This window comes from Vigna unguiculata, chromosome 3 (genome assembly GCF_037176805.1).
Source record: "Vigna unguiculata cultivar grain cowpea cultivar isolate G323 ecotype 2 chromosome 3, ASM3717680v1, whole genome shotgun sequence".
NCBI lineage: Eukaryota > Viridiplantae > Streptophyta > Magnoliopsida > Fabales > Fabaceae > Vigna > Vigna unguiculata.
The window spans coordinates 54,791,760-54,863,848 of record NC_140794.1 but is presented as its reverse complement, the minus strand read 5'-3'; the positions used below and the strand labels follow the sequence as shown (position 1 = coordinate 54,863,848).

At 31.0% G+C, this 72,089-nt stretch overlaps 4 protein-coding genes across 5 annotated transcripts; all 4 read left to right on the top strand.

The window, feature by feature from the left end:
• The first annotated feature begins 19,372 nt into the window (after positions 1 to 19,372).
• LOC114176400 (MYB-like transcription factor ODO1) lies at positions 19,373 to 22,469 on the top strand. 2 transcript variants are annotated; one of them, XM_085671043.1, is made up of 3 exons: positions 19,373 to 19,712; positions 20,060 to 20,344; positions 21,106 to 22,469. In XM_085671043.1, the coding sequence occupies exons 2-3, from the start codon at positions 20,082 to 20,084 to the stop codon at positions 21,656 to 21,658; spliced, it is 816 nt and encodes a 271-aa protein (XP_085527169.1). In that variant the 5' UTR covers positions 19,373 to 19,712; positions 20,060 to 20,081; the 3' UTR covers positions 21,659 to 22,469. The 2 variants fall into 2 exon arrangements, with proteins under 2 accessions (XP_085527169.1, XP_027917244.2); XM_028061443.2 differs by lacking the exon at positions 19,373 to 19,712 and having other exon boundaries at positions 19,782 to 20,344.
• An 8,874-nt stretch (positions 22,470 to 31,343) lies between these two features.
• On the top strand, positions 31,344 to 38,342 carry LOC114179876 (uncharacterized). The gene is made up of 3 exons (XM_028066362.2): positions 31,344 to 31,526; positions 32,718 to 32,789; positions 37,611 to 38,342. Exon 3 carries the CDS (start codon positions 37,623 to 37,625, stop codon positions 38,127 to 38,129), a length of 507 nt encoding a protein of 168 aa, XP_027922163.2. The 5' UTR covers positions 31,344 to 31,526; positions 32,718 to 32,789; positions 37,611 to 37,622; the 3' UTR covers positions 38,130 to 38,342.
• A 10,928-nt stretch (positions 38,343 to 49,270) lies between these two features.
• LOC114178985 (geraniol 8-hydroxylase-like) lies at positions 49,271 to 52,342 on the top strand. The gene is made up of 2 exons (XM_028065158.2): positions 49,271 to 50,369; positions 51,592 to 52,342. The coding sequence occupies exons 1-2, from the start codon at positions 49,431 to 49,433 to the stop codon at positions 52,210 to 52,212; spliced, it is 1,560 nt and encodes a 519-aa protein (XP_027920959.2). The 5' UTR covers positions 49,271 to 49,430; the 3' UTR covers positions 52,213 to 52,342.
• A 5,419-nt stretch (positions 52,343 to 57,761) lies between these two features.
• Positions 57,762 to 60,573, top strand: LOC114176670 (geraniol 8-hydroxylase-like). The gene is made up of 2 exons (XM_028061779.2): positions 57,762 to 58,830; positions 59,892 to 60,573. Exons 1-2 carry the CDS (start codon positions 57,925 to 57,927, stop codon positions 60,510 to 60,512), a joined length of 1,527 nt encoding a protein of 508 aa, XP_027917580.1. The 5' UTR covers positions 57,762 to 57,924; the 3' UTR covers positions 60,513 to 60,573.
• The last annotated feature ends 11,516 nt before the right edge of the window (positions 60,574 to 72,089 follow it).

Genomic DNA, 72,089 nt, shown 5'->3' with positions numbered 1-72,089 from the left:
CTTTATTTGAATATTTATGATGGCTCCTTCCGAAAAAAATCAATTGGAGAAACATGATTTTGGGACTTCCGCTGCTACCCATATGCAAGAAGTTACTCCCAAGAAGAAGCTACTCCCAAAAGACATAGTTCTACTGTTGCCGGATTTGTGACCAAGTCAAGTATATCTAATTCTGCTCTTAATATTTCTGTTATTACCAAGGGTAGTGATTGGATAATTGATTCAGGTGTATATGATTGTGATCCACATAAATTTATTAATTTTTCTCTAATTGTTCTAAAATTGCTATTATTAATGTCAATGGGGTCTCATCTCCTATTGAAGGTGTAGGTACTATATCCCTCTCACCCTCCTTATTAATTTCTGATGTTTTATTTGTTCCTATATTAAACTATAATCTTCTCTCTGTCAACAAGTTAACCAAATCACATTCTTGTGTTGTCTTATTTTACCCAACCCATTGTTTTTTCCAGAACATCCATTCCAATGAGAAGATTGATAGTGGTAGAGAGAGAGAATGACTGTATTATCTTGAAAATGTCTCACAACAAACCCATAAAGGAGCATTGACTTGTCTTGAGAATGAACACATACAAGATAAAAATAAAAAGAAAATTTGGTTATGACATAGAATATTTGGACATTCCTCTTTTGGTTATCTAAAAAAATTATTTCCATCACTATTTCATAAATGCAATATTTTTTATTTTATTTGTGAAACTTGTGTAATGGACTAATAAAAAACAATTTTTCATTTTTCATTAATACACACAAATGTTTGGGCCCTGCCCCACAATCTACACATAATGGGAAAAAATAGTTTATGAACTTTGTTGATGATTATACTCGGGTAACTTGGGTGTATTTGTTTAAACATAAAAGTGATGTGTGTAATGTGTTCCGTTTCTTCCATCATATGATAATTACTCAATTGAACACATATATTAAAGTCATTCGATCAGACAATGGAGGGGAGTATTTTAAGACTGAGTTAACTGAGTTCATGAATTCTAAAGGCATCTTACATCAAACTACATGTCCTTATTCACCACAACAAAATGGGGTGACTGAGAGATAAAATAGGCATATATTAGAGGTGACAAGATCACTTTTGATAGATGGTAATGTCTCATCTCATTTATGGGGTGAGACTGTGAGATATGCAGTTTATTTGATGAATCGAACACCTTTAGTGTGCTTAACTTTCGAAGGTCTTTAGATGTGTTGTCTGATCATTGTATCCTTCCTTCCATGGTTTCTTTACCACCTCATATTTTTTGATGTGTTATATATGTTCACTTACACCCACATCAACGTATAAAGCTTGAAGAATGAGCTTTAAAATGTGTTTTTGTTGGGTATGGATCAACTTAAAAAGGCTATCGTGCTTACCATCCACCATCAAAGAAATTTTATATCTCTATGGATGTGACATTTAATGATGAGCATAGTTTTTTTTATGTTGATTCTACACTTCAAGGCGGCAATGAAAGTGAAGTGCATAATCATGATGTTAGTATGTTTGATATCCCAAATATAAAATTATACTTTAAAGATAAATTATCGTGTGAGGATCATCCTGCAGGAAGTGAGCCAATCCTAAATATGGAAACTTCTACTTTGGATAATACAATGTCTTCTGATCCTAACCAATATGCTCAATCGTCTCCACAGGTTCGACTTGACTCTTCAGAGGTACCTTTTGATCCTATCTCTGATAATACTAATGTCTAATGTAGTTGAAACCAATCATGAAATTGTCTCTCTTGATCCTACCCTTGATAATACTAATTTAGACGAAATTGATCATGAAATTGATGCTTGTCTGCATGAGACCACCAACACACCAAACATTGAATGTACTACTTTCCAATATAATCTTCCACGCCGTTATAACCGTGGTCAACCTCCAACTAAATATGAACTAGACATCCAAGCCAAAGTTAAATATCTCATTAGTAAATATGTGTCATCTCACATATTATCCTAGTCATATGCATCATTTGTATCTCAATTATCTTCAATTTCTATTCCTAGTAATATACAGAAAACTTTGGCAAATCCTAGATGGACCAAAGCAATGGTTGATGAGATGGCAGCTTTAGAAAAAAACACTTGGGATGTCCTTGCCAAGAGGGAAGAAAACTATGGGCTGCAAATGAATGTATTTACAATTAAGCATAAAGATGATGGAGCTATTGAGAGGTAAAAAGCATAATACTGTGAGAATACTTCTGTCACTAGCAGCAAACCAAGATTGGCATCTTCTACAATATGATGTGAAAAATGCTTTCCTACATGGAGAAATTTTAGAAGACATTTATATGGATTCTCCACCAAGCATGACAGGTTCAACTGGAATGAAGGTTTGCAAATGAAAGAATGCTCTATATGGATTAAAACAATCCCCAAGAGCATGGTTTGCAAGGTTTACCAAGTCTATGAAGGCTTTTGGCTATAGAGCTAGTAACTGTGATCATACCTTATTTTTTAAGAGAGGAAAAGAAAGAATTACAGCTTTGATTATATATGTAGATGACATGATTGTTACAAGAAATGACTAAGATGAGATTTCTATTTTACAACAATACCTTATCTGAATTTGAGATGAAACAACTTGGAAACCTCAAATATTTTTTTAGTACTGAAGTAGTGTTGGGTATTGGGCTCCCTTCCTATGTGGAGAAAAGGCCCAAAATTTGAGAAGCCCATGTCTCACTTAAACCTAGTGGAGAGGAGGCTATAAAATAAAGAGAGAGGCAGAACAATAGAGTCAGAATACACTGAAAGCCCTAACACATAGAGGGAGAGGTAGAGGGAAAATTCTGTTCACGTTTTTCATAGAGCTGTCGCAATAAATTCGGCGCTGCGGATTCGTTCACCGTTGGATCGGGCTGAAATTTTTACAGCAGGTTCGAAACTCATTGCTCTTCATTCTGATCGGTCGGATCTTTGATACGAGGTCTGAGTTGGGAGATATTAATTTCGCACTGCAGCAGTGATTTGTAGAGGTTTTCCCCTCTTGTTCTTCTCTATTTGAAAGCTTTGTTGCTTTGTTATTTGGTTGGGTGTTGGCACTAATTTGTGCTATTGATTGAGACTCTTTTGTACTCTTGTTGATCATAGTGAAGCTATTTCTTTGGTCTGGACGACTCGTGGTTTTTACCCTTGATTTGAGGGGTTTTCCACGTTAAAAATCTTGGTGCCTTTATTTGTGCTTTTGGTGATTTATTATTGCTGCTCTTTGATTATTGCTCCTCATAGATTCTTGCAAGTTAGGGGAAATTATATCTGCTGCATTCTCTGGTATATTGTTTGTTGTTGTTTTCCCCATCAGAGTGGCATCAGAGCTCTTGGTTGGGCTATATTTACTTGCTTGAATGATGGAGGCAAATGCAAAGATGGTTGCTTTGAATGGTACAAATTATCATTTGTGGAAGGGCAAGATGAAAGATTTATTATTTGTCAAGAAATTGCATCTTCCGGTCTTTACTACACAGAAGCCAGATTCTATGTCTGAAGAAGAATGGGACTTTGAGCACCAACAAGTATGTGGTTTTATTCGGCAATATGTTGAAGATAATGTTTATAATCATATTGCTAATGAGACACATGCCAGAGCTTTGTGGGAGAAGATTGAGTCTTTGTATGCTTCTAAGTCGGGCAATAATAAATTGTATTTGTTAAATTGCTTGATGAATTTGAGGTACAGGGAGAATTCTTCTATTTCTGATCACTTAAATGAGTTTCAAGGGCTCCTAGATCAATTGTCAGAAATGGGCATAAAGTTTGATGACGAAGTTATGGGATTATGGTTGCTTAATACTCTACCAGAGTCTTGGGAGGTATTTCGGGTTTCAATTACAAACTCTGCCTCGAATGGTGTTGTTTCTTTTCAGATGGCAAAGAGCGGTGCTCTTAATGAAGAGATGAGAAGGAAGGCACATGGTTCTTCATCTCAGTCTAAGATGCTTGTTACAGAAGCTAGGGGGAGAAGTCAGAAAAAGGAACATAAAGGTGGTAGAGAGAAGAGTAGGAGCAAGTCCAAGTCAAGATACAAGAATTTAGAGTGCCATTTTTGTCATAAAACTGGGCACATTCAGAAATACTGTTTTAAGTGGAAAAAGGAGAACAAAGACAAGAAGGGCAAATAGAGAGAGAATGATCATGATGATGATGATCGTGTCACTACTGCTACAGATGGTGATCTTGTTCTTCTTCGTGACTTTGAGTCCGTTAATCTTGTATCTGATGAGAGCATGTGGATTATTGATAGTGGTGCTACACTGCATGTTACACCTAGGAAGGAGTTCTTCACATCTTACACTTCTGGTGATTTTGGAGTGTTGAAGATGGGTAATGATGGTGAGTCTAAAGTGATTGGTGTTGGTGATGTTTGCCTGCAAACCAACATGGGAGTACAGTTGTTGCTTAAAGGAGTCAAACATGCTCCGAATGTCTGTTTTAATTTAATCTCTGTGCAGTTGCTTGATGATTGTGGTTATGACAATCACTTTGGTTCTAGTAAATGGAAGCTCACTAAAGGTAACTTGGTTATGGCCAGAGGGGAGAAACAATCTAAATTGTATTGGACTAAAGCTTTGGTTGCTAAAGACAGTGTGAATGCTATGTATATGGAGGCATCTTTGTGGCACCGGAGGCTTGGTCATATAAGTGAGAAAGGGCTTAACTGCTTAGCTAAAAAGGATGTGCTTATGGGATTGAGAAATGCAGAATTGGAGAAATGTTCTCATTGCATGGCTGGTAAACAAACCATAATATCTTTTAAGAAGCATCCACCCTCAAGGAAGTCAGAATTGCTTGAATTGGTGCATTCTGACGTTTGTGGCCCATTAAAGGTAAAGTCATTTAGTGGTGCACTTTACTTTGTTACTTTTATTGATGATTGTTCCAGGAAGCTATGGGTCTATGCTCTTCAGCGGAAAGGTCAAGTACTTGAAAAGTTCAAGGAATTTCATGCTATGGTTGAGAGGCAATCAGGCAAGAAGCTGAAATGCATCCGTAGTGATAATGGTGGTGAGTATCGTGGACCTTTTGATGTTTATTGCAGGCAGCATGGTATTAGACACGAGAAGACTCCTCCTAAAACTCCTCAGTTGAATGGTCTAGCGGAGAGGATGAATAGGACCTTGGTTGAAAGGGTTACATGTATGCTTTCGGAAGCAAAGTTGCCTAAACACTTTTAGGGAGAGGCATTGCTTGCAGCTGTGCATGTTATTAATCTCAGTCCCGCAGTTGCTTTGAATACTGAGGTGCCAGACAAAATTTGGTTTGGTAAGAATGTTAGATATGATCATTTGCGTGTCTTTGGTTGCAGGGCATTTGTTCATGTTCCTAAGGATGAAAGATCCAAGTTAGATAAAAAGACAAGGCAATGTATCTTTATTGGCTATGGTGAGGATGAATTTGGCTACAGGTTTTATGATCCTGTTGAGAAGAAGCTTGTTAGAAGCCGTGATGTACAATTCATGGAAGACCAGACCATTGAAGACATTGATAAGGTGGAGAAGACCACACCCGAGAAAGACAGTAATCTCACTGATGGTAATCCGATGAGGTTGCCCGCTCACAATTTGAAGAATGTTGAAACGGAAGCTCAAGACAATGAGCAACATGGTGATGTTGATGATCAACAGTTTGGAAGTGGAGTAGAGGTTCCAATTGATGATGCTCAAGAGGAACATGATGATGATGACAATCTTGGTGATATACCTGAATCACCTCAAGTCCAACTCAGGAGGTCTAATAGACAAAAACAACCTTCTACAAGGTATTCCTGTGATGAGTACATAACCTTGATTGACGGTGGAGAACTTGAGTGTTTTGAAGAGGCTTTGGATAGTGAAGAGAAGAAACAGTGGCTGAATGCAATGCAAGATGAGATGAAATCTTTGCATGATAATCACACTTACGACTTGGTGAAATTGCCTAAGGGCAAAAGGGCATTGGAAACTAGGTGGATTTTCAGGGTGAAACAAGATTCAAATTCTACGCTTCCAAGGTACAAGGCCAGATTAGTGGTGAAAGGTTTCAGACAGAAAAAGGGTGTTGATTTCAATGAGATTTTCTCACCTGTGGTGAAAATGTCATCCATCAGAACTGTGCTAAGTTTAGCTGCTACTCTTGATTTGGAGGTTGAGCAGATGGATGTGAAGACAGCTTTCCTTCATGGTAATTTGGAGGAAGAGATATACATGAAGCAACCTGATGGTTTTCTTGTTAAAGGCAAGGAAGATTATGTGTGTAGACTAAGGAAGAGTCTATACGGTTTGAAGCAGGCTCCAAGGCAGTGGTATAAGAAGTTTGAGTCTTTTATGTGTGAGCAGGGTTACATGAAGACTACTTTTGATCATTGTGTCTTTGTTAAAAGGTTTTCTAATGATGACTTTATTATCCTGTTATTATATGTTGATGACATGCTTATTGTTGGGAAAGATATTTCCAGAATTGACAGGTTAAAGAAGACACTTGGCGAGTCTTTTGCCATGAAAGACTTGGGAGCTGTTAAAAGGATTCTTGGCATACATATCTCACGTGATAGGAGAGAAAAGAAGATTTATCTATCACAAGAGTAATACATTAGGAAGGTGTTGCAGAGATTCCAAATGGAAAATGCTAAAGCTGTGAGTACTCCTCTTGCTACTCATTTTAAACTGAGTGTTAAACAGAGTCCTTCAAATGAAGTTGAGAAGACCAATATGAGTAGAGTTCCTTATGCATCTGCGGTGGGCAGTTTGATGTATGTGATGGTGTGTACAAGACCAGATATTGCACATGTTATTGGTACAGTTAGTCGATTTTTGTCAAACCCAGGTAGAGAGCATTGGAATGCTGTGAAATGGATTTTGAGGTATCTTCATGGTACAGTTGATATGAAGCTTTGTTTTGGAGGTGATAAACCTACTTTGATGGGTTACTCAGACTCAGATATGGCTGGAGATATTGATTCCAGAAAGTCCACTTCGGGCTATTTGATAAAGTTTGCAGGAGGAGCTGTGGCTTGGCAATCAAGACTACAAAGGTGTGTAGCGTTGTCTACTATAGAGGCAGAGTTCATTGCTATTACTGAAGCATGCAAGGAGGTGTTATGGTTGAAGAAATTCTTGCAGGAGCTTGGTTTTAGGCAAGATAAATATTCATTGTTTGTTGATAGCCAAAGTGTTATCCATCTTGGTAAGAATCCAACTTTTCATTCTAGATCCAAACATATTGATGTGAGGTATCATTGGATACGTGATGCTTTGGATGCTAAGTTGTTGGAGTTGGAAAAAGTTCATACAGATGATAATGGTGCTGATATGATGACTAAAGCATCGCCAAGAGGAAAGTTTGAAGTTTGTTGTGAGATCACCGGTTTGGCGGTTATCTCCACATAGTTGTGAGGGAGAGATTTGTTGGGTATTGGGCTCCCTTCCTATGTGGAGAAAAGGCCCAAAATTTGAGAAGCCCATGTCTCACTTAAACCTAGTGGAGAGGAGGCTATAAAATAAAGAGAGAGGCAGAACAATAGAGTCAGAATACACTGAAAGCCCTAACACATAGAGGGAGAGGTAGAGGAAAAATTCTGTTCACGTTTTTCATAGAGCTGTTGCAGTAAATTCGGCGCTGCGGATTCGTTCACCGTTGGATCGGGCTGAAATTTTTACAGCAGGTTCGAAACTCATTGCTCTTCATTCTGACCGGTCGGATCTTTGATACGAGGTCTGAGTTGGGAGATATTAATTTCGCACTGCAGCAGTGATTTGTAGAGGTTTTCCCCTCTTGTTCTTCTCTATTTGAAAGCTTTGTTGCTTTGTTATTTGGTTGGGTGTTGGAACTAATTTGTGCTATTGATTGAGACTCTTTTGTACTCTTGTTGATCATAGTGAAGCTATTTCTTTGGTCTGGACGACTCGTGGTTTTTACCCTTGATTTGAGGGGTTTTCCACATTAAAAATCTTGGTGCCTTTATTTGTGCTTTTGGTGATTTATTATTGCTGCTCTTTGATTATTGCTCCTCATAGATTCTTGCAAGTTAGGGAAAATTATATCCGCTGCATTCTCTGGTATATTGTTTGTTGTTGTTTTCCCCATCAAGTAGCTAGATAAAAACATGGTATTTTTCTATGCCAAATGAAATATACTATTGACTTACTATCAGAAACTGGACTGCTTTGGAGTAAACCAGTTGATACACCAATTGAACAAAATCATAAACTCTTTCAATGCTCAAATTCAGCAAACATAGATAGAGGGAGATACCAAAGGCTGGTAGGAAAATTAATTTATTTGTCTCATACACATCCAAATATTACCTGTGCAGTGAATGTTGTTAGTCAATTTATGCATGACCCAAGAAATCTTCATATGGATGTTGTTGAGAGGATTTTGAGGCATTTAAAGTCCACTCGTAGAAAATGAATTTTGTTCTCAAATCATGAAAACTTAAAAGTAGATGGTACACTGATGCAGATTGGGTAGGTTCAGAAGATGATAAAAGATCAACCTCTGGATACTTTACTTTTGTAGGAGGGAATCTTGTAACTTGGAGGAATAAAAAACAACCTGTAGTAGCAAGATCTAGTGCTGAAGCAAAATTCATAGGCATGACACTAGGTGTATGTGAACTTTTTTGGATTAAAAATGTGCTATCAGATTTGGACTTTGAGCAAAATGAAACTATGAGTTTGTACTGTGATAATACGTCGACTGTAACAATTGCTCACAATCCGGTGCAACATGATAGAACAAAGCATGTGAAGACTGATAGACATTTCATCAAAGAAAAACTTGAAACTGAAATAATTTCTTTTCCTTTTGTAATATCAGAATTGTAGTTGGCTGATGTTCTCACTAAAGAAGTGTGTGTCATGTAGAGTGTTTAATGAGTCTCTATTCAAGTTGAGAATGTATGATATCATGCACCAACTTGAGTGGAAGTGTTAAGATATGTCAAATATTCTATTTACAAATATGTAATCAAATATTGTGTTAGATGTAATTTAGGCATTATTACTACCTCTGTGAGCAAATTTGTACAATTGTTATTTCTTTAATAGATGAAAAATTATAACACTTTATATATATATATATATATATATATATATATATATATATATATTACCATATTCTTAAAAAGCATCGCACAAATTCCATCCAAGAAAACTCTATACAGATATCTCTCAACTTTTCACTTTTCTAAGTGAATAACTGAATATAACTTTTCATTGTTTCTGATTATATGAACATCAACAACCATCTTTTTCATTCTTTGATTTTCAGCAAATCATTTTTTATATTTCTTTTTTTTTTAAGGTTAAGACAACTTTTTTATGCCATGTGCGTCTTTGTTATTGTGACCATATGTCACAATTGAATTCATTTATAACGATACCTATGTTAAATACCCTACCAATAGAATCATCAAAATATTATGTATAATATTTTATTCCTATAAATCAAAACTAAATTAAATAAATTTTTATTTATGCAATATTTTGTATTTCTGTATAAATTTATAATTTAACTAATCAAATATCTTCATCAATTAATTTGAATTATTTTAAAATTTCATATTATTTACTTCAAAAAATAAAAATAGTAAATACACTATATTTGTATGTGATTAAACTATATGATTTTAAATAAAATGATTAAACTATACATTTAGACACAAAAATAATATAGATGAAAAACATTCACATTAGGTTAGTACTAATTCGATTTTAAATTTTACCCTTTTTTATATGTTACATCATGAAAAAAATATATAAATAAAATAAAATAATATCACAATACTCCAATATTAATACGTTAAGAAAAAAATATTACTATTATATAGTATATATTATATGTGTTGTGCAATCAAATTTGGAGTTTCATCCCGATAAGATACATTGAGATTTAATGCAATCAATCATGACATGTATCGCTAAGATAAAATTTCAGTATGATTATAAAATAACACAAACAATTCATATATTGTGTTTGAGTTCTTGTCTAGTATATTAAAACGGAAAAGCAAATAAAAAAAAACAGAAAAATATATTTTTATTATTTGTTGTCATATATATATATATATATATATATATATATATATATATATATATATATATATATATATATATATTTTCATTTTAGTTATTGTATTTGTTAAGTCTCTTTTGTTTTTTCTTTATCGGCAATTTTTAACCTCTTCCATATTAAGCCTGTTAAGTCTCTCAGTTAATATATTACTTTTACTTTAATATGACATTATTATAACATCAGCATGATATATTATCGGTGACAATTTTTAAAAATAAATTGACAACAAAGTCTAAAATTAATACTTTTAAAATTACAGGAATGAAATCCACAAAAGCACAATAACCAAAAACAAAAGAACACCATGCATGACCTGAAATATAGGTACCTTACTTTATAATAGGCTTTTGAAGTCTGATTTAACCTCTATATATGAATAAAACTCTCTAAAAATATTTAAGCTAAATACATACTTAACATACATTATGATGTTGACACGTGGATTCATAATGTCCATGCTAACAAATCAATTTTTTGTTAAACAAAAATTTATATCATAAAGGAAATCACATAAGGACAAATCTTTTTTTCTTTTTGCCATGATTTGTATTTTTTATTTATTTTTTTAAAATTTCTCGGAATCAATTTATTATATTAAAATTTGAAAACTTTAATGAGATGTAGTTGTCTTCTACCACCACCGATATCCATTTGCGCAATAAAAAAGTCCCAAATCATAGTAGTGATCTTATTTGATAAAAGATTGATTAGTTTACATTAAACTTGTACTTCGAAGCTTGTTCTAAAATTTTCTTACAACATACCATCCAATACTCAAATAGATAGTTTAGTAATCTTAAGCCACAAAATCTCTTGCGGTCTGAATTTTTTTTGTCAGAGTTAGCTTTGTCGTCTAACCATCGATTACACTGTTGAAAATTTGGTTCTAGCTACAAATTATTTGTTAGAACTGTAATGAAAAAGAAAACTTTTCAAGCGTGCATCATGAAGTCACACCACCACATACTTAATAAATTTCAGTCAATGACATCAATCTTCCATCACAATTCATCCATGTGATGTTAACAAATATTAGGTAACTTTTCTCTCATTAACATTAATAATATATTATATTAGTATTTTAAATATTTTTTTAATATATTTTAAAATATTAAAATTAATGGTAATCAATATATTATAAAAACATAATAAAAGACAAAAAAAAAACTAATAAAGAATCTAAATTCATCTATAACAATATATAAAGAGGATTTCCTCTTTTGTGTTCACTTTTCGTTTTTCAATTTTACCTTTAATTATTATTTTAAAAATTAATTATTTTATAATTAGTTTATCTATAATACTTTTTAAAAAATCTCTTTTATTTAAAAAACTATTTTTTTAACAGTTATTTTATTTAACAACTATTGTAAAATTTATTATAAAATTTATTATATATATTTTGAAAGTAAATATTATTGATCTTAACTTAAATTCTTATAAAAATTAAAAAATGCGAACACACATGCGAAACCGCGTCTGTGTTTTCGCTAGTTTTATTATTAACTAATTACACATTTACCTTATCAATTTGATATATTAATTACTTTAAGAAGTAGTAAGCTTTAATATTATATAATATGACAATCATTTAATATCAAGAAAATGATATGCACGACTTTATAATATACTTCTTCTAATATTTAGGCTTACGACAAATGTTTCATTAAAAAAATAAGACTTTTAAGATAATATCCTCATAATTATTTATTATTTCGAAATATTATTCAATTTAGGGTTTATGTTTTTATTATAATTTTATTTTTAAAATAAATCTTGAAGACTTAAGAGAAAGAATATTGTGAGTAGAAGTATATTTTTATTTCTCAAACTATAGGTGACTTCTAGATATACCATAATAGTCTTAAAATCAACAAGTGAAAAAAAAAGACTAATAAACATATACAAGTACCATATAACAATATAACATATGCAATTATATATAATCATTTAAGCTTATATTGTAGTATAAAATAAGGGATTGACCCCTTTTTTATGACACTTAACTGACCATTCTTAGGAATTCTGATAACCACTATTAACTTTTTTGAAAGAGGTTCATCAGAGAGATATAACACCAATAATACATTAGTTTAACTCATAGATAAGGAATTGACACCACTCTTAACTCAAAATCTTAAAATAATGAATTTATAGATCTTCATCTTTATATGATACTCAACTTTCTCATCTTTACTCAATGTGCAATTTAAACTTATACTTGAATTCTCAACGATTATCACCTCAAACATATTAATAATTATAGGAAAAGAAAAAATAACTCAAGGGATGCACACCATATTATTCATAAAAAGGATTGATAATACATGTTAGGAAAATCATACGCGCAAACAATACACTATCATCAATAGAGAAAGAGGAACATGTGAGATTGCATACTAATCAAAGTGATGTTTAATGTTTTCCTTCTGAAAACGTTGATAGTTCCACAATCATTGAACAATTAGCTCACTCAATACACCTGTATAAATTTTTTAAATATTTTCTTACTAAATACTATGAACAATTAATTCATATCACCGATATATATATATATATATATATATATATATATATATATATATATATATATATCATATAAATTTAGAAAATAATAAGTAGTTTACTGATAATGAATATATGATTGATTTGTTACTATAGCATCGATGTTTAGCACAAACAGTTTAAGATTGAAGGTAATGTCATATCCAACGACAATAGTGTTGGTTGTTAAAGAGCAAAGTAACACAAGTGCAAACATGCAACATAAATGAACCTTATTTTAGAAACGCTAAAAGTAATTATTTTTGTTTTCAAATATAGAACGGTTTTCAGAATTATTTTCAAATTCATGTTGATTTTCAGAAACATTTTCAAAGAAAATATTTTGTAAATTCATCCAACGTAACATTATTCTCAGTTTTCATTGAAAATAAAAAGGAAACATTCAAACTTGGAAAGAAGCCTTTCATAGCCAAGAACACAATCATAAAAAAATATTTGGTTTCATGGAACAAAATTTGGAAGGTTTTCTAAAAACGTTATGGTCTATCCATGATTATCATAAACATTAGCTTAAGTTTGCATATTAATATGAGAAGTTTGAGCGGATTTCATTAAGATATTTCTAATTTAAAAAAATAATATTAAGTAAATATTTTCAACAATGAGTCATAATAAAATTTATAAAATAGTCTATCGACAGTCACACATGAATGAATCGAAAATAGTCATCAAATGATTTTACATATTTTTTTAAATAAAATTGCAAAATTATTGATCTGAGAATTTTCTCATTTCAATTGCGAATTGAAACGTGATACGGACTTAAATGAGTGTGAACTTAAGTGGACGTGTGTAGGTTGTTGTTTTTTATTAAAAATATTTATTTTAGTTTAAAAAATGATTAATTTTTAAAAGAAAACTTAAATAAAAAATAGTTAAATCTAACAAAATGATTACTTAAAAAATAAAAATAGTAATATAATTATTTAATTTTAAAAAAAATAATTATTTATTAAAGGATAAAACTGAAAATAAAAAGGTGGACACGAAAATAGAAAATCTTCTTTATATATATATATATATATATATATATATATATATATATATATATATATATATATATATATATATATATATATGTGTAAATTTAAAATATCAAATATATAAAATATATTAAAATTAAAAAATATTTAAATTATATATTAATTTATATAAATCTCAACAAAAGTTGGAGGGCAAGACCTCCTCTTTCAGAGTAAAGGTCCTGCCGTTCTCAACTAAATTCTCCAAAGATGTTATTTGCAAGGATAAAGATAGTTTAACCTATCTTTTTTTACCCACTTTTAACCCACTTCTTCAATTACCATTAGATCAACTTTTGATTTTTTCAAGTGATGTGATATGATGATCTAATGGTGATTGAAGTGGTGAATTAAAAATGAATCAAAAAAAGTAGGTTAAAGTATCATTGTCCTATTTGCAAATACTTATTCATGTGCATGACTACAAATTCAGACTCTATGTGTATAACTTAACTAAATATCATAAAAGTAGATTAACTTATTGAAAAAGTAATTATATTCTTGTAACTCGGTTTATTTTGTGATTTAGTTAAGTTTTAACTCCTTTATTAATTTGGATATGTTTAATTGATTCTTATATTATAATTTACTGATCTTAGATTATATTTTATTGATATATTGAGTACTTAAATTTTTTATATTTTTCAATTAAATTTTAAATTTTAAATTTTTTTGTTTATTACATGATGGAATGTTATTTTATCTCATCATCTTCTTTTTGTCACATGTTAAAAAAATGTGAAATGTTGCAGTTAATAAAAAACAATATAATTGTTAATATAAAATGGGAAATGACTGATATTACTTTCATTGAAAATGTTGTATAACAAGGGACCGACTATTAACACATACATCAATGGTTTTGACGCAACTATTCCTTGGTTGTTGTCTAGGCAATGACTTGGAAGTTATCGGGAAGCACGATAATCTCATTATCCAACCTGCTTTCAATTAAAACAATAAAGATAACATGCCATTTTATATCAATTATAATATTTATTTATATGAAAAAAAAAATCTCACATTTGGAGAAAAGTAAATATGATGATAAGAAAAATGATGGAGCAAGATAACAATTAATATATTAAAAGAAGTTAAATTAGTAATTTAGTTGCTATATTTAGACTTATGACTTACTTTGGTTCCTACTTCTTTTTATTCAAGAGTCTCTAAATTTTTTTTAAATAGAGTCAGTTCAGTTACTTTTGTTAAATTGATGTTAACATTATTTGGAAGATGTCATGTGTTGAAATCTATAACACATTTCAAAATATAGAAGGGATCACAAGTCAAGATCTGAAAAGTGTCACATGTCAAAATCTAAAAGGTACCATATGTCAAATCATTTGGAAGGTAATACATGTAAAGATCTAGTACGTGCCACTTCAGACCAAAGGGGTCCCAAGGTAAAAGATGACTCAAATGTTGACATGTGAAACATTTCAAACGATGCTAGCACCAATTTAACATAAAAGACAAAATTGAGTTTATTTAAAACATAATGAAACTCAATTGAGTAAAAAATTATTGAGAATCATAAATAAAATGAATCATATGACTAAATATAAAAATCAAATTACTATTTAACTTACAAATTTAATAAAGACTCAAAATATTCAGTTTTATTGGAGACTTGGAATTTTGGAATATTTTTTTGTTTACAACTTTTAGATATAGAAAAATAAAATGCAAAATAACTCTAATATAAGCACACTTCTTTTCCAAGAATTCTATTGTCATAGAAGATTACCTTTGTATGTAACTTTTGAAAAGATCTCAAAATTAACAAATAAAAAGCGAAAGCAAAACTCAAATCAAATCTTTCCTGAATAAATAATATGCAAAATAATAAAATGCATGAAACAGAAAAGGGATGAACCAATAGACACTAAATCTTTTAAAGTGGAAAAACCTCAATATGGAGTAAACACTCATGCAACCTAGTCCAGTAAGATCTTCTACTAATGATAATTAATGGGTATACCTCAAGTTCTCTTGTAGATTCCAATGATTAACATAGCACTATTCTCTTTACCAACAAGGTGAATAACAAACTTCAAAGGGTACTTGAATAAACAACAGAAAGAACACCAATATGAGATAAGGAATAAAACCCCAATAGGCTTACACATGATAAACTGATTGTTCTTTTCTTCTTCCTCACTCTCTTTGATGGCTTCTTTTCTTTTCTCACCAGAGACACTCACAATTTCCATCTCTTTGTCTCTTTACAGTATTTTCTCTCGTAACAAACCTGATGCAAGAGTTGCATATTTTAAATTGTATAATGGGCTGAGAGCTCATAAAAAATACATTCTCTAATTGTTGAAAATTCAAGTGTGAGTTTAAGTCTCACATTGAGTAAAAATGAGAAAGTTGAACACCATATAAGGATGAAGACCCATAAACTCATTGTCTTAAAATTTTGAGTTGAGAGTGATGTCAATTCTTTATATGTGGATTCGACTCATGTGTCATTGGTATTGTATCTTCCCAGTTATTTTCTCTCAAAAGACACAAGAGTAACTTTCATCTAATATCGAGAAATAAGATTATGGAGAGAAAAATGTAAGAGAAGACCTAAAGTCCACATCAAAATGCACTTATGAACAATTAATGATCCTTGTCCCTAATCCAAGTCGTTTATATGGTACTTCTTTGTAATTAATGTATTGGCTCTTGTATGTCAACTTCAATTTTGTTGATAAAATGAAGTCTTTAAATGTATACTAGTAAAAAGCTAAGGGAATGAAACTGAAGTTGAATTGCTGTGAAGATGTTAGGCAACCGTCGTGGTGGAGAATCTGATAATGAACTCACAACCTCTACAGTAATGGGTGCAGACAGATCCAACTTGCAAGCAAAGAATTAGCTTCTACATCGATGCTACATACCACTCTACGTCTTTCTACCTAACTTCCATAATTAGTACTCAATTACATCTTTGCTTAACTCATCTTCTCTTAATTTTCTCGCTAATTTTTATTCATTAAAGTAACCAACCACTCTCTCTGCTTTTCTTCATTTAATCAGCTCATTAGAATCTGAATACCTTCACCTCGTAACTTTACACAACGGTGATTGAAGTTTCACTACTATACGTGCCTTAATATGGGGAACGTAGATAAAAGCTGGTTGGTATTGTGTATTGCCTTGCAAGTCAAGATGGTATTTAAATACGATTTTGTACACGTAGCCATCTAAAACGGATATTTGGATAACGTAGCTTGAATTTCTCTACGATGAGTTTTTATTTTTATTTTTAATATAATTAATGATAGCACAATGATGAAATCACATATTACAATTATTTTAATTGCGTTAGATAAAATAGTTACAAGGAAATCATTGGTGGTGAAACTCGAAATTTGGCAAATTTGACTTGTGCAAATTGACGGTTCCGTCACGAGTTGAACCCATCATGATTTTTAAGATAATAAGAATGGAATTTTGGTTATGACATGCATACATAAGCAATGAAGGCCTACAAGTCAAGAGACAGAAACTTTTGGTTGGTAACTGCTCCGACCTGTGCCGTGTGGGTGATCTAATAAAATGTTATGTAGAAAGTCTCTCCATCACTATCATCATACGAAAATGCATAAATTATCCTGCGTTATTCATTCAAACAATACTTTACAATCTCAGTGTATGTGTAGCTTGACAAAATTTACTCATAAGAAAAAAGCGTAGATGGAATAAGTTAATGTTATTATTAAAAAGTTGACTTTAAACCTAATTAACCCTACACAAAACTGACTTATAAGGTGAGATCTACACTCACTTATATATTTTTAAAATGCCTTAAAAGTGGACTTTAAGCGTAATCAATTCTATACAAAATTGACCTGTAAGGTGATGTTTATAACACTCAATTATATATTTAAAATGTCTTACTTCTAACCAACGTGAAACTTTCAACACACCTTTTAATTATGACTCTGATACTATATTAAGGAGTGAACTTTAAGCTTAACTCAACCCTACAAAATCGACTTATAAGGTAAGCTTTGCACTCACCTATATAGTCTTAAATTGTCTTATCTCTAACTTATTGAAACTTTCAACTATTGCCTTAACAAAATATTTTATTATCAGATGAATTTGATTTCTACATTTCTTTTGGATGATTTAGGGTCTACGAGGAAGGAAATGAGCTGAATTGGTTGGAATTAAATACGATTGTTTTAAATTACCCTTGTTGTATGGTCCACAAGGATTTCTTTCTTCTCTTCGACAAGATTTGGACTAAAAGTCCGTCTGACTTTCTTGCTTTCTCCAAAATGTTCTTTTTTTTTTTTTCTTAAAGTACTAACAAATAAGAATGTAGAAATAAAAAATCGAATCGCAGGGGAGAAATAAAGCTAAGCGCATAACCCAAGATCATAAAACACGTTGCAAACGACACTTACTTTTTAAAGTTACAAATCCACTATGAATCATGTATTTAATTGATTATGCACCTTCAAATATTACATATAATTATGATAGGGTTACATGATTTGAGCATGTATGATCGTACTCGAGTATATAGATCTAATTAAAATATATTTGATTATACACTCGTTTTAAACGCAAAACCAATGAAAATATGATCCTAAGGAAAGCGACCTTCATGTTTAATATAGAATTAATCAACTTAATATTTATTTACTTTCATATATAAACTATTTTCTACTTTAAAGTGATATAGTGCTTACAAGTGGTATAAACCAAGAGTGTGCATAAAATATCTCTTGACCAGGATTCAGCGACGTGTATAATTATGCCAATTTACTTGTTTGTGAGTATGTTACTCCTTTTATTAATGGTTAAGTAAACTCTAGCAGTGCATTTGTATTAAAAAAAGGAAACGTATTTGAATGAATGCCAAATCGATGAACCAATCTGAGACGAAGCTGATCTGAAAATGGAACGATCTAGAAATAATTTGGCGTAGGTAGACGAAGTTCATGTTCAATCCGTGTCAAAGATACCCAACCCTGATTGTCATCGAACTTCGTACATATTCTCCGGCTAATCCTATATATCTGGCTTACGTTTGAAGTATTACGATTCATGAATGAATTAGAGTGTTTAATAAAATCTGTTATTTGTCGAGTCTATTATTTTATTTGTTATTAAATTATTATTATACTATCTATTAATTATTAATCTCTGCATAATCAACTTTATTTTTATTTTGAGATGGTTTTTCATGACCGTATCAGTTAGTCTTTTCTCTTCCATGGTTCAGTTTTAACAAGGAATCGTATCTACGTTCCTTCTTCTGTTCCCATTTTATTGTTCATTCCCAAATGTGACTCTAAAGCGCCCTCTATCTGTTCGATGAAATAAAAATAGACGGGCAAATGTAAGTAGTTGACCCGAATTCTATCTGATCAGAGAAATTGAAAGGAAATAACCATTGATACAGCATTAGTCCATCATTCCTTATAGTTTGCATTTTGCTTCAACTAGCAACCGAACACTACCTAAATCCATCAATGCTTTCTCATTGGGATGTCAATGTCTATCCCCTCTTAACAAATATGCAAGATCTATATCTCTTCGTAGGTGTGACTTGTAAAATTATTCCTGAGCCCCTATAGTCATAATTCCAAATATGGTGAAGTCGTGGCCTATTGGACCGGTTCTACAATTGGTTACGCATATAAATGTTTGTCTGGATAAATTTTCGTAACTTGCATTAATGATAGTTTGTTCCATGGACAGGAGTGAGGCGGGAGTTAGAACTTACTGGGGAGAAAACAAAGTTGTGGCTTTGAAATCTCCGGAGATCGTTGTCCACTCTAGTACTTAGAATCAAGGAAACCTAGTTGCTCCAAACAGACCCTATTTGATGCGATGATCCTGCAGCGTTGGATCGGTTTTCTTTGATCACATCAAAGAACTAGAGTTTGAAGACTTATAGCAATCGCCCTCACCGTACCACAAACTGAAGCTAAGGGACACGTAAACGTGGTGATGACGAAATGGTGGAGTAAGAGTGAAATCAGGGCAGTGGATTTGCATTTCGTAATGGAAAATTTTGAAGAGGTATAATTATTTTACACATTATTTTAATACTTGTTTGGGATGCTTACATATAGTTCTGCCTTTGGGTCACCCATCTTTCAGCGTCACCCATTTTGTGTAGCTAAAAACACCAGAAAACCCCGTATTAGTTCCCACGTAGCTTTCACAACCCATGGTGGAGCCCTCAACCTTCTCCTGTTTAACCCTGCCTCCTCCTGAGACCCCCTCTGTTTTTTAATTTTCTCTGGATGCATGATTTTATTGCACATATATGTAATTAATAATTTAGGCAAGAAAGGGAGAGGGCTTTATATAAAGGTGGGTGGGGAGTGGGGCTTTTGGGTCATTACTCATTACAAGCTTGGTAGTGTTGTTGTTTGTGCTAGTGGTATGGGGAGGCAACCCTGCTGTGACAAACTTGGGGTGAAGAAAGGTCCATGGACTGCAGAGGAAGACAAGAAGCTCATCAACTTCATTCTCACCAATGGCCAGTGTTGTTGGCGTGCTGTGCCAAAGCTTGCTGGCCTTAGGCGTTGTGGCAAGAGTTGTCGCCTTCGTTGGACTAATTATCTTCGCCCAGACTTGAAGAGAGGACTCCTCACACAAGCAGAGGAGCAACTTGTTATTGATCTCCATGCCCGTCTTGGCAACAGGTATTTTATCTTTCACAATGCATTGCCTTCTCTTTCTCAATAATTCTTACATCACCACACTTTTTACAATTACTAAACTACTTTTACCATGGATTTTGTTTGCTTATTTATTATTTTATTACATCTTCGACCGTCCCTGTAGACAATGCATTCACCAAGAACATCATGGATTTTCCCTTTGTTCAACAGCTAAACATCCCTGTTCATTATCTGATTTTTTTTCCGAAAGTATATTGGAAGGCACTTAGTCCATAACTACTGTGACTTAAAGTCTAAACCATTAATAATGTTGAAGAAGGCAAACGCATTTAAAACCTTGTTTTTAAACAAAGGCTACTTGAGGCTGAAGCAATTGAATCCTTGCCTGGTTTACTAGTAGATATGTTTTGACATATTTATAACATTTCAACATAGTAATAGCATCTTTCTATTCTCAAACTCTCAAACACTGTTTACTTTGCGTGGTGTGTGTGAATTGTCCGTACATGCATACCAAATGGTAGGTAAGAATTTGGAAAGCAGCACTTCATTGACCTGCGTAAGTAATGTTCAAGCTCACATATTTGGAACTGATATTCATGGTTGAAGAATGCTAAAATTTAGTCATGAGTTAGAATGCAAATTGCAAGATAAATGACGGTGATCCAGTTTAAGCTGTTGATATTACCTAAAGTAATTACATGTTGGATATGATTGGCACATGTCTTTGCGAAAAGCATCCACATCAATGAATTTTGATATATGGTTGATTGGTGTCTCAGGTGGTCCAAAATTGCTGCCAGGTTACCCGGAAGAACAGACAACGAGATTAAAAATCATTGGAACACACATATCAAGAAAAAACTCCTGAAAATGGGTATTGATCCCGTTACTCATGAACCTCTGAATAAACAAGCAACATCTCAGGATAGTTCACCCTCCCCTTCAGAGCATTTACCACAACCTGAGAATAACCTCGATCAGGTGAAGGAAACTGATGTGGTTCTCAACTCAGAGGAGAATTCAAGTTCATCCCAAGCTGAAAATTCTTCTGGGGATGACTCACTTTTGCTAGATAGCATTTGCAGTGACGATTCTCTGTTAAACACCCTGTGGCTGGATGAAACTCCTCTGATGGAAGCATTATGGGACACAACACCCAAACTAGAGAATAATACTAATAGTAACATGGGTTTGGTACCATCTTGGGAGGACAATTGTGCTTGGTTATTGGACTGTCAGGACTTCGGTATTCACGATTTTGGGTTTAACTGTTTCAACGAGATAGAGTCAAACGCACTGCATACCATAGAAATGAAGGACGAGGAGCATTAACTACACGCATGCAACAGTAGATCTGGTGAAGGGATTAATCCTCTACGAAACAAAACAATCAGGGTAAAATATCAAATCTATTAATGTGACAAAATACCACGGGCTCAAATTTATGTTCTTGGTGTTCAATTTTATCTACCTAGTATTTTGCTGAATTTTCTCAGAAGGTGGAAGGTGAACGTTTCCTCTTGTGAGGTTCCTCGCCAACCAAATCACAAAATTGATGGCAAACCAAAACCAAATCATCGAAATGCCACAGTACATATATACGTACATGAGCATTTTCAACTCAGTTATTTAGAAAAAGAATCATCAATAAAAACATTATTTTAATATAGATTTTACAAACATGATTTCTTTAAAATTGAAAAAAGTTTATTGGTAACTTTTTTCGGTTTTGAGAAAGCCATAGTCATGAAATTTGATTAAAATATTCTTTTTATTGTGTAAGAAGTTTTCATTTGAGATAATGGAAGTGATGTATTTATGTGTATGATAGGCACAACACAAAGGGTAAATGTCTAGTGAGTTGGGAAACATATTGTACAAAGAAGTCTACTTTGAAAATAATGATAAACTTTTTGTGATTACAAGTTCAGTTGTATTCTTTCATTTCCTGTTTTCTGTCGCATTAGAAATAGATAGATAGAGGAAAGAGAAGTCAGAGAAGTAAGAGGTAGAGATTATTAATAACCACCAACTTTGAGCCACAGGTGGGACAATGAGTGGCATGGAAGAATTCCACATGATTTGGGTGTTGTTTTTCAATCGATATTTGAGTATATCTTGATCAACTTTTACTGTATTATTATTAAGTTGAATCATCAATTTTAATGAAGAACTAATATCTGGACCACTGTAGTAAGTTTTATCCAATAATATTTTGCTATTTATCTGATGAAGAAGCACAAATAACTCCTTTTTTCTGTGTCCCCCACACCGCACCTTTTGTTGTTCAACTCCGGTATTATTTTGCTGTCAAAGCTTTCATCGCATCAGAATATTTAATAGCAAAAAAATGCCACTGTACATTTTAGTTTAGAAATATCATGTCCATCTTTGTGAAACACCTATTATTAGTGCATGATTGTTTGTTTTTTTAAGTAATAATATTTTTCAAATTGTCTCACGAAATTATCATAAATGCGTTTTTTAATTAACTAATCCAGATAAAATTCTATTAATGGCTAAAACGTATACAACAGTGAAAGAGATACCCATTAAATAATGAAGAATAAACTCAATAAAATTTGATATTTTTGATAAATTTTAGTCAACGATTGAGTGTGTTAAGAAAATGTGTCATTAGTGTTTCTTAAAAGATAAATGAATCTTAAAAGTTAGGGTGTGAGTGTATCCAACTCGATTTAATTTCACTTTTTAAGTTGAGTTGAATTTTTTAGTATATCCAATCACATTTGATTTGAGTAATAAATTTACGAGTTTTTAATCTGATTAATATAAACCTAAAATACATAATACTTATATAATAAAAAAATATAAATTATTTGATATTTCAATTTTAGTTATGAACTTTATTTGTTAGTATTTGAGTTTCACTGCTTTAGTCTTTTCATATTTTTATTTATTATTCATGTTTCTATAATTATTGTTTACTAATTTGATTTTGGAATTCGAATTATAAAATAATGAATTTGGGGTATGGAAATAACAATCACGTCACGTTATCATTGAAATAAAACATTATCCTTGTAAAAATTAACATACATTAATTAAAATATTGAATTTGAAGATTTTTTTATGTTAAAAGTTTGAAATGTTGTCATGTTATTTTTGAAAGGGTTAACTATGTTTTTAACTCCTTAATGTTGAGTGAAAATTGAAATTAGTTTTTTTTTTTTAAATTTTGACTCAATTTGGTCTCTCAATTTAAAAAAATGCAAAAATTTAGTTCTTTTAACCAAACTTTGTTAAGTTTATTTGACATTCAAAACACATATCTCGGTTAACATTGAAGCGAAAATGTGTCAAAGTAAACAATTTAAATTATATCATACAACATATTTAAAATGTCAAATAAAATTAACAAAATTTTGTTAAAAAAATTCACGTGTTTCTAAGATTAAGAGACTAAATTGAACCAACATGTGAAGCATCGACTAATTCTAATTTTCACATAACAAATAGATATTTAATTCTTTTTAAAATTTATTCAATGACTCAATTCAAAACCTTTAAAGATTGCGTTAACCAAAAAATTTCCAATTTAGTCTAAGGTAATTAAACTAAGTTTCAAATTAAACTAAATCAAATGTTTGATCCATTTAGAAAAAAAAAAAAGAAGGAAATATGCAATTAATACATAACTCAAGCACACAACATCTAAAGGTGAATCTAAACACAATGTTAAATAAAGATGGAAAATTTTAGCAATGTATAAAAAAATCATAAATTTATTTTTTAAAGTTTTAGATTAAAGATACTATGAGTGACTTATTAAACTCAAATGGATTAGCTCCATTTGTTTATGCATGTGTACCCTTTCATTTTAGGATGAAAGATTAACGGTTATTTTGAGGGAGATTCATTATGTGAGATTATAACACCAATAATATTTCAAGAATTTGTCTTTACAGCCACTCATGAAATGGCTTGAGCATATTCCTGGAATGATGGAGAAATGGTGATTGTGAATTGTGATATAATGTATGTGGCAACAAACAAATATTCGAATTAGCTTGCTTTTGACGAATGAAATTAAAATGAAGTTTCAATGGAGACCGCATTAATCGTAGCAGGGACAAGTTTTTTCTTATATTATTTTCACTTTAATTATTTAAGCTAATGACATAAACTAAAAGAATAGTACAATTTGCACTTTGTAAATGCAGTTTTCACTTTAAGGACCATTCAGAATGATGATATACCCCAAGACCAGATGTGTCCCCATTATCATAACTACTTAGTGCTGCTCATCATAACACTCCCAAAACAAAACAATTCTATCACCCAAAACAAGGATTGTGTTTTGTCTCTCCAATTTTGTTATCAGTAACAAATGTAGCAACTCTTTTCAAAATTGAACGGTGTTCCTCTCTTCTGCTGCAATGTTATGCACTCAAAGTTTGAGTAATCTCTTGGGCTACCATAGCTTTTGTTCATTGTCTTTATCTTAAAAAAATGGTTATTATTAACTACATTACACAATGTTCATGTCCCCATAGATTTTCTTGTGGTACAAGTCTACACATATTGCAAAAAACAAACGTTGTCCACCAAGTTAAGCAAGTGCCAACACCAACTAATGTTATAAAACATACATAAACTATTTTGGGAAAAACAAATTTATTACTTCCTATATGCTTGTGTGCGTGCTCCTTCATGCTGATGCTTTGCTCATTAAGTAAAAACTTTATATTAAATTGTAAATACATTTGAATAATTGAAAATCTCATGTTTAAGATAAATTCTTTTATTGTCTCATTAACAGAAGTATAAATATTATTTCATCATCTGAATTTTGCGTGAAGTAATTGTTAGGATTGGTTATACAAGAAATCTAATCAAGTTTAGGATTAAAATCCAAATACTCATTTAAGTAATGTGCGTAATAGTCATTGAAGTTATATCTCCTCTGGTAATAGATAATTGAATTTCAAGAACATTATTAAAAACCATTAGATATACTTAAATATTAATTAGGTCTCTAATTTTTTTTTACGTGGTTCTCTTTTTTTTTAATTAAGTTTCAGTTTTTGTTATTTTTGTTGAACGTAATTTTTTTTACTAATATCGTTTAAATATTTAACGGCATGTGAATAAGGTATGTCACATGTCAATATATTTTATATTTATTTTATTTTATTTTTTAATTTTTTTCTTAATTTTAAAAAATAGTTCACGTGTCAAGTCAGCACTATGTTACGTGACAATAACAATGTCATGTACCAATATCAATGTTACGTGTCAAAGTCAATGTCATGTGTTAGTGTCTAATATTGTATTTAGTCCCATTTTTTTTTTCAAAATGGAACAATCTGATCTTTTTTCAAATTGATCAAATTTAAATTTTGTATAAATGTTATTCTAAATTTTTTATTAAATTTCATATTTTATTAAATATTTATTTCATTTATTTTTAAATCAACTCTAACTATAATTATTGAAATATAATATCAAATTCAACCTATTTAAGAGTATTTGAATTTTTACTAATTTAACTAATTGAAATATTTCAAAAAAAATGTTTGCATTTTAAATAACTTTTAATTTTTTTATCTAAACAAAACATTTTATTACAAAGAAATTTAAATTCTTCAAAAATATTAATTATTTTATTAAAATAGTCCCTGAGAACACACCATCAAGCATTAAGAATTGATGATGTTGCTGAACTTTTGGAATATATATGGACATGCAACTACCTGCCAATAATAACATGATCACTCAAAAATTAATGAAATTGTGTATTCAATACTTATGAAATTTGTTGTACGATACAAGAAAAAGTGTATCGAATTTTTTTTTATTATATCGAATTTTATAGTCATTTCATGACAACTAAAACAACACAAAAATAAAAATTATAACAACTTATAACATTGAAGTATTTAGGATCTATAAAAATAAAAGATTTTATCTTATGGATGAACTTAACAATTTCAATATTGTATTCTTTTGAGAAGAAGAATTAGAGGGAGAGAGAGAGAAAGAAATCATAAGGGATAGATAGTAAAGTTGATGTTGTTCTTTTTAAGAGATTAGGAGGTGATTTTGGAATGTTCGTAAAAATTTGTAATTGAATTGAGTGATGTGATGTGACATATTAAAACAATTTAATAGATAAAAAATAAGATTATTAAAATATCTCTAATGTTAAAAATAAGGGTTAAATATGTTTTTGATCCCTTAAGTTTCAGTGAATTTTGGAATTAGTCCCTCATCAAAACTTTATATCAATTCAGTCCTTCATCTTTTAAAATGCATGAATTTAGTCATTTTAACCAAATTTTGTTAAGTTTATTTGACGTTCCAAGCACATTTCATGATAGTATTTAAGTTAACATTGAAGCAAAAATGTGTCAAACAATGTAAATAATTTAAATACTATCATGAAATGCGCTTGAAACGTAGATAAACTTAACAAAATTTGATTAAAAGGACTAAATTCATGTATTTTGAAAGATGAAGGACTAAATTGGTCAAAAAATTTTATGAGGGACTAATTCCAAATTTTGCTGAAACTTGAGGGACTAAAAACATATTTAACCCTAAAAATAATATAAAATACTAAATGATTTAAAATAATTTATTTAATTTTTATTGATTCTCTGAATAATATATATATATATATATATAAATGTATATATATATATATAAATGAAAAATAAAATTTATTTCGAAATTAAATTTGACATTTACCAATTTAATGTTTACCTGAAAAATAATTTATTTACGTTTTATATTTTTTTTGTTTTTAATAATAGTCTTTGAAATATAAAATTTTTTATTCATTTTATATGAACATGTTTTTTAATTTGATTATGTTAGTTTTTGAAATATAAATTTTTTTATTCATTTTATATGAACATATTTTTTAATTTGATTATGTTTGTTAATAATATAGGTAATAGTTTTTAATAAATTTGTTTTCTTTTCTTCAAATTTTGTAGAATTATATATTGTTTATATATTTTTAATTTTTAGATTTTTAAATGTTTATTAATAATAATTTTATTAATATTATTAATAAATTAAAACTAAAATTACATATATTTTTTTCTTACAAAATTAAAATTGGAAAATATTAACAAACTAAATTATCTAAAAATTTAAAAATAAATAATATTTATACATGACACGTAACAAAACATACCAAAATTTAAAGACTACAATAATTTAAAATCATTTTTTACTGTTTCATTAAATAATTAACACTATGTAACATGTGAAAAAAGATGATGAGGGTAGAAGAAGTAAAAAATAAATAAAACGAGGATAAAGTGGTAATTTCATATCATTATATTCTAATTTCACAATAGTGAAATAAATTTTTTTAACAATCCTTCTATTTTATGTCTGTCATTATTTTGTATTATTCCAGAAAGAATAAGGTGCTCACCCTCTATGTCCTACTCTCCATTCCTCTTGAATAATACATTTATAAAAAAAAACATGACCTAAAACTTATGGAAAGCTTAACAACTTAACTAAAAAAACATAACCAGAGCAAAAATATACATCATAAAGAAAGGAGAACATAAATCATAGAACACCAATTATAATAAAATACAAATACAGATTAAAAACACATATCCCATCTTACAACTAAAAATAGACAACATTACCATACAATTAAAAACGCAAAAACCAACGAAAAATTTAAAATTTTGAGACAACTTAACAAAGACAACACTTAAAAAAACATAAAAACATCGATCAAGTCAATCACCTACGATATAACCTCAAACAAATATTGAAGTTTAAAAATACAAAACAATAGAAAAAAACTATAAAATCATGAAAAAAAAAAGGTGGGAAAGGAAGTTTAAAAGAAAGATCATTTTACCCAGAGTTGGGTTATTTGAGTAAAATTAACGAGAGATTGTTAACGCATATTCTAGATAATAAATTTTACAAATTTTCTCCTTTCAATAAAACAACCAGCACTTAACTATTTCCATTTTAGCAAACCCATTCTGCTCCACACCCACCTCTTTAATTTCTTCCTTCAAACACATGCTTTAACAGTATTTTTCTAGTAAACAATATTTTTAATCCACATTATTATTTTTCTAATACTTACATTATTAAAGTGAGCATGGTTTAATTAAAAATATTTTCACTTCAGATTAAAAAAAAATATAAATGGAATTTGTTAGTTAAATAAAAAATTACCAAGATTAACAACAAAAAAATAGTTAATGACGAAAGAAGTGTTTAAAACAATAGGTAAATTTGAGAATTTCATAAATGTAATTTGTAAATTCCAATGCTAAACTCTTAAGTAGGGATGGCAACGGAACGGGATGGGGACGAGTTTCACTATCCCATACCTATCCCGTAAAAAAAATTCACCCCCATCCTCATACCCAAACCTAACGGGTATCAAACTTTTGTCTCATCCCCATCCCCACCGGGTAACGGGTATAATCTCGTACTCATACCTATACCCGTTTACTTACTACTTTAATATTAATTTTAACTAATTTTTACAAAATAATAAAAATTACGTAAAGGAAACATAATATTATCAAATATTCAATATTAGGAGTATGGTTGTTTCTTTGATATCAAATACTTTGAAATAAATTATAATTGTTTACATTTTAGATTAGAATACCAAATAAAATTTAATGAGAACCAAAACATTTATTAAATTTGCAAACACTGTTGAAACCTAGTTGATAAACTTTAAAAATATTTTTTTTTAAATTATAAAAGGAAAAAATATTTTTAAAAAAGTATAAAAGGAAAAAAATATTTAAATTAAAATATATTTTAAATGTTTGTTTACTTCAATTTTTTAAATTATAATGAATCTATATTTTATACACTAATAAAAGTTATAATACATCACTTGATCAAAATGACGCAAAGAACAAATAATAAACATAATAATAAAATTTTAACATAGATCTTGTATCTTTTGAACCACAATATATGTTGGATGGTGGTAAAAAAATATTCATGGCAATTGCATTAAATTTTTATATTATAGTAAATAAAAATTATTTATACAATTATATTGAAAAAATTAAAGTATAATTGTAATGAGTTAAAAAATAAAAAATAATTAGATAAAATTTATCAAAATAGTATTCTACATGATGATAATAAACAAAAAATAAAAATATTAAGAAATTATCACATGTGTGTCTTATAAACAATTTGGAGACTATTGGAAGGAATCACAAAAAAAGAAACAAATATATAATTAAGGGTATGTTAAGATGAAAAATATCTTAGAGATCTAAGAAAACTTTTCAAATATCAACATATATACTCAATGGTTGATAAAGAAATGACGCAAAGAACAAATAATAAACATAATAAAATTTTATCATAGATATTGTATCTTTTAAACTCCAATATATGTTGGATGGTGATAAAAAATATTCATGACAATTACATTAAATTTTTATATTGTAGTAAATAAAAATTATTTATACAAATATAGTGAAAAACTTAAAGTATGATTGTAATGAGTTAGAAAATAAAAAATAATTAGATAAAATTTATCGAAATAGTATTCTACATGATGAAAATAAACAAAAAAATATAAAAAAATTAACAAATGTGTGTCTTATAAACAATTTGGAGACTATTGGAAGGAATCACACAAAAGAAAACAAATATATAATTAAGGGTATGATAAGATAAAAAATATCTTAAAGATCTAAGAAAACTTTTCAAATATCAACATATATATTCAATGGTTGATAAAAAAAATGACGCAAAAAATAAATAATAAACATAATAAAATTTTATCATAGATATTGTATCTTTTAAAGTCCAATATATGTTGGATGGTGATAAAAAAAATATTCATGACAATTACATTAAATTTTTATATTGTAGTAAATAAAAATTATTTATACAATTATAGTGAAAAAAATTAAAGTATGACTGTAATGAGTTAGAAAATAAAAAATAATTAGATAAAAATTATCGAAATAGTATTCTACATGATGAAAATAAACAAAAATAAAAATATTAAAAAATTAACAAATGTGTGTCTTATAAACAATTTGGAGACTATTGGAAAGAATTGCACAAAAAAAACAAATCTATAATTAAGGGTATGATAAGACGAAAAATATCTTAGAGATCTAAGAAAACTTTTCAAATATCAACATATATACTCAATGGTTGAGAAATAACAAATATTGTTTTAGCAAAATAAAAGAGTTCTTGAAATGAAATAAAAATTAATAATAATAAGTAAAGATTTTTTTTTTATATTACAAAGTAAATGAAATATTTATGCTATTAAACACTTAAATTAAGAGTATTAAACATTCTCATGTGAAAGGAAAATATACAATAAATAAAAATATTAAAAAATAATAGAAATATTCAAATGTTAGACATAATTTTTTTTTAATTGACATACATCATTTTAACATAATTACATAAAGATTATGATCAGATAAAAATATATTGGAGATGCGAATGAGTTTCATGACAAACCAAATATTTAGAAGAAATAAAAAATAAAAAAATAAAACGAGGATGAAAATATGGCGGGGACGGGTATTATGGCAGAGATATATTGATCCCCATCCCCATCCTCATACCCAATTGAAAAAATCGGAGATTCCCCATACCCATACCCATACCCAGTCAATACAGGAATTCCCCGTCAAAACGAAAACGGGTTCGGGCAATACCCACGAAGACGGGTTTATTTACCATCTCTACTCTTAAGTAATTGAAAGTTTACTTCCTATAAATACTTACAAATAATATAACAATTTAACATTTCATTACAGAATTTGTATATAGAAAAATAATATTTTAACACATTTTTTATTCATTTTCAGTCTATTATTTTAATTATTATTAGATTATTTATTTTAATTTTTAATTTTTTTATGATATAATATAATGATAATTGAAATAGTAAATTAAAAATAAATAAAAAAAATTCATTGTATATATATATATATATATATATATATATATATATATATATATATATATTATTGTTTTTAACCACAGTAATCTGTAGTCGGAAAGGAACGAACAACAGATATGAACAGGGAGGGCAGTGACGTAGCAGGGAAACCTCAAAGGTGAGTGTGGCTGAGAAAGACACAACAGATCTGTTCGTGGGATAGGAGAAGCAACACCAACACGCAAATCGGAAGAAAGATAGCCATTGAACCACGGAATTGTTAACCAGGTGCGTTCTGCATAAATTTTGACCTAGGAACAAACAAATCCAGTGCGGTTTTTTGTTTTCTTTCTAGTGTTCAACCGATCGTTGAATGGACTCTAAACTCGTGATTTTAAAGAAGTTTGAGCGAGTTTTTCGTAACTCGAGCCTATTTAAAAACGGTTCTACCCGCAGAGTTGATTAGGTTCGAAGGTGTGGGAAAGTAAAGTCGTGTTGAATCACGAGTTCGATAAACCTGATAAAGGAGAAAGAGAGAGTGGAAGAGCAATTTTGAAAAGCATTGATTTACAAGAGGACCAACGGAGATAAAATTAGAAGCTAGGAACAGAAATACAAGGTCAATGAGTTAGATATTTTGGTACAAAATTTAGAAAAATACAGTGGTCTAGTCCTTGGTATCAACAAATTCATTCCACTTTTTTCTTCCGATTCTAATGCAGTAGTAATCAGGAGTATGTATGATCAATCTCTGAGGTGTGAATGGTTCCTTTATTTGCTATAATGTATATTAGTTAGTTCTGGACCTTTTGAGCAGCAGCAAAATTGAGAGTTAGATTTGACATAAAAATAAAGTTGTAATAAGAAGAGGTTGAGTAGATCTAATAAAATAAATACTAATAAGGTGAGAGTTCAGGGCAAAGTGTGCTTATGAGTGTGGAGGATTTGACGCGTGTGGTGTTATTGGGAAATTGGAAATGCAAATGTCAACAGCACATTGCCTTTGCATTAGTTATTAGTTACTTATTTGCAAGTTAGAGGAGAAGAGAGTACACAGATACAGAACAAGAACAGTTGTCTCTGAAGTAAACGCTCTTTGCCTTGCCTGAAATGAGTTTGCAGTTACATACATGCGGTACTATAGTTTCTTGGCTCACTTTTGAGCTTCACCATGTGACTTGGTTAGGGCATATGCCTTTAATAAGGATATCATTGCTTAATTTAATCACCAAATTCATGAATTTGAACTGATTAATTGCATACCTTTGACTAAAAAAAGAATTATTAATGTATATTTTTTATTTAAGTATCATATTTTCGTTGATAAAGCACTATAAGCAGCTTTTCTTTTTGTTTCCTTCTTTTCCACATTGTCATTATGACTAGATATATTGAATGGAGCAATAATTAATATTCAGCATTATTCAATATATCACCCGTGCAGTTCTTATGTTTGACTTAATCCTCTTATGATTCCAGCTTGGGAAGACATTGAGCACTCGGCCTAACATATTACCAACAGTATATCATCAAGAACTCGCCAAGTTACAGGTACAGTGGCATCTACCTGTCTATTTAATGTACGTTTAATTTTGTGGGTATGTATGTGCCTTTTACAAACCTAGCATAGGAAACATGATCTCTTTCAATTCTTACCTATTCTTTCTCACGTTCACAGACTTATGAGTATGTGGTTCAAACACATGCTACCCAAGATTTCAAACTTATCACTCTTCCTATTACTCAAAGTCTTTACCAAATTGTTTGATGTAAAGTTTAAACTAAACATGCATGATACACATATTTGTGGTACATATATATCCCTGTTATCATGTTAAGGGCTGGCTATCTTTAGGCTCTGCATTATGAACATCAGTATGACATTATATTTTTATTATATCTACAATATAGGTTTCTACTTTTATGAAAATAGTACTAGTACAGGTTTGAGTTTGATTTGACCAGTTGAAGACTTTGCTATGTAATGTAACATTTAGAAATTAAGTTCAAGCTCTTATATAGGATCCCATACCTAATGACATTAAGTTAAAATTTCAAGTCTTTCCTCTACTGCCTGCCTCTTAATTTGCTTAGCTATGTAGCCCAGGTGATGTCTTTTTCTCTCAACCTAGATTTTGTATGCTCTTTCTGTTTATTAAGCATGAGGTAATCATGGTCTTATATAGTAACTATCAATTAAGTCTTTGTGTGTGCCTATAATTAGCTATGATTAAAATCATTAATTAGTTATTCATGATTGATAGATGATAATAATACAAATAAGACAACTCTATGGTGATGAACCATTACGTTTACTTGTTCCTAGTTTTTCTACTATTAAGTTTTATTAGCAAGTCATATCAATTGGGTACACATTCTTGTTCTAATTGTGGTACTCATGTGAATAAGCATGTTGTGTCCCCATTTGCTTTTAGTTCACTATGATATTTGGGGTTCTAGTCGTGTTTATTTCGTGTTAGGATATTTTTATTTGTCACTTTTATAGACGATTTCTCTTGTTGCACTTGGGTTTTTCTGATGAAGAATCTTTCTGGAATTGAAACCCGGGTAGACTGCAAAATTAAAATTATACTAACAGATTATGTAAGAGAATATTTGTTTCTCCAATTTCAATCTTTCCTAAACTCTCAAGGGGATTCTTCATCAAATATCATGTGCCCACACACCACAACAAAGTGGTGTTGTTGAGTGCAAAAGCCACCACTTGGTGGAAACTACTCATACTCTTCTTCACTTTAATGTTCCTGTACACTTTTGGTGGATGCTTTTCTTACCGCATGTTATATTATTAACCATATACTTTCTTCAGTTCTCAAAATTTCATTATCCCTTTTTGCATCTTTGGGAGCTCATGTTTTGTCCATGATCTCACTCTATGTAAAAATAAACCCTGTGATAAATCTCTAAAATCCATTTATCTAAATCGCTCTCGACTCCAAAAAGGTTATCAATTCTCCTCAACTACAATGGTATCTTGTCTTTGTTGACGTTACATTCTTTGAGACAACTCCTTTATTTTCTTCCACCGTTGAAGATGTCCCTTTGGAGGTTTCACTAATTGTCCCAACACTTGTAGTAGCTCCTACTTCACCTCCATTATTCACATACCGCCATGGATATGGACACCATTGGAAGTGCCTCTAGTGACCCTCCAACATCATCTCTAGCTCATATTGCTCTTTAACCAATGTTGCTTACACCTGATCCTTCCTATTTTCTTTGGACTTCCTATCTATTTCCTAGTCACAAGTGAAGCCATTGTTGACCACACTTGGAAATTGGCCATGCTAACGGCTTTGAATGCGAGAAACAAATGGGAGCTTGTTTCCTTGCCTACTAACAAAACCTCTATTAGGTGTCATTGGGTCTACCAATGAAGATCAAACCTAATGGTACAATTGATCATTGCAAAGCTCGTTTGGTAACTTAGGGTTAAACTCAATTTTGTTGTCAAGAATATGGTAACACTTTTTCTATTGTAGCCAAAATCACCATTGTTTACCCTTTTTGTTGGCATGGTGGTCATCCACCATTGGTCTCTTCACAGTTGGACTAAGGCCTTTCTTCATGGTGAGTTCCAAGAAGTGTACATGGATCAATATCATCATTGGCGATGGCCCTAATGGCATTCTTTGACTCAAGTCTCACCTTCATAGTCAATTTTAAACCAAGGACTTGGGTCCACTTAAGTGCTTTCTTGGCATCAGAGTTGCTCAATCCTCGTTTGGCATTGTCATTTCCTGGCGAAAATATGCTTTAGATATTTTGACTAAGATTGGTATGATTGATTGTCTCCCCAATGATAGTCTTATGAATCCTAACGTGAAGCTTTTTTCAAGTCAAGGGGAGTCATTGGAAAACCTTGGAAGTATTGCCATCTAGTAGACATGCTTAATTACCTTACTGTCATTAGACCAAACATCAAATTAGTGTGGTTAGCCAATTCCTAAAGGCTTCATGTAATAGTCATTGAAATTTTGTCATGTGCATCCTTCTATACACCAAGAATACACCAAGGCAATTCCAAAGTTTTTGGTTATTTCGATGCTTATTGGATGGTTGAAAGACCCTAGAAGATATCATAGGGTAGAAGGCATACTTAATTGCCTCACTCTCTCTAGAGCAAAGGTCACATATGCAATTAGTGTGGTTAGCCAATTCCTAAAGGCTTCATGTGATAATCATTGAAATTTAGTGATGCGCATACTTTGATACTTCAAGAATGAACAAGATCACAGTTTAATATATGCAAATTAGGAAATTCCAAGTTGTTTGTTATTCTAATGCTGATTGGGCAAGATCACCCTTAGATAAGGTGGTTAACTTGCAGCATTTTAATGTTCTTGTGGTATATGTTGTGTTGACACATATAAACTCTTTTTGGATAAGTTGACTGAAGGAAAGGTTGGTAAAGTCATCAGGAATATCTCTGGTTACTCTAAAGAAGGTCAAGGTAACTTAAGAAAGTTCTGCCAATATTTCATGTCACCTTGAAGTGATTTCTCGAGAGATTTAGGGTTTCAAACAAGTCCATGTGACTGAAAGTTTCTGCGGGAATAGGACCTGATATATTGATTCCTGAAAAATCAAGATTAAATAGCTTTTATGTTGAGAATGAAAGCTGAAAGGTTATTGTTTGGAATATCAATAGCATGTATCATTTCCAAACAAATGTAGGCTGAAAGATTATTGTTTGGATTATCAACAGCTTGTATCATTTCCAACATGGCCAACCAAGTGGTATTAAGAAAGGTCAAGTTACATCCGCATTTCTTTGAAGTGAGCAATGACATCATTAGGAATTGGTCCTGTGATCTGGTTGTGAGAGAGATCCGAAGAATAAAGCTGATTAAGCTGTTCCCTGCTTCTTGGAATGTGGCCATTAAGTTTGTTTCTATGAAGGACTAACTGTGAAAGCATATCAAGATTTGAGATAGAATCAGGTATTTAACCAACCAACATGTTTTGATGTGGCAAAAGTTCTGTTAGATCTTTTGGTTCAGAGAGTTTAACAGGTGTTGTACCTTCTAATACATTGCCATGTAGACAGAGCCCCGAAGGTGAGAAGGTTTGGACAGTTCGGGATGAATTTGACCTGAAACTTCTTTTCAAAAAGGGCTAAAGTGATGAGTTGATTCAAGTTTGCGATCTCTGGTGGAATTGGTCCTATGTAAGAATTTACATTTAGCTGCAAGTACATGAATTTATATAGGTTCTCAGCACCCTCTGAAGTTGTTCACTGCCAAACTTAGTGCTGTGATTTTAGCAGTTATAGAGATTGTCTGGGATTTCCAGGTCATTTTGTTGGATTAGGCGACCTTTAAGAACCCTTAGGAAGTTCCTGGCTTAAAGGGCTATACAACATCGTAACATTTACTACACTAGTTCAATTGGCAATGCTAGGGGAATGCCACTAAAGCAAAAACTTGACCACAAATCCATGCACAAAATTTGAAAACAAAATATGTGGTCAGATGCATCACGCAAATTTATAAAAGGCTTTTTGTCGCATATCTGAAAACACTAATCCGCCTTTTCCAGCCAAACCTTGCCGTAGCATCTACATTAGTCTGTCTACTGTGTTGATTTTGTACAACAACAAAATTATGAACAATCAGGACAAAATAATGAAGAGTGCTATTGAGTTTGGTAGTAGAGATTGAGGAAGAGGAAGAGTTTGTTCGATGCTCCAAACTTTAATCTGAGAGTAGCCGGCAAGAGTAGCAGAAGGCATGGAGTCTGAAAATGTCAAGGAGGGAAAAAGAGATTGGTTACTAGATATATGATTTGAGTCATCACATTCAAGTATCCAAGGTTTACTAGAGAAGAACCGAGAAACAAGATCTACAGGTTTACCTAACTAAAACATATGATGCAGGTTGCTTAGTTTGATGCTCAGAGCTTCAAAAGTTCATGACACTCAAAATAAAAAATCGTGATATCTGAAATAGGAGTGGTGGCTTCGCCCACATTAGCTGGCTGAGATACTTGTGAGCTCTAGTGTGACATTCTCCTTCAACACGACCCCAACAATTGCAGTAGTTGCAGTGGGTGTGACCACAACAGTGAAAGGAGTGAGGGACTAGGGTAAGGGAATCCTTGGTGGACATTGAAGTGTTTTCGAAAGTATAAGGATTGGAGAGACACAACAGCTACTTCCTAACTGCATCGTATGTATGAACATTAGAACTTAAGAAAATTTGATTATTTAACTACTTTAAAGTCTGGTGGATACATAAATATCCATAAATCATTAAAATACTCCCAATTGTTATTTTTATTCTACATTACCTGCATCCGTATGTTTTTAACATCATTACTTTAATGATATCTTTCGGGTACCTTATGCAGGAGGTATCAATTATGGGTGAGTTTACGATTCAGATTAGCAATGACCTTGTCAATCAGCTTGTTGATGATGGCATGCCAAAGAAAAAAACAAGAAAGAGCAGACGAAAGGTTGCAAGAGACACTGAAAAGTCTCAATCTAATGAAACTAGAAAGCCTGAGAGTGCAGTATTTCCAGCGTGGCCAGTGCAGCCCCCTTTGCATGTACCTGGAACGTTTCCTGCTCAACCTCTACAGTCAGAGTTAGAGAGTATTCGGTCTACGCTTCAGGAAAGTGAGAAGGTTTTGGAAAGATTGCAGAAGCAAGAGGAGAATATGTTGCAGGAAGTAACCCAGAAGGCAAAGGATCTTCATGATAAAGAGTATAAGCTTCCAAACCCAAAGCCTGAGCCATGCACGGCCGAGAGATTTGCGACCTTATCATGTTACAAGGAACATATCAAGGATCCTTTGAAGTGTGCTAGTCTTGTTACCAGTTTTGCTGATTGCCTACGTAGGTTTGGCCGTTTAGGTGACAAGTGAGTTATACTGAAATGTGCTTTAAAAGGAATTTCGTCTGACAAATGCAAATAAACTAGTAAACTACATACTGACTCATAAATACTCATTGTGCTGCTGCCAATTTTGTTTAATCTTTCATTCCCAACATTAAACCATGTTTTCAAAATCCGAATAAGTGATGTATTCCTCATTTGGAATCTGAACATTTTGCTATTTATGTGCCCATTTTATCAAGGGAGTATTTTCGCGTTGGTCAGTTACAAGTGTTACTAACTCTGAAAAATAGAGACGGTGCAGGTTTTATCAACTTTGATTATTGTTTTGGGACAACTTTTACGACCCAAAGCAACATTAGGAAAGAGTTACTGTAGCTAGAAATGTGGAAAAAATATTATTGATTGGAAACTTGATTTAATTTTAGGAAAGGGGTACTGTGGCTTTATTTTGATTGATCTTGACTATATCTTATTTGAAAATAGACGTAATGAAGTTTAATTTTGTTTTAACTAATAATACTTAATTTAGTCTTTCTAAGATAATGATGTTTTATTGTTCTTGGTTTTTTACAATTCGTTGGATCTTTTATTAAAACAAAAAGAAAAAACATGAATTTAAGAAAATTAAAATAATAAATATTTATTTGACTCTTTTAATTACAAATTTGATAATGTTTTAGTGTTTGAAGAAATTATTTTACATAAACTATGTAATTATTGATAATTAAAATAAATACATAAATGGTCGAGATTTCTTCTTTATTTATAGTTCAACCTGAATTTAATTAGAAAATCATTTACAAGAGAGTAAAATTTTAAAAATGAAACTAAAATTAAGGTTTATGTATGAAAAGAGATAAAATGTAAGGACTTTACCATTTAAAATATTTATCTATAAAGAACATAAAAATTAAGAATTAATTAGGATGAAACTAAAGGTTAAGATATTTATTTATTAAAAAAATATACTATTTAAAATGGATAAATACTCTTCTAACTTTTAAATCCATTTTATTGCACAGGTTCTCTAAAATCATTAAAATCTGACTGTATTTAGAAAGTGGATTATTATGAACTGAAAATATAATTAAATAAATATTTACTTATTAATAGGATGGAAATGGATAATAAGGTAGTCATATTTCTATGTTTGTTAGCTTTAAAATTATATAGATGATCTTAATTATATAAAACAAATTATATACTTTACTTTTAATAAATATATAATATTCTTTAATTTTGTTATAAATACATTATTAAAAATGGCTTAAATATTATTTTTACTATTTCTTATGATCGCACAATTTGTCCCCTAATGGTTCGAACTCTGTATACATGAAAGCAACCATTATTGGTGGTGACTGAAAAAGTGGGTATACAAGACCAGTTTTGCTGTCATGTGTAAGAAAATGCATAATGTGTCGACCACTCTACCTTACGAATTGTTGCTATCTTGTTTCCTTTTGTTTGCATATAATAAAGGTTGTGAGATCTTTAGTATTGTAATTTTGTTATATATAAATTTCAATTATTCAATTAATGTCGTGATAAGATTCTCCGTGTATAACTAATTTGGTGTGAGGAGAGTGGTGCAAATATAATCAATTATCTAGAACTTAATACAATCTATTATTTTGTATTAGTGGCTCTTATTAGCACAGAATGATTGATTATAAATAAAACGTTTTTTTTTTTTATCTTCATCAATGTTTTTCTTAAATAATTTATAAAACCTTATTTAATTGTAGTAATATCAAATATTTTAGAGCACTTAAAGAAGATATATTTACATATTTTTATTACAACTAAGGACAACAAATAACTTTTCAGAAGTAATGATACGAAGAAATTTCAACTTAGATGATTTGTACTATTAAAATATAATATCTCAATTTTTAAATTTTTTTAAATTATGTGTTGATAAAATGGGTTAATCCATCATTGATCTGCTAGAGTAAGTTGATATGGTCCGACAAAAATAATAAATATGATCATTATTATAAAATTTCAATTATACCTAATTTTTTATATAAATGTAATAACTCAAAGAATTTATATAAATTCAATTCAATTAACATTATTATTTAATGGCTTGATTAAGTTTTTTATTCTTTATTAAAATATATTGAGTTCTCAAAATTTTATAATTTTATAAATACAAACAATTATTTAAGATTAAAACCATAAGTCAACTATTTTTAAATAAATAAAATGATAAATTTATTATAAAACCAAAACAGAAATTAATATTCAATTTTTGTTCAAAAATTGCTAAAACTCAATTAAAAATTTACAAAACAAAACAAAATCATGTTTAAATGCACAATTTCATATATAAAAAAAAAGTGTTTTTCATATATTAAAAATAAAACAAAAATTAAAATCATATTTTTAAACACTATTCTAATAAAATTAATATGGGTTTAAAATTTTGAAAGTTTTGTCTAGACCGAACTTGTGCTTGACTCATTTTGATTATATCATGATCCAATTGCTCCACTTTCCTGAAAAGATCGTAAATATCATGATCCCAATAATGAAGGAAGATTATACACAATTTGGAACCAGAATTTATGTATCACCGAAGCATATCCCTTATAAACTTTCGGGGCCTTCTCCCTGCACCTCCAACAGTTCTTCTGTACCACCAAAATTGACCGTTATACCCTTATTTAACATACGGGTGAGAGTGGGTGAAAGTGGGTAGGGACGCAGTAAATATCATTTACTGCGTCGCCAGCGTCCCTGCACCCCCAAAACGTTACTATTAGTATTTCTTCTACTCCCGTTTCTTCTCCATCCCACTGTCTGCTTTCATTTAAAATTTTGCTCACTTTCATTCTTTGTGGTCCGTGGTCCCTGAGAGCTTTAATTTTTCTGTCCTTCATTCGTTCATTGTCTTTGGTGGTGGTGGTCCCTCTTCTGGTTTGTATCACTTTCATTTATTTTTTTTTAAGGAATGTTGTTTATTCTCTCAGTGTCTTCAGTTTGCGTTGTGGTTATTGTGATTGAAGGTTTTGTCATTCTTGGTTCTTTGAAGGAAGGTGGTTGTGAGTAACTGCGTTATTTTCTCTCCAAGTGGTAGTTCCCGTCTATCCAGGTTAGCCTTCATACCAGCTTAAGTTTTTTCTGTTTGCTTGTGATGCGAAACGGAATTTGTTTTCCGTTTCATAAACTATATAACGAAATCTTTTATGAAACGGATTATGGAATGCGTTTCAAACTTTTACCAAACGGAATACAAAAGCTGTTTCACAAAAAAAGTCAAAATGTATGGGAAACGGAATACATATTCCGTTTCATAACATTTTGAAACGGATTCTGTAATCCGTTTCATAAAAAAAATTTCATAAAAAAATTGCAATTTTTTTTGAAACGGAATACAGATTCCGTTTCATAACATTTTGAAACGGATTCTGTAATCCGTTTCATAAAAAAAAATTGCAATTTTTTTTGAAATGGAATACAGATTCCGTTTCATAACATTGTGGAATAGGCTGCATGAAGCCAAATTGTCGCAACACACGCTCCGACAGATGACGGTGTACGAGGGTACCAACCCTCAGGAAGCCAGAAAACATGCCATGTGTTACAAGTTGTCGAGCAGCTCTATGTGCTACATATGGGTTCCAATTCATCCCATCATATGTCAAGCCATCCAACTGGACTCTAACATCAGCTATAGCGGAAATGGCGCATCCAATGACATAACGTAGAGCACGGGGTTCGGTCTCCACATATGTATCTCGTACTTGCTTCCTTCCCAATGTAGGGAAGCGCTCGTATATCCAAGCCTGTATCAAATAACATTTCATTTAACCATTGTCATATAAAACTAAAAACAAGTAAAATAAAGAATAAAATGTTATATAAATGGGTACCTGTAGAAGAGGTAGATATCCAACTAATTGCTTTGTATTTGCAAAGCTGGCATCTCCTAGCTGGTCATATAAGTGGACAAGAGCAACAACTCCCCAAGCATATCTACGACATGTGGGGAGATCTCTAAATAGCTCGAGATAATGTGTACGAACATAGGTGGTGCTTTTGTTAGCAAATATCGTGCACCCTACAAGGTGCAAAAGATATGCATGTGCAGCAAACTCCCATAGCTCGTTTTCACAACAGTTGTCATACAACTCTCTCAGCCAACTAAGTCGGACCTGTGCACCCCGACTTTGATTCAGCTCCACACAAGCCATGGCCCGGTCAACACCAAGAAGTGTCGTCAAAATCTCAACTGAATCTTCATATTCAAGATTTTCAGTCGAGCAAAAGTTTTCACTGATGGGAAGATGGAGAAGTGACCATACGTCATCTAAAGTGATGGTCATCTCCCCAATGGGTAGATGAAAAGTATTAGTCTCGGGATGCCATCTCTCCACGAAACCCAATACTAACCCAAGATCGATATATTCATATAAAATATCGCACAGAGGCGATAATCCAGAAGCTAACACAAAAGGTGCAATAGAAGGGTGAAGACGTCCTAATTTCTTCACTTTTTTAATATGGGAGACCACTTTCACAACTCGATCCTAACAAAAGAAACAAAAAAGAATAAAAATACTTAACAACAAAAAAATTAAACATATATAAAAACTTCTTACTGACCTGACCATCCCATATCATGCGTGCAACATGATCCTCGTACCGGGTCAATAAAGATGTATCATATGGACCACCAGGAAATCCTCCACCATCGTTATCAGTCCCCTACTCGTCCTCCTGAGGAACGTCGAAAACCTCATTCTCAACAATATCATCCTCAACAACATTAGCCTCATGCTGACCCCTTCTACGAGCCGAAGCTGTCGGTCTCTTCCGTGCACCACCCTGTCTGGAACTCTCGGGTGCATCATTTGAACCACGTCTCGACAAATTTTCTCGTGTCCTAACCATATCTATAATGAAATAAAATACAAATTAATAAATAAAAAAGACTCGCCCTCATCTTTCCTTTTTTTTCCTCGTAAAAACAATAACTCTAAGTGCAAGTTCAATTTCACAAATTGAAGACGGATCACAATCAAATTAATTACATGAAACGAATTTAAATAAAATACATTAAACGCATTCAAGAAGTAAATCAGATGCTAAAACGGATTTCACACTACGTTTCGCTGGAAAACCAAAAAACACAGGCAAAACGGATTCCAGGTTCCGTTTCAGCAGTGTGGGAAACAGCTTCCATAATCCGTTTCACCTAAAATAAAAAAAGGAAACGGGAAACGAATTCCACAATCCGTTTCCTAAAAAAAAAAACCCAAACGGGAAATGGATTCCACAATCTATTTCCTTAAAAAAAAACAAACCACAAAACGAAGTTTGTATTCCATTTCTGGTTTCTGGGAAACGAATTCCACATTCTGTTTCCTTAAAAAAAAAAAAAACCATGCCTGTTCGTGGAAAACCCTTCCTGTCAAATATTCAAACCAGTATCTTCTAATCTACTGCTAAAAATAAATAAATAAATTAAAATATAAATACATGCACTGCACTGTACTAATATTAAAAGACCAGTACTTAACTGTCAAAAATGGAGAAGCGGCGCAAAAGGATGAAAGGCGGTTGCCGACACTGGGGAGAAGAATGGTGTGTGGAGGAGAAAAGGATGTTGCGGAGGTTGGGGAGAACAACGGTGTGGAGGAGAAAAGGATGCCGCGGAGGCTGGAGAGAACAACTGTGGAAGCTGTGTGGGAGAAGAGGGAGATGAGGGAGAAGGAGGATGAAGAGTGTGTGGAGGTGTGGAGGTTGTGTGCACAACGTCAGATAAAAGACCTTGCACCTAGGTCAAAGATTCCAAGGGTGCAGGCTGCAGGGAATCTGTTTTATTGGGGTGCGTTTTGGGTGTAGGGGTTTTGGAGGTGCAGTGCAGTAAAAGAGATAAAAGAGATAAAAGAGATAATAACTGATTTTTTTACTATGGACAAACATGGAAATAAAGTAGGTTTTGGGGTACAAGAGAGATTATTAGAAGTGCAGGGAGAAGGCCCCTAAACTTTCACCAATTGTCCTCCATCCTGACATGTGTACATGTTTCAAGATGGATTTCTTATGAGGTCGAGACAATAATAAATATTATAATGAATATAAAATTATTTATCTTATAATTATTTTATTTATAGTATGTGTACGTGTTTTTATCCGGTAGTGCATTGGCCGCTTAGTTGTTTGCTAATTTGTTTAGGGTTTTAATATTAATTCATTTTATGTTTTAATTTTTGTTTTGATAAAAAATGTTTTGCTGTCATAAAGACACTTTTATCTATTCCGAAATAATTTTCGTCGTACATGATACAATAATCTATAAAACTCAATATAATCTAAGTGAGAATTTTGATTTTATGATATAGATAGAAATTTAGGTAGAGTTGACAACGAGATCAAGGTTTCGTTATTTTATACACATTCTCATTAAAAAAATTATCTCAATCTCCATATCTAAACTCAATAGATATCAAACTTTTGTCGTTTTCTTACTTTTCAATATTAATTAATTAAATAATTTGTATAAAACAATTACAGTAAATGACATAATGTTATCAAACATTCAATATTAAGAGAAAGATTGTTTCTTCGATATTAAATATTTATAAAAAAATTATAATTGTATACATTTCACATTAGAATACCAATTAAAATTTCATGAGAATTAAAACATTTATTAAATTTGCAAATATTAATGAAACTTAGTTGATAAAATTTAAAAATATTTAAAAAAAATACAAAAGGAAACAAATATTCAAATTAAAGTATAATTTAAAAGTTTGTTTACTTCAATTCCTTAAATTCTAATGAATCTCTTATTTATACACTAATAAAAGTTATAATACATCACTTGATCAAAATCACGCAAATAACCGAGATTAAACTAATAATAAAATTTTAACATAAATCTTGTATCTTTTGAATATCAGTATATGTTAGATGGTGATAAAAAGAAATTCATGACAATTACATTAAATTTTTATATTTAGTAAATAAAATTTATTTATACAATTATAGTGACAAAATTATAGTATGATAATGAGTTAGAAAATAAGAACTAATTATATAAAAATAGTATTCTACATACAAACAAAAAAAAAATATTAAAAAATTATCAATTGTGTGTCTTAGGAACAATTTGAGAGACTATTGAATGAAATCACACAAAGAAAAACAAATATATATTTAAGGGTATGATAAATGAAAAATACTTTATAGAGATTTAAGAAATTTTTTTCAATATCAACATAGTCAATGGTTGACAAATAACGAGAATTGTTTTAGTGAAACGAAATAGTTTTTCAAATGAAAATAATAATAATAATAATAATAAAGTAAAGAAGATAAATTTTTTATATTACCTAGTAAATGAAATATTTATGTTACTGAATACTTAAATTGATAGTGTTAAAGATTCTCATGTGAAAGAAAAATATATAATAAATAAAAATATTAAAAAAGAATAGAAACATTTAAATGTGAGACAAAAAATATTTAATTGACATACATCATTCCAACATAATTACATAGAGGTTATGATAAGATGAAAACTATATTAGAGATGTGAATGAATTTTATGACAAACCAAAAAATTAGAAAAAATAAAAAATTGTAAATGTGTAATAATATATATATATATATATATATATATATATATATATATATATAAGTTTACTTAATTGATTATGAATATTTTAATAATTTAAACAGATGAAGATATGACGGAAACAAGTATTATGACAGATATGGGAACGAGGACGGGACGGATATGTACATCCACATATATTCATTCCTATATCCAATTGAAAAAAGTTAAAGATTTCTCATACTCATATTCATATCTAATTAATACAAAAATTTCTGGTCAAAACAAGAATAAATTCAGACAATATTCACAAAGACTGAGTTATTTGTCATTTTATATAGATATTAAACTCAGACAAATTAATACCAAGAGCAAGGTACTCCACAAATATTGGTTTCAGATTTATATTGTTACTTGTTTCGTTAAAAGTCAAAATAAAGATAATCTCGAAACATATTAATATTCACCACAAAAATCTTCTTCTATACTACTCACCTAGACAAAGACCACGACGTTCACCCATTAAATTATTCAAAGTGCACTACCCAACAAATTTTATTTTATTAATCATATAATAGAATCCTATAATTTATATTGGGATTCATTTAAAGACCAAACCAAGAGGCCCATTTTTCTTCTCTTTCTTTTTCCATCTTTTTTTAATTCTTTGTTTCTTCTCTCTGTTTCTTTCCTCTCTTCTATAAAAATAGTCATTTATAAAGATTTATTTACATATTTTGCTTTCAAACGAATCCCTTAACCTACATAATATTACTATATTTCTTTTCTTTTCGTTTATCTTCTCTTTTAAATAACCACAAAAATATATTTTTTCACCCTATTTTCTCTATTCTTTTATGAGTTCCAAGTTTTCTTCTTTTTACTCTACAAAACCATTTCAAAATTATTTAATTTAAATTTAAATCTTTAAATAATATCTCAAATTTTAAGAAATATAAAAAAAAATAAGTTATGCCAATAAATACATATAAAAAGTATATCAAAATTAATATGCATATTAATAAGTAAAAGAAAATAAATTTAAACTCAATAAAACAAAAATAATATGATAAAACTGTAGACACAAAACAAAACCCATATATAGCTTGTTACGTTTGTTTATATATGTAAGACCCATGAAAATTCACCTTACTTTTTCTGTTCTAAAGCTTTAAGGGCTTCCCTTGAGCTACTGGACCTTAGTGCTGGTCCAAAAGATAAAGCCACCCGAGTCTGACCTAGTTCCCTACTTTTTAGATTTCTCCTACCTTGGTGCTTAGAGCTGCAGCCGCACTCTCTCCGTTAGGGTTCCACCGTGTTGACAGTCCACCTTCCGTTTGGCCGTTCTTAGCTCACGTAAGTGCTCTCGGACTCGTAGTTTCCTTTCCTTGGTCTGTTTTTCGTAAGTTGTTGTTAGGGTTCTGAACTGACCTATTCTCGCTGTTTTCCAGCTTCGAGTCCATTCCTAGAAGTTGTTCGTCCTCCACAATTTGGGGTGTCGAGGTTTTCAGCTAGCTTGTCCAGGTACGGGAAGCTAGAACCTCACTGTTGCTGTGTTTATAAATTGTTTTGCGGTACACTTTATGATTCTTGAACTTGTATGTTGTGGAGATCGCTTGAAATGGTTGGTGTGTTGTTGGTTTGTGCAAAACACGTCTGTTACAAGCATGGCAGTGGCGGGGACTGTTCAACTCGCCCAGGCGAGCACGTCTCGCCCAGGCGAGGCGAGCAGAGGCTCGCCCTGGTCTTCTCGCGCAGATGGTCGCCTAGGCGACTCGCTCAATTTCGAGCAAGCGAGCGTCTCGCCCAGGCGAGGCAAGTCTCGCCTAAGCGAGAACGTGCGGAGGCCCCTATTCCAGATTCGCGAACTCTCGCCTAGGCGGAGAGGACTCGCCTGAGCGAGAGACTCTCGACTGGGCGAGACTCCTCAGCCTGAGTGACGGTCTGAGCGAGGATGCGATCAGTTTGGGGTTTTTATGTCTTTTGGTGGTTGAACTGTATTCTATTGTACTATTATGTTATGGTATGAGTGGAAATTGCTCGAGTATGCTTGTATGTCGAGGTGTATGTGCATATATATATATATATATGATGGATTGCTATGTATGCGTGACATGATTCATAAATGATGAATGATGAGTGTCGTGGGAACTTGGCATGTGAGATGCATGAGCGTTTTGGAACTAAAGGAACATGGTATTGACATGAGATGAGGCCCTAGACTCATGGGATGGTGATGATCATATGTATGGATTCAAAATGTGATGCGTATGAGGAATAAATCTCAGGGATTGGTATGGAATTATAAACATGATTTTGATGTTCTCCTACTGCTGTTTTATGAATGTTGGTCCGTGTCAGCGTGTAATTCCTTAGGGTCTCTAGGTGAGACCTCCGGGGCTACGCTTCAGTGGTCGGGACGTAATTTCATGGCCTCTGTTAGTGGGTGTCCATGGTGGTGCCCCATCTGTATAACTAGGTAAGGATTCAAGGTAAGGTTGCATCCTGACACTCTGAGGAGCCAGTTAGTCTCACCTAGAGCGGACTGACCCTGTGGTGAGAGTAGCAGGAGGCCTGAAATTCATCAAGGGCTAACCTTGTGGTGAGGGGAATTTGATTCATTATAACACTTGTATTACATAGCTCAGGATCGAGCAGCTCGGGGTTGAGTAGAGGTATCCACCACAAGTGCAAGCATTCGCTGAATCCGACCAAGTTATACGTATCCGGATGAGTTGAGTCGAGTCGTAGTGTATTGATTGAAGAGTCATAACATGCTTGGTTGTTGTATGGATATTGAATAGTGAAATCATGTTTAACTGTATGATGAATATGTTGTTGGCTCTAGCTTACCCGTTTTGTTGCATGGTTGTATTGTATGTGGCTGTTCTTTCTTGCGATGATCATCAATTTGATTGATGGGAGCAGATAGGCGAAGTTCTCGTGATCAACAAGGGAATGGTGATTCCGTTGCTTAGCCATCTGGGCTGGAGTTTTCTTCATGTTTTCTTTAGGGCTATGGCTCATGTATCTCTTTATGCATTTCTACTCTACACTCTTTGTTAGACTTGTATTCAGCTTTCCTTTGGCATCGTGGTGTGCCCTAGTTTTGTAGGGGTTGTGTTAAGGACCTCAAGACTACGCTACAGTACTATTATTGTGTGACGTTTTCCTTTAATTTCGCTTAATAATTAAATGAGACGTTACAATATATATATATATATATATATATATATATATATATATATATATATATATATATATATATATATATATATATATATATATATATACTTTATAAAGTAATACATTTATATTTTTATTTTTTAAAAAAAATAATATATTTTAACAAAGTTTTGTGAAAAAATTTTTGACCATGCATAAATGTCGGCACCCCTAAAAATTTTTTTAATGTGATTTGAAAAATAAATTTTGTCAAATTTTATAGAAAATATCATTCTCTTTTATTAAAATATTTTCTTTATTTCCAATTCCCCAAACTCGTAATAACGCACTTCCCATTCGATTTTCCTGATTCGATGTCTTCCTAAGGCTCTTAAATTCAGTCCTTGAAACACCTAAACTATCTAAGATTCCCTTTCTGTCGTCCTTGAAACACCTAAAAGCTTTGACAAACTTATATCTGTCGTATTGTTCTGGTTTTCTTTGCATTACTCGCTACCTCTACCTTCCAATTTCTTATAAATATACCTCAAATCCCAACAGAATAACATAATACAATACACCACCATGTCTCTCTCCTCAATTCTATCTCAAACCCACCATTATTTCTCTGCTCAACCCACAACTACCCTTCTACTCTTCTTCCTCCTTTTCCTACTTACCTTCTACCTATGCCGAAAACCCAACCCCCAAAACCTACCACCGGGCCCACCGGGCCTCCCCTTCTTCGGGAACCTTTTATCTCTTCACCCGGACCTTCAAACTTACTTCGCTGCCTTGGCCCAGATACACGGCCCAATCTTCAAACTTCGACTCGGGAGCAAGCTCGCCATCGTCGTAACCTCACCCACCCTCGCTCGGGAGGTCCTCAAAGAACACGACACTCTTTTCGCCAACCGCGACGTCCCCGTCGCCGGTAGGGTTGCCACCTATGGCGGCTCTGACATAGTATGGACCCCGTACGGAGCCGAATGGCGGATGCTGAGGAAAGTGTGCGTGGTGAAGATGTTGAGCACCGTCACCCTGGATTCCGTCTACGATCTGCGCCGCAACGAGGTCTGCAAAATGGTGTCGTATCTGTACGACCGAGCGGGGAGTGCGGTGAACGTGGGGGAGCAGGCGTTTCTGACGGTGATGAATGTGATAACCAGTATGATGTGGGGCGGGGAGGTGGAAGGGGTGGAAAGGGAGAGTTTGGCGGCGGAGTTCAGGGAGTTGGTGGCGGAGATGACGCAGCTGCTGGGGAAGCCCAATGTTTCGGACTTTTTTCCCGGGTTGGCCCGGTTGGATTTGCAGGGCGTGGAGAAACAGATGCAGGCGCTGGTGCCCCGGTTTGATAGGATATTCGAAAGGATTATTGGTGAACGATTGAAAGTGGGTGAAAAAGAAGATGGGAAAAAGAAAGAAAGAAAAGATTTTCTGCAGTTTTTGTTGGATCTTAAGGATTCTGAAAGCGCTGATTCAAAGACGCCATTCACCATGACCCATGTTAAAGCCCTCCTCATGGTACCTTTTCTTATCTCCCTTTCCAACTTCAATTATGGGTTATCTTCTTTGCTTCTCATTTTGGATTTCTTAACCAAAATCTTGGGCAAAATTATTTCTTAGAAATTTACCTTTTCTTTTTAAAACTAAATTTTAGAATAAAATAATAATATATTTCAGTCAACTAAGTTTATGGAATATAAGAATTTCGGAACGAAAACATTATTTTTCCACCGCTTTAGTAAATAGACATAAGGAGGTGTTGTGAACCTAAAAGGTTTTCAAAGCATGGTCCTCAGGTTAGAATATATCATGATTCAAATCTCAACAATGCAGTTTTATTTGACATCACTTCATGATTCAAATTCTCACTTCATTGAAGATTGTTCACGTTATGGCACAATTAGTTATTGATGTTTTCTCGGGATAGTGAGTCAAAAAGAAAAGAAATTATTTAAAATGAGAGAAAAAAACAAAAATCTTATAGTTAATTTAGTGATATAATACAAAATGCAAAATGAATTCTTGAAATATAAATTAAAGTTAAAATATCTTTTAGGTTAAAATAAAAAAAAAACTATTATAAAATCTTAATAAATAGAAAAACCATAATTCAAAATTAAAATATATTAAAATAAATGAATTTATAAAATGTTAAAATTTTAAATAATAAAATTATTCTATTTATTATTTTAATACCATAATTATAATCATGTGAAAAAAAATAATTAATTATATTAAAGTATGATTTATTATATAAATATAATAAAATATTTATAATAAAATTGATCATGTATTCAGAATTAATTATTTTGTAAATTTTATTATATTACAGTTGAATTATTATGATTTTAAGTGTGATTGATTATTTTTTATATGATAATAGATAGATTATTTATTTTTTATGTTAGTCTTTTCTTTAATGTAATAATTATACATATCGATTTCTTTTTTTTAATATTTTTAATACTTTATAGTATTGTTTTCCTATTTTTCTTCGATTACAATTGTTTTCGTATGTAATTTTGGCTAGCAAACAAACAGGTTAGGTTTTATAAGTATAACATGATTTATGTTTTCAGATAAGTATAACTAAACAGTTTTAAGCGAATCAAATGGTAAATTATCTATTTTGAAATTGTTATAAGGGCGATTCCTTCCGTGCCTTAGTGAAAAAAAAAAAAACCATACTGAAGAATGTTGTGACTAACACTAAGAAAATTGTACATGAACAACACAACAGGATATGGTTGTGGGTGGAACCGATACATCTTCCAACACAGTAGAGTTTGCGATGGCAGAAATAATGCAGAAACCAGAGATAATGAGGAGAGTTGAAGAAGAGTTAGAAGTTGTGGTTGGAAAAGATAAGATGGTAGAAGAATCTCACATTCATAAGTTGCCTTACTTGCAAGCTGTGATGAAAGAAACTCTTCGGTTGCACCCTGCGCTTCCACTTCTAGTCCCACATTGCCCTAATCAAACCACCAATGTGGGTGGCTACACCATCACGAAGGGTTCTCGAGTCTTCGTCAATGTGTGGGCCATTCACAGAGACCCTTCCATTTGGGAAAGACCACTCGAGTTTGATCCTACGAGGTTCTTAGATGCAAACTGGGATTTCGGCGGCAATGACTTCAGTTATTTTCCCTTTGGATCTGGAAGAAGAATCTGTGCAGGAATAGCGATGGCTGAAAAGACTGTTCTGCATCTTCTTGCCACACTTGTGCACTTGTTTGATTGGACAATACCACAAGGAGAGAAGTTAGAGACAGCAGAAAAATTTGGAATTGTTCTAAGAAAGAAAATGCCTTTGGTTGCTGTTCCCACCCCACGCTTCTCCAACCCACACCTTTATAAATAGAATTTAATATATTTATTATTCATGCACCAGGCATGGGAGTGTATACTATAGTAATAATAGTTATGTAACCAGCATGTGCCTTTTCTTTTATATACTTCAATAAAATGCAACAAAAATGCATTTAGTTATAGACTTCATAGTTCTATTGTTAAACCCTCAATACAACTGCAATTTTCTAAAAGAAAAAAACGTTGGAATTAGAGATATTTGTAATTCTGGGTCACTTTGACCAAGAAATTATATAAAGGGATCGGTTGAAAGTTTTATTGTAAAAGTGGGTCGTGTCGTCAAGGGAATGACAACATTAAAAGTAAAATCGTCCTCCCAGAGGTCGATTTCTCCTTTTTTTATTTTTTTATTTTTTTTAAGTGAAGTCGTTAGACGGAGTGCCAGTTTCCTCTTTTTTAATCAGAAATTGCTTTTGAATTCTTTCGTCTTGCATGGTTCATCCAACTTTGTGATTCAGTTGGGCAGCAAAACAAGGCGGCTTAATGGATTCATTTCAAAAGCGTAAAAGCACAGTGGGCATTCAAGGAAGAGCAGTTGGTGGCAGAAATTTTTTTTTGAAGATGATGGGAATTGGCTTGGTCTGAGGGACGATGATATGGTGGAAACCGAGGCTGCGGGCGAGGCTGAGCGTAAAAGAGGAAATCGGCATTCCGCGAAACCGGTCTTTGGAATGACGATTTCACCCTTAATGTCGTCGTCCTCCTGACGACATGAACCACTTTTAGAATAAAACTTTCAACCGATCCCTTTTTACAATTTCTTGATCAAAGTGACCCAGAATTACAAATTTCTCTTGGAATTACGTTTTCTGTTGACTAACTAGTTAGAAGATGAGCAGAATATCGACAAAAAGGTGATGAATTAAGCATTAAAAAATGAAACCGATTAAATGCATAAATAATTATTATAACAACTTTGTTTTTTTCCAGGATTAGACAAATTGCAGGCATAAATAATTATGCTAAGAGCTTAACTTTTGTATATTATCAGTTGAGGAAACATTATCATGCTAACTAATAAAAAATTTAATAAATCTTCATCATTTAATTACCATAACTTCTTGTTACACATGGGTTAAAAGTGGACTTTAAGTTTAACTTATCCCACAATATCAGCTTGTAAGGTGAGGTTTGTACCTCACTTATATATTATGAAATTATCTTATCTCTAGTTGATGTGGGACTTCCAACACACCCCCTCACGCTAGGTATATTCATCTCGTGCATGAGACTAGAAATTAGTGGGTGATCTGTTAGTGGTCCGATAGTGAGTGGAACAGAATGTTCAAAAAATCTCTCTAGTATAGACTCTAACCTGACTCTAATACCATGTTAGTATGTATAAGTCATGAGAGAAAGAAGAAAGAATGTGTACAAGAATGCATACAGAAACACGTACAGAAACGCACAAGAAGTGTTTGGTGAAAAACAACTCAAAGAAAGTTTGGTTGCTTATTTATTAGAACCTTTGTTCAATATATAGATATAGAGTACAATGTCCCACCATATAAAGGAAAAAGTAAAACCTAATAAAACAAAATATTTGATAAATAAGTCGGATAGGAAAGTCCATTTTTAGGTAGAGAAAAGGCAGAAGAAAAACCAATAAAAAAGAATCAAATATATGATAAATAATATCCTTATCATCCCCTCTCAAGGTGGGCATGAAAATTGTAAAGGCCCAACCCGAAAAATAGAAGGATGTAAGGACTTAGTAAACATATAAGCAAGTTGACTTCTAGAAGGAACATGGAGAAGGTGAATAAGGCCATCAACAAGTTTTTGTCGAATAATGTGACAATCAAGTTCTATATGCTTGGTTCTTTGATGAAAAGTGGGATTCTTGGCAATGTGAATAGCGAAATTGTTGTCACAAAAGGTAGTGTAGGGAGTGGGAACAAAAAAATGCAAATCCTGAAGAAGGTATTGAATCCATTGTAGTTCACATGTCAGGGATGTCAAGGTGCGTTATTACTCAGCCTCAAAAGAAGTCTGTGAAATAGTGGTTTGTTTCTTAGACTTCCAAGCAACCAAAGAGATGTCTAAGAAAATGCAATATCCAGAAACAAGGCGTCGGATAGTGGCACATGTTGCCCAATCAAAATAAAAAAACGCCTGAATTTTAAAAGAGGTGTTGGATTTATACAAAAGGCCATATCCAAGAGCATTTCTTAAGTATCAAATGATCTGTAAAGCCTACTGCATATGTGGTTCACGCGAAGAAGAAACAAACTAGGTGAGTTGTTGGACAACAAAACTAATATCAGGTCTAGTGTTAGTCAAGTAAAGTAATTGTCCAATCAAACGCCAAAAGGAAGAAGGATCTGGAAGAAGAGCTCCCTCATCGACATGAAGTTTGATAGAAGGATCATATGGCGTTGGTGTAGGTTTACATCCAAGCATCGCTTAATTTTTTTATTCCAATTACGACTGACTTGTTTTAAACCATATAGAGACTTCTTAAGCTTACAAACAAGATTTGGCAGGGAAAGAGAAAAACCAGGTGGAGGCTTCATATAGATCTCTTCATGTAAGTCTCCATGGAGGAAAGCATTGTCAACATCCAACGAAGGAATAAACCAATCATTATTAGTGGTCAAGGCTAAAAGGATGTAGATAGTGGTAAATTTGACAACAGAAGAGAAAATTTCACAATAATCAAACCCCTCGATTCGACTAAATAATCAATTGACTAATTGGTTAGAAGATGAACAAAAATATCGACAAAAAAGTGATGAATTAAGCATTAAAAAATGAAACTGATTAAATGCATAAATAATTATTATAGACAACTTTGTTTAATTCGGGATTAGACAAATTGCAGGCATAAATAATTATGCTAAGAGCTTAACTTTTGCTTACTATCAGTTGAGGAAACATGTTAACTAATAGAAAATTTAATAAATCTTCATCATTTAATTACCATAACTTCTCGTTACACACGCACATGGATTCTAAAAATTTGGAAGTGATGAAGATGAGAATGGGATCAGTATAAGTTTGATTATTATATTCTTAACTTTGAAGTAAAAGATTATCTTCCTCTCAATTTATATATTCAGTTTGTATGAAATTTTATCTCATCTCTGTTTTTTAAGAAAATGGATATACTCGTATAAACTTCCGTAACTATTTTTTTATTGTTTCAAATATTAATTGAGTAATATCTTTATAAAAGATAAATTAATGAAAAATTTGTTATTATATAAATATCAAATCAGGGTATTAAATAATACTTTAGGGATGGCAAGTGAACTCTTTTACATGAGTATTGTTCGGAGTGGTGGATTAAAATATCAATTATCATTGTTTGAATCTGTTCATGATTTGATAGAAAATTCTTACATTGACTCATTATATGTATATATATATATAGATATAGATAATACTTAATTTTTTCAATTGGGTATAAGAACATAGATGATATATGCATATTCATCCCCATCTAGTTCCATACATGTGCCAATACATATCATGTTTCTCGTCTCTATTTAAATTACTAAATTACTCATAGATTATATATATATATATTATTCTCTCCCTTTACTCTACTAATATTTTCAAGATATTTTTTAATTTTGTTTCTTATCACAACATTTATCGCACATTTTTTTGTTTATGTGGTTTTATTCAAATGATGTTTGTTTGACTATTTTGATATAAAATTTTCTCAAATCTTTAAGATTTTTTCTATCTTTATCATACTCATAATTATACATTTTTTTTTGCATGTAATTTTATTCAACTGTGTATCAAATTATTTGATCATTTTTTGTTTTTTAATATTTTTATTTGTTACTTATTTTTATGATTTATTATATAATTATTTTATTTTCCAATTTATTCTTATAACTATAATTTTACCACAATAATTATATAAAGATCTTTTATTTACTATAATATAATAATATAGTATTATTCTCATAAATTGTGTTTAGTTCTTGTAACATAAATTAAAGTTCAAACAATGAAATATTTTGTCTAAGTTTAACTTATTATTAGTTCAATACGCATATAATCATCTTACCTAGTGACAAACCTTTTCAATAACACAAAAGGTCGTGGCTTCCCAAGACTTTTTTCAATTTTTTAATTTTATATATTAAAAAGTTTTAAAATTTTTAAATTATATATAGCATATAATATAAAATGATGAAAATTAAATTATATATATTTGTATTTCTTTTATAAAGTATAACATTTAAGATTAATAAATAATAAAATATAAAATCAAATATATATTAATAAATATTTTTTTGTCTTTTAAGTTTTTTACCTATTGTATTCATTTTTCACTTTCATTTAAAACTAAACACAAACTCATTATTTTTGCTCTCATTTATAATATATATCTCTCTTTTGTCTCACTTAATAATTAAATATTAGTTTAATAATTAACATTATTTTTTATTTATTTCGTGAGTTTTTGTATATTATTTTTTATTGATATAGAATAAAAAAATAATAAATTTCATGTGTTTTTTATAACTAATTTTTAACTGTGACTTAATTATCAAAATTTTCTTTAAATAATTAGATAATGATCGATTATTTTTAAATTTTAATTTTTTTGAAAAAATTAAATATATAAATAAAAGAATATATTTATTTTTTAAAGTATTAACAAAAAATTACAAATAAAAATCAAAATAAGTAAATACAACTTCTTTACATATTCGGAAGCATGATCTTAAGATCTTAACTGCTCAATTAGAAAAAACATGAAAACCCAAATATATATATATATATATATATATATATATATATATATATATATATATATATATATATATATATTTATTTATTTATTACTTATTATTTATTACAATAAACATTTATAATCAATTATAAATTATTTTTTCAAGATTTATTGTTATTATTATTTATATTTATTTTAATATAATAAAAAATTGAGACGAAAATTTTAAGTTATAAAATTTCTATTAATTTAAATTTTGGCATTTTATAAAATAATTTGTTCAAATACTGTTATTCTAAAAGTAATATGTTTATTCATTAATATTTTTAATAAAATTCCTATTTTTATATTTTTATTCTAAATATAATTTTTTTTATTAACATTTTATGATTCTATTTTAATTAAAACGTTTTTTATTTAATTTATATTTTAAAAGAATTTCATCAAATTACTTTTATTTTGTCATTTTAATTTATACTCTTACACTATATTACCAGATTATTTGATTTTTTATTCTAGCACATTAATCATATTAATTGCCTACTTTTCAAGATTTTATTTTCTTTCTTTCGCTCCAAAACGTTCCTTTCTGTGTTTCTTTTTTCTTCCCTCCTATATAGAGCTAGGCGTCACATCACATCCTACCTACTCAAAGATTTTTTATTAATTTAAAGAAAAAAAAAAGAATCCATAAAAATTTCTGGATTTAAATGAATATTAGGCCATGAAAGAAAAGAAGATATTTATGTGATCATTTTGTGGTCACTCCGGCTACTTCCATTGCCCATAAATATGTGCGGTCCTTGCGGGGCAGAGAACACTCATATTTGTCTTCTCTTGCAGATTTTATTGCCATGCGCACATTTTTTTTTTATTAACTCGCATGATATTAAACAAGTAGAAAAAATATCTTCAGAAACTTCACATTTAGAAGAGCAAAGGTAGTGGAATTACCTATGTGGTCGCCATTCTCATCTTCTGATTCTCTCAGATTTCAACGCAATCATGTTCACCCTCTCAACATTGCTTCTACTATTCTGGGTCCTTTCCACAGTTATTTACTACGCATGGCTTTATTTCTTCAAACCCAACACTCAGAGGCTTCCACCGGGCCCATCGGGCCTCCCTTTCCTCGGGAACCTTCTATCTCTTGACCCGGACCTTCACACTTACTTCGCCGCATTGGCCAAAATCCATGGCCCAATTTACAAGCTCCGACTCGGGAGCAAGCTCGCCATCGTCATAGCTTCACCAGCCGTGGCTCACGAGATCTTGAAAGACCACGACACTGTATTCGCCAACCGCGACGTCCCAGTCGCCGGCAGGGTTGCAACCTACGGCGGTTTTGACATAGCGTGGAGCCCCTACGGAGCCGAATGGCGGATGCTGAGGAAAGTCTGCACTGTAAAGATGCTGAGCAACACGACCCTGGACTCCGTGTACGATCTGCGGCGCAACGAGGTGCGTAAAACGGTGTCGTATTTGTACGGCCGAGCGGGGAGTGCAGTGAACGTGGGGGAGCAGGTGTTTCTGACGGTGATGAATGTGATAACTAGTATGATGTGGGGCGGGGCGGTGGAAGAGGCGGAGAGGGAAACTTTGGGGGCGGAGTTCAGAGAGTTGGTGGCGGAGACGACGCGGCTTCTGGGGAAGCCCAATGTCTCGGATTTTTTTCCCATGTTGGCGCGGTTCGATTTGCAAGGTGTGGAGAAAGAGATGCACGTGTTGGTGTCACGGTTCGATGGGATATTTGAAAAGATGATTGGTGAACGAGTAAAGGTGGGTGAAGAAAAAGATGGGAACAAGAAAGAAAGAAAGGATTTTCTGCAGTTTCTGTTGGATCTTAAGGATTCCCAAGATTTCGATTCGAAAACGCCATTCACCATCACACACCTCAAGGCCCTACTCATGGTACCTTTCCTACACTTACTTCCATTTCCAATTCTTGTTTCGGGTCTCGTTTGATGTTTCTTTTTCACGTCTTTTTTCCTTCTACCAACTTCCAACTACAACAGACATGAGTAATCTAAAAACTAAAGCTGGAAAATCGGATAACTCGCCCACCCGGTTCGATTTATCACGGTTGATTATTTATGGAGTCAATCAAATTCAGTTTATTGATTAACGAGTAAAAAATTTCGATTGATCTGGTCTATCATGAATTTAAACTATTTATTTTTTAGTTAAAACTAGATTAAAATTCTAATTAAAATCTAAATAAATTTTAATACAATCTAAATACAAACTAAAATAAAAAAAATATAAATTATCTAACATGATCCAAAAACAAAGTTTAACTTAACAACAAAATATTTGTATGACTCTTTATTTGTGAGATAGTGAGTCAACTCGGCTCATTCACAGATTCAACTCGAATGAATCGAGTCAAAAATCAACCTTATTTAAATTTGTAAAAATATTTCGATCCAACCTAATCTGAATATGTGATGAACCGAGTTAATTGGCGCATTCAAACATATTTTAACAGCTCTATCAAAAACCTACCCACCATCACAACTCTGCCACATTAATTACTAACTTTAACCTAATATATAGTTGGATTTTTTAATTTACAAAATCTAATTAATTATGTATTATATTTTAGGCCTAATCAAATTGAATTAACCTAAGTTATTCAATGCATTAAAAATATATTAGGTTTCAAATTTGTTAATACTACACAATTTTAAATATTATTACCTATATGGTTTCATTTGATACTCTTATTAGTTGTACATTAACCCTTTATTTATTTGCTGAAGTAAGAAAATGGAGAAACTTAGCATTATTTGAGAGGAGAAAATGAAAGTCATGAATTAACTGGATAATGTTATTCAATGGTAAGTATGTCCGTATCGAAAAGCTAACGAAATCTCCTACACTGCGACTCCATCTTATTAATGTTAGAAAAAAGGATAACTTTAAATAATTTGATAATTAATATTGTGCAAATCTGTGATGAACACAAACAGGATATGGTTACAGGGGCAACCGATACATCATCCAACACAATTGAATTTGCAATGGCAGAAATAATTCAGAAAGCAGAGGTAATGAAGAGAGTTGAAGAAGAGTTAGAAGATGTGGTTGGAAAAGATAAGATGGTAGAAGAAACTCACATTCGTAAGTTGCCTTACCTGCAAGCTGTGATGAAAGAAACTCTTCGGTTGCACCCTGCGCTTCCACTTCTAATCCCACATTGCCCTAGCCAAACCACCAATGTGGGAGGCTACACCATCCCGAAGGGTTCTCGAGTCTTCATCAATGTGTGGGCCATTCACAGAGACCCTTCCATTTGGGAAAGACCACTCGAATTTGACCCTTCAAGGTTCCTAGATGCAAACTGGGATTTCAGTGGCAATGACTTCAGTTATTTCCCCTTTGGATCTGGAAGAAGAATTTGTGCAGGAATAGCAATGGCTGAGAGAACATTTCTATATTTTCTGGCAACACTTCTACACTTATTTGATTGGAGAATACCAGAAGGAGAGAATTTGGATTTATCAGAGAAATTTGGTATTGTTCTAAAAAAGAAAACACCTCTAGTTGCCATCCCCACCCCGCGCTTCTCCAACCCACATCTTTACAATTGAATATAATGTATTTATGTATTCAAAACTCATTAATGCCTCATATTTCTACTTCTTTCTTACATATTTCACAAGTGTTTTTCATATTACCAAAATTATGAGAATGAATTTGAAAGTTCAAAATTAATTTAAACCAATGATAAGGCTTATGAATAAATAAATAGTTAAAAATTTTATTTTATATATCAAGTTCATTTTTTAATTTAACTTTCTATTCCTTTCTAAAAATAACATGTATATGAAACTAAAACCGATTAAAATATTTATTATGACGCCACGTGATAAAAAATTGAAAAAAATATATAATACAAACGGTTATCAACTCATTTCCGTTGACAAATTTCTTTATTTTGAACTATTGTCAACGGATGTAAATTAATTAAATGGCGTATATTAGAAGCTTTTGTTTTGAAATTTAAGGTTTTGGTTGGAAATTTAAAAATAGGTTTCCTTTCAAGAAGAACTCAGAAAGAGGATATATGCTAGAAACATAGCAGACAATGTTTTTTACGTGTCTTAATTAATTAGAGACGCCCAACATAATGATTTATTTATGATGTGAATGGGTGCCTTTAACTATTGCTTGTCCTGATGGATTAAATGTCGATGTGATTCCATTTGGATATAGAAAGAGATATATCAATTTTTAAATTGTTTTTGCTTACGTTCTTCCTTTTTGTTACTGGGTGCGATGTGTTGCATTGTTTAGATCATGTTTCGTTGGCGCAGTTTTCTTTATAATATTTTCATTTTGGAGTTATATGCTTGAAAAATAAATTTTACAAAACCGATTGTTTTTTTTATTTCGTTGACAATTTTAATCCCTGATCTCAAGCAATTGGATGGGCTTTTACTAACCAATCGGACAAACCATTTTGCCAACTTTAATATAAAGTTAGCAGCCGCGAAATTTCAACAAAAAAAAAAAATCCCTCGTCTTTGAATTTTTTTAATTTCTTCTTACCATTGACCACAAACTTCATATTTACTCGGTCATGGTCAATAAAATTATATAATTTTTTTTTAAATTCATCCACTAATTTAAGAAAAAAATATTATTAAAGTATTATATTAATCTGTCCATCTCAAATAAGACATACATATGATCAACATACCTGATCAAGATAGAAGTATCCTTAAGTCTTCTAAAAAATCATCCTGAATCATGGTGGTCTTGCTCTAGAACAACCTCATGATGTTGAAAACAGCTCCTCATGAATATTAGTATGAGCTCTTAATGATAAATCAAATCCTCCATGAGATGCTAATGGACCAACTTTTCCATGACGACCCTAACCTCTTCTCCGAGAGATGTTGTAAGTCTATGTCAAGGTTCCTACTCAAAAGCCTCAGCAAGTGAAGAACTTTTGCCAAGAGGTACAAATGCTCCTCTTGTTCTAGCCGTATATATACTAAACAAATTTAAAAACATATTAAAATTAAAATCAATAATGAACAAAAATAAAAAACATATTAACATTAAAATTAATTACAATTAAAAATTATAATAAAACATAAAAACACTAAAAAAAAGTAATATAACAACTAAAATAAAAAATATAAATAAAAAATCTGAGAAATCTTAAAAATAATAAAACTTTAAATAATAAACCAAAAATATAATTCAAAATAATTGGAAGTAAATATCAAGAATCAGCATAGTCATAATATGGAAGTGGATATCCGTATGCACCAGTCACCGGATATTAACATTTGGAAGTACCCTTCACCGAAAGTCGACATCTAGAAGCTACATTTACAAAAGTCCACTTCTAAAAAACCACGAAATTCCATTACCGAAAATCCACGTATGGAATTTTGTTTTATCGGATTTCGACATGCGGTATATATTCTACGCTTACAAAGTCGACTTCCGGTGTTATTTGTCCAATAAATTTGTTTGTTTACAAAAGTTCACTTCCGATATCTTTTTATCTCACGAAGTCGACTTCCGATGCTTTTCCAGAACTGTTTTCACATATGTGGATTTGTATTTCTCAAATATTACATAAACTAAAACTATAATGTCAATTTCAAATCATTCATAAACATGGCATAGGCAAAGCACAATCATAGTGGAGAAGAGAGAAATATTACATGTGTGCACTCTGAATGGTGTCAATGAGGAATAACATAAAGGAGAAAGAGGAGAATGAACCACAAAGTCTATGAAGCACAAAGCAGAGGAGAAAGAGGAGTGTGAGATTTGGTGGGGTACGATACGACACCGTTAGGTTAGAGAAAAATTTTGAGTAAAATCTTAGAAGGTGAGGTGAGTTCGTTTTCATTAAATAGGAAAAAGAGGATGAGATTCAAGTTTTAAAAAAATTGAGTGCAGTTTGTCAAATTGTCAAAGGTCAGTTTTAGAATTTAGAAAATACTTAGAGGTGGAGGTGCAGAAAAAAATTTAGAGGTGTAGAAAGAAACCCTAAATGAAGACCGATAATCTAAATGTGAATAAATTTAAAAATGAGTTTTACATCAGCAATTTCAACAAGTTTGGTTTTTTTTTTTTTTATATTTGTTTCGGGCTAGCCTAATTAATTCCTCCCAGTTTTACCAGCCCAATAGGGTCCGTTACTGCCTCAGTCCTGATAACTTTTTGGTCTTTTCTTCTTGCATTACCATTATTATATCTAACTTTACCCTCATCATTTTCAAAATAACATTTTGTTTTTTGTAAAAATGACTTCTGATTACCCGCTTTGAAAATTTTCCAGAATTTCTGAAAATATTTGAAAATAAAATTTTCAGAATATTCAGAACATTATTTTCAGAAGATAATTTTTGGAATAGAATTTATGGTATAGAATTTCCAAAATGCATGAAATGTATTCTCAAACAAACATTCTATAACAGAATTTTCTATATATATGTAATACTTTTTAGAATGATTTTTCATAAATAAGATGTCCAAAATACTTCAGAAAACGCGTGAAATGCATTTTGAAATAAATATTATAGAACGAAATTCCAAAAACATATATAATACTTTTTAGAACGAATTTTCATAAATGAGCTTTCCAAAATACATATAACTCTTTATGAAACAAGCTTTTTGGAAGAAGTTTTTTTCTCGAAGGAACTCTCTATATTCTTGTTCTTGCTACGCAGTGGAAAACTGAAATGCAACAATGATATCAATAATGGTAACCAAAGGAGCATCGTCGACAATGGTAACATATATAATTATGCTAGAGAAGGTATTTTAGTTTTTAGTTTTTTTTTTTATTTATTTATCTCAGTATGGGGTGTAGGAAGAAAATACCTATATTTTTCATGTTCACGCATTCACTCATCACGAAACACTGAGTACATCAAAATCCAACCTTTTTGGGATAAACTTCTCTTTGACAAACAAAATTATTAGAGTCTATTTACTTTTTCATAAATACTTACGGGAGAACGAGAAATAAATAAAAAAGAAAATAAATATTTGTTTTTCTATAAACTAAATTAAGTATTTAGAAATTAAATTGCGATTCTATTATTCTTTTTTTTTCTTCTAAAATCTGATTTTCAATTTGAGTATAAATTAATTATAGTTTATGAATTATTTTTCGTCTTATGCAAAATTCTATTAAAAATAAACATTGTTACTTTTTACTCCTTTCTTTTGTTCAAGTATCTACAACAATAGGGACAAACATGGAGCTATGTGTTTGTAAATCACATGTTTGGACTCCAAACCGTAATTATATATGTTTATTTGAAACTTTTAGAAGCGATAAATATAAAAAAAAAATTATATTTAGTAAAGTAAAATTACCTGATTTACGTATTATTTGGTATGAACTAATAATAGTATATATTAGTATGCATGATATGTTACAAATTGTTTAAGAGTTACCCAAATAAAAGTAATTTAAAAGAGTATATATATAACGTGTTGTATTCATTCAAAAGTATTTCTTTCAATTTACAATATTATTTATCTATGTATTAACTACATTCAGATTTTTTTACGACAAAATAATTATAGGGTTTGACCATAAAAATATCTTACAAAGTTCAACAAATTTTATCCAAGTTAAAAAAAAAAATTACACTTATAAATGGATCTAACTTCAAATGAACATAAATGATATAAACATGTGTCTTTCAAAATACTTATATTAAATATGTTACTGACTTACAGTCAACCTATTATTATAAGTATTTTTGGTTTACAAATGGATTTCTGCTACTTATATTAAAGTAAATTTGTTACGCAAATCACTATAAATCCAATAGGTTCAAAAACAATTTCCTTTGTAATAGTTTTATGTGTTTAATACTACAAACCAGTGGCGGAACTTGGATTAAAATTGTAGGGGGTCAAATTAGATTTGTTATATATAATTTTTTTAGAAAAAAAAAACTATTCATTTTTTTCTCTTCTTTTCCTCTCCTTAAAACAAACACACATAATAGTAGAATTCAAAAAAATATTACTATCATTTGCTATTATATCATGCTATTATATCATGATATCAATTCATGAATACCATTTTAGATAAGTCATTCGTATCTCATCAATTTGATTTGATATTGTCAAATTTGATGTCGTTTTTCCAGATCACGTTCTAATGAATTTTTAAATTCATTATATGTAACTCTTAGAACTTTAGATATTTGTTTTATATTGTCTTAAATTCTTGGTTATTATTAAATTTTTGGTTTAGTTAACGTAAATGCATTTCTTTTTCATCTTCATCACAAACCTTTCTCTTTGAAAAAAAAGAATCAATTTTTTTACTTTTTATCATAATCTTTCTAATATAAATTTATCACCTCTCACCTATTTAGAAAAAATAAAATTTATATTCACAAATCACAATTATCACACTGCAAAACATAATAAAACTCATACCACTTTAATTAAATAAGCAATACTGTATAAATTCAAAACTTAAAAAAAAAATTACCATAGGTAGTGAAAAACAAAAAATCCCTAAATTTCATAATTAAGAGTTATAACAATTTAGGAAAAATATTATAATTAGGGTTCATACCAATTTCATAAAAGAATCCCTAAAATCATAATTAGGGTTTATATTAATTTGGAAGAAACATCCTAAAAAGTATCATAAACTAACTAACATACATAAATCATAATAAGATACTAACCTTCATTTGTGAGAGATCACGCAAGAATGTATACATGAATCTCAATCTATGTGTTTCCAACCTCCATTTCCCAATCTATCTCTTTGTATTTATCTCTCTTCACACACTTTTATGATAATTTATATGGTGGAAAAATCTTATAGTCAGAAAAAAAAAATCTAATATCTTTTATAAATTAATGTCTCTATTAAATTTTTTTATTTTATCTTTTATTATAATTTTCCATAATATAATCTTAATATAAATAATATATAATATAATTTTAAAAAATATATAAATATATATAAAAAAAATTCAAAAAAAAAAATGGGGGAGCCATGGCTCTCCCCTGTCATATCCTAGTTCCGCCGGTGCTACAAACCATATAGTAATTCAATGTATCATTCTAGATATATGTGACATTAAATAATTCAACATATATAACATTCATTAATTAAACTCATGTAAATGTAACCATTCCTATACAAGCTCATGTATATAAATTTATACTTATATCAAATAATTGTACAACCATTTAATTGAATAGAATATATTAACTGACACTTGCAATCTTTATCATATAAAAATTGGTACAATACATGGTTGAGATCATGTTGCATTAGATAACCAACAACATCACAACTTGCATTTAAAACATATTATACAGTAAATTAATGTTATCATATGGAAAATAATGTAATGTACATCCCATTCAAATATTTTTAAAATAGAGAGTGTATGAGAGTCAAATCCATTCAAATAGAGTGAATGAGAAATGATATATAAGAGAGATTATTTATTAATTAAGATAAACAAAAATTATAATATCTTATATTAGTTACTAACTCGAACATCGAAGTACCTTAACGAATACTTACACCTCAATATAAGAAAGAAACATCTTGAATAATGATGCAAGGAAGAAACATTTCAAGGGAGTGAAAGAGAGAATATTTCGGAGGACAATACAAAATATTGAGGTCTTGGTGGAACATTTTGATCTCACAAACAAAAAAAAAAAACAAACTACTTTACTAAATCTCCTTTGCTCAAGCTACAACATTTTTTTAGTGATACAATAGATTGTTTAGACATCAAATCAACACTTGAACATATAAGTATAGATAATTGACTTGCTCTCATTCTCATTTAAGTAGTGATAGTATATATTTCTTAAGTGGTACACTACTTTGATTCTTATAATATTTTCTTAAGCCTTATTCAACTCGTTACTACATCATCATTTGAATAACTAATCGCGACTTAAGTGAAAAGAGTTTTATATAAGAGACAACATTATGACATTCGTCTCTCCAAATTTAACTATTACTTTTTTTTTGTTGAAGAGTAATATTACTTCGACATTCATTGTTTAAGCCATAATATTTTACATCCAATTTGATGATGTCACTTTAGTGATAATACAAAACTCATACACAAAAACATTAATTTTGTCAAAAGTAATGCAGAATTACAAATTAATGTATACTAACTCTTTTTAACAAAATTAAAATTCAATTTTAAACTAAATGATTGCACTCTATTTGCCTATTTTAACCATTATAATCATTTTTATTCTTTTAGTCCAAGTTCAAAATTAATGTAAGCATCAACATCAATTAATGTAATCCAAACAAATCAATCAAAATTTCATACAATTATTGCCTATTCTCAAACCAATAAGTTAGTTGCAACTTTCTGAATAAAATTTTCACCGAAAATTCTACAAATATAATAGAAATTATTAAAATAACTACAACATGATGAATTAATTAGTAGTGAAGATATATATCAAATAACTCTTTTAATTATACATGTTTGAAGTGAATATAAGACAAAGACTTTGACGAAGCCAAAGTCTACATCTACAAAGGCTGATGTAGCATCTTCATCATACATCATTCTGCTACATTAATTCTCACTAAAGAAAATTGGATGCGTTGTTGCTGATTTAACACTTAAAAAACCATAAATAATAGTACAAAACAAGATACCTACTTCACCTCCTATATGCAAACCGTGCTTCCTTGCTAAGTCTTGAACCTTTTTCTTTAACTAACTAAACACCAATGTGCATTAGACCATTCATCACATCTTTTATTTTACTTTTTTTTTCTCTTCATTTTACAAACCATTAATAATATACTTAAAATTTATCTGAAAAGAAAATTAAGCATTTCACTATATATGCATTTTAGGACATGAGAGAGTTGAAGATACTTACCTAAGTTGATTACTTTGACTTATGTGGTGTTATTTGGTGTGAGATAGAGGTTGAGTAAAACATCATGATTGCCTCATTACTATATAACCTTCCACACTTATAAGAGAAGGTAAGAATAGGTTAAGAGCGAGGTATGATTAATTTTTTTCTCTAAATCCATTCTTTTTCATACATTAATTAATTTTAGAACACAAAAAAATTATATATATATATATATATATATATATATATATATATATATATATATATATATATATATATATCTCAACCGAGATTGCGGCGGAACGGCGAAAATAATTTAAAAAAAAAATAAAGAAGTCGCCACCATAGTTTATTATAGAAAACTATAAAAAAAACCTTAAAAAATAATGATCTTCGAAACCAAATTTGGATTCGAGAGTCAGTTACATGTGGGAAAGGTATTAGCACCCTACAACGTCCATCTTAAGACGTTCCTTCTTTAATTAAGTCTGCAATCTATAATTTGATGTTTAAAATATGTGTTGTTCCCCAAAAAATCAGACAAAATAAAAAACACATACAAAATAATAAAGATTAAAAAATAAATTATTTTTTTTATTTTTTGGGCCCGACAAGGATTGTATCTCGCTCCTACATATTTTCATTTGGAAAATCAGGGATAACATAGTTCTTTAAAAAGTTGTTTGATGTTTTTCTAAATTTTAGATATATATATATATATATATATATATTATTTAATATATATACATATATATTATTTAATATCAAGAGAACTCGAGATTCTACATAATAAAAGATTTAGTTATCAAGCAAATCCAATATTTGACATAATATTTTAAATGATTTTATAATTTTTATTTTTTATTATTATTAATTTAAAAAAAAGAATTAAAAACCTATGAAGGGGTGTTTTGATTATCAATACTTATATTAAAAACCTATGAACAAATTCAAGACTTGACATGATATTCAATACTTATATAAAAGAAATAATATAATTTTTTATTTTTTTTTTACAGAGAATTAAAGCCTACGAAAGATACATTTTTAATTATCAAGATAAACGGCATTCCAAATAAGAGGAAAGAGAAGGGCTGAGCATATCAATGACAAATCCAAAATCATCTAATGTGCGAACTCCAAACACATCTAATCATACAGGTCAATCTTTCATACATTTGATATTATAAGAGAACCATGAATAACATTAGGAGCAAAAAGAGTTTACCTTTCAGGGACACGAACAGAACAACACTGACTAACAGGATAATAAGGTGACCCATTTTGCGTGTGTGCTCTGGTATTAAAGAAGAAAAGGGATTTTTCCAATTGTTTTCTGTGTCTTGCATTGGAGAAATTTTGTGCTTATATAGGCATCTTGAGGTAAGACTGAAATCCTAGTATCTAATTATAATAAATAAAATACATGAGGAAGTAATTGGGCCTGGTGAAACATATTATAGAAATTAGATGGTCACATAATATTCACGGTATTGATTATAATTATTAACGAAATATTGTCTGTAATTATTAGAATCACACTTTCCATCACATAAAGATCGTGATCAAATCATAACATATTGTTTATGGAGTGTAAATAGCAAGCAGTGGGGTGAAAATATGTATAAAACATTTGGGTTCATGAAGAAGGTGTGACAATTAAAAATAATTTAGATTCTTCCTTCTTCTTTTTTTCCTTTTCTTTTTTTTTCTTTTTTTCATGGTATAATTAAAGTTAAAAACCTAACATATAAAAACATATTTTTATTTTATTTTATTTTATTATTATTTATATTTATATTAATACATTTATTATTTATGATTTATGATTTTTTAACAAAACAAATGCATTTACCCGGACGAAATTAGGTGTTGACCGTTGTCCCTCTTTACTTAGATTTGACTAGATAATATGAAAGTGAATTTTTCATATTATCATAGTAAAAGATAAGTAAAGATAAAAACACTAATTTCGTTTGGGTTTCAAAAAGAAATATAGAAGAAAAATAAAATAAGTGAAAAAGAGTCAAACATATTTAAAGATAGACATGACCACACCCAAGGAGAGGGTCTCCATCCGGACGGGAGGAACTCAGTGACCATTACCATGTAGAGGGTCCCAATGTGACATAAAAAATCCATGACCATTGCCTCGTAGAGGACCTTGATTTAAAGAGATCGATGATCATTTCCTCGCAGAGGGCCTCGATGTACCAAAAGAAAATCTGAACTCGACCATTACCTCGTAGAGGGCCGATATACCAAAAGAAAACTAGACTCGACCATTGCCTCGCAGAGGACTGATATAACAAAAGAAAACCTAAACTCGATAATTGCCTCGCAGAGGGCCGATATAGCAAAAGAAAACCTAAACTCGACCATTGCCTCACAGAGGGTCGATACAACAAAAGAAAATCTGGACTCGATCATTGCCTCATAGAGGGTTGATATACCAAAAGAAAACCTAAACTCGAACATTGTCTCGTAGAGGGCTGATATACAAACGATAGTTTGTAACCATTATGTGAAGAGGGTTATAATATAAAATCAACATGTGAAAGTCAAATTGAATTCTATGAATGCATGAATGAAAGAGACTCATGTTTATTCCTAATAAATCATGTGTAAGTGTATAATATGAAACCAAAAAAAGTTGCCTCAGGTTAGAAACATGAAGACCAAGATATGACTCAGATGGATTTGTGTGGGAACTTTGTTTAAAATAATGTGTAAAAATGATGGCAATGTGTGAAAACTTTGACTAGCATAGAAACAATGTGTAGAAACATTGGCAAGGTGTTTAAACCCTGGCTGACTTAGAAACAAGGTGTAGAAACCTTAACTAACATAGAAACAAGGTGTGGAAACCTTGACTAAGACAACTACAAGGTGTGGAAACCTTGACTAAGGCAGCTACAAGGTGTGGAAACCTTAGCAAGGTGTGAAAACCTTGAGTTACATAGAAACAAGGTGTGGGAACCTTGGCAAGGTGTGGAAACCTTGACTTATATAAAAACAATGTGTGGGAACCTTGGCAAGGTGTGGAAACCTTGACTCACTTAGAAACAAGGTGTGGGAACCTTGGCAAGGTGTGGAAATATTGACAAGGTGTGGAAACCTTGACTCATATAGAAACAAGGTGTAGAAACCTTGGCAAGGTGTGGAAATCTTGACTCACATAGAAACAAGGTGTGGAAACCTTGACTGATATAGAAACAAGGTGTGGAAACCTTGACAAGGTGTGGAAACCTTGAATCATAAGAGAAGCATGATGATTAAAATTAGGTATATTACTATTTTTTTCATTTTTTTTTTTGAAAAGAAAAGATTTGACAACCACTCATATGAATGAAGATGGTTTCGATTCGTAAAAGTGACAAGCATTTTTTCATTTAATAAAAAAGAACTATGATGCATGTACATGATACATGATGATTAAGACATGTTATGTTATGAATTTTCTTTTTGAGCATTTAGATGATTCATGCATACATGAATATGCTAACATAATTTGATATGTGCATGAATATGCTAATATGATATATGCATGAATATGCTAATATGATATATGCATGAATATGTTGGCATGTATGTGACTTTTTTTTCTTTTTGAACCAAATACTACATAGAACCTAATTTTTCTAATACATGTTTGGATATTTTTTGTTTGACAATTGATGTCATGTGTAGGAATGCATGCAGATGCTAACACATGTTATAAATTTTCTTTTTATGAGGGCATGAATATGTTGACGCTTGTTATGACTTTTTTTTTCTAACATTTACATGATATACGCATAAAAATGTTGACGCATGCTATGTATTTTTTTTAACATGGATTATGATGTGTGATAATGTTGTTATGTTTATTTCGAACATGCATAGTGAAAGATAATGTTGGCATGACTAATGAATTTTCTTTTTGAACACTATTACAATATTAGTGTATGATGCACATGTTATGATTTGTTTGTTTTTACATGCACCAAGTTGAAACTTTGATGTATGAATTAATGTATAAATGCATGATGAAAGCCACTTTGCTATATTTTTTTTCACAAACGTGAATGATGTATGTATGATTGGATATGAATTTATCCATGAAGCATGCCCTCGTATATTTTTTTCCTTTTTACATTAAATGAAACTTATATTTCAATTGATCCCCAATATGTTGTTATTTTTAGATTTATGGAATCCTTTTGTCTTGATTTTTTTCTTTGAAAAAAATTCTTTGGTCTGATCAGCTTATTGCAAAACTCTTTTCTGTATCATTACTTTTTGAA

What these genes read in the sequence shown, in the direction of transcription:
- LOC114176400 (XM_028061443.2), top strand. Translation starts at nt 19,944, where the DNA reads ATGATTTTATTGCACATATATGTAATTAATAATTTAGGCAAGAAAGGG. An exon ending in CATGCCCGTCTTGGCAACAG is followed by an intron (nt 20,345 to 21,105) that starts GTATTTTATCTT and finishes TTGGTGTCTCAG; the next exon opens with GTGGTCCAAAATTGCTGCCA.
- LOC114179876 (XM_028066362.2), top strand. Translation starts at nt 37,623, where the DNA reads ATGGGTGAGTTTACGATTCAGATTAGCAATGACCTTGTCAATCAGCTT.
- LOC114178985 (XM_028065158.2), top strand. Translation starts at nt 49,431, where the DNA reads ATGTCTCTCTCCTCAATTCTATCTCAAACCCACCATTATTTCTCTGCT. An exon ending in ATGTTAAAGCCCTCCTCATG is followed by an intron (nt 50,370 to 51,591) that starts GTACCTTTTCTT and finishes ACAACACAACAG; the next exon opens with GATATGGTTGTGGGTGGAAC.
- LOC114176670 (XM_028061779.2), top strand. Translation starts at nt 57,925, where the DNA reads ATGTTCACCCTCTCAACATTGCTTCTACTATTCTGGGTCCTTTCCACA. An exon ending in ACCTCAAGGCCCTACTCATG is followed by an intron (nt 58,831 to 59,891) that starts GTACCTTTCCTA and finishes GAACACAAACAG; the next exon opens with GATATGGTTACAGGGGCAAC.